The sequence below is a fragment of the Budorcas taxicolor genome, chromosome 8, assembly GCF_023091745.1.
Source record: "Budorcas taxicolor isolate Tak-1 chromosome 8, Takin1.1, whole genome shotgun sequence".
Lineage (NCBI taxonomy): Eukaryota > Metazoa > Chordata > Mammalia > Artiodactyla > Bovidae > Budorcas > Budorcas taxicolor.
The window spans coordinates 52,150,779-52,222,867 of NC_068917.1; the positions used below are offsets into that span (position 1 = coordinate 52,150,779).

The 72,089-nt window shown below is 38.1% G+C and overlaps 1 pseudogene; it reads left to right on the forward strand.

Moving 5' to 3' along the window:
• The first annotated feature begins 17,309 nt into the window (after positions 1-17,309).
• LOC128052003 (cytochrome P450 1A1-like) lies at positions 17,310-36,986 on the forward strand (annotated as a pseudogene).
• The last annotated feature ends 35,103 nt before the right edge of the window (positions 36,987-72,089 follow it).

Below are 72,089 nucleotides of genomic sequence, written 5' to 3' on the forward strand. Positions count from 1 at the left end.
GTCACATAACATTAAGCAGAGTTCCCTTGTTGTTTATCCATTCTATATAAGTTTACATCTGCTAATTCCAAAATCCCAAACTGGTTGGATTTAATTTGCAGCCAGCCCTATTGTTATCTCAATCAAGAAGTGTCCTCTTTCCCCCTTACCCCTTAAATTGTGCAATCTCAGGGAAAATGCCTTAGTCCCATAAGAATCACATTAAACAATTTGGTATGGAGGAGTGTTTTAGAAAGGTCATTGTGTACTGGTAGACAGGATCTCTTTTGTACATAGGTTGTACTCATTCAATTATTTATTTAATAAACATGTCCATATGATAGGGTAAGAACTCAAAATACAAGGGTAAGCAAATTAGACAAACTGACATTTTGTTTAGGTAAACTTCATCAGGTAAGGAGAGTCTAAAGATTATTACCAACAGGAAGAAGAGAACTCTAACAGCTATCTATCTGATGTGCTGGCTGAAATTGCTTTAATTTTATAAGAAACCAGAGAAGAAGAGAAGGAAGTATTTCTAGATGACAAGTTTCTCTGTGAATTTGTGAGGGAGGGTGGGGAGAGGCTGTGAAAGGTCCCTAGAAATATCTAGTGCAGGCAAGAGAAAAGAAAATTAATAAACAGATGTGCCATTTGTTACCCATAGGTAAAAATGGCAAAGAATGAGTTTGATTTGAATTCTGATTAAACCAGTGACTTTCAAGCCTTCTTTGACTGTGTCACAGTAAATAAACTATTTCTCCTTTCCACACATTATACAAAAGACACACACATACATGCATACTAAAACAAAAGTTTCACATATTAATATTTATATTTACTATATGACACCTTGAGATGTTTTCTACTGTAATTTCCAGAACCAAATACACCATGTTTATTTTCAGAGACTTTTTAGTTTAACTGGAAATCAAGTTAATCATGATTTTGAAAGTCTACAAACTGAATTTAAAATAAAGGCTATCCAGGAAATTTTTATTTGTAGAACTTAAGTTTACTCTTAAAGATACTCATGAGTAAAATATTAGTGATAACTGAGAATTAATTGAGTATTGCTTAAAAGTACAACATAGTAATGACATTAGAAAAAGATGTTGAAGTTTCAGAAATATGGAAGATTATTTATTAATATGGACTCATGCTACCATTTTTTTCATTGACTTTGCTAATTTGATGGATATTGAAATTAAAAGAGCAGACTATGACACAGAAATCACTATATGCGTATAAAGTTTCTAGAAGTTGAATTTCTGGAATGGGGTGTAGTTTAATTATAATGCTTATATTATGTTCTTTAGAAAATGACTAGTATAAATTGAAGTGCTATAGAATTACACTGACACTTTTCTATCAGGTAACACATTTTAGGGCAAGAAAAGAAGACAGACGCCAAATAGGAAAGAAAAGTACATGCATGTGTGTGCTAAGTTGCTTCAGTTGTGTCTAACTCTTTGAAACCCTATGGACTGTAGCCCGCCAGGCTCCCCTGTCCATGGGCTTTTCCGGGCAAGAATACTGGAGTGTCCTGCCATTTCCTCTTCCCAGGGATCTTATCAATCCAGGGGTCATACCCTAGTCTTCTGAGACTCCTGCATTTCAGGCAGATTCTTTACCGCTGAGAAGTGATAAACCAAGACACACCAATACAATAAAGTTTTATAGTAATTCAAATTTTTGGACTACATTTCCCAAGTAATAGATAATAAACATGTATTTATACAGGAATGGTATCAGGTCAATTCCATGATACCATTTGATTTTCCTGCCTTCACATTTTATAATGTGGCCGATGCAAAAGGAAATCTTTGTGATATTTACAGAAGTCATTATCCTTTTTTGAGAGATTATATGAGAAATTCTGTAATTATTCATGATGTAATGAATGGAGGTTGATAATGTAGTTTTTGGATTCTCAATCAAATTCAAATCCTGGCCTCAAATTTAATTAGCTGTGTAACTTTAACTGTGCTATAACAACAATTGGACCCTTTAGGCAAAAATGCCTAATTTGAACATAATCATAAAGAAACATGAGACAAACTTACGTTTAACAATATTCTAGCAAAAACCTAGACTGTACTCTTTTAAAACGTTAAAGTCATGAAAGATAAAGGAAAATTGTGGAATGATTCTATATTGAAGGAACCTGTAACAACATGGCAACTACAGGCAATATTTTTTCTTCTGTTATAAACAACATTAACAGGCAATTTGAATTTGATAATATTAGTGTACCAATGCTAATTTCCTGGTATGAGTCATATTGTAGTTATTATAAGCAGAGGCAAAGAGAATGATAAAGGTAATGTGATAAATGTTATCATTTAAGGAGATTGTTTGAAGAGGATATGGGAATTTTTTGTACTATTCTTAAAAAAAAAAACCATCGAACCACAGTTAAATGCGCAGTTATACCAAACTCAAAAAGCTCTTGCTGCTGCTGCTGCTAAGTCATTTCAGTCGTGTCCAACTCTGTGTGACCCCATAGACGGCAGCCCACCAGGCTCCTCCGTCCCTAGGATTCTCCAGGCAAGAACACTGGAGTGGGTTGCCATTTCCTTCTCCACAAAAAAACTCTTATTTAGGATTAAATAAGACAATTTGTATAAAACTCCAAATAATCCTCAAAAAATGATAGGAGTTAGATGTTTTTGCTACAACACCACGTATCTGTTCCAGAAATACCTCGACTTCTGCAAAAACGTACCCCAAAGGATTTATTAGAAAAACAGGGTTTAGAGTGGATCACTCAAAAATCATTCCTATTTGTAACCAGAGTACAAACATAAATAATTAAAATCTTAATAAAATTTCAACAGTTGAATATCCATTGACAATTCTACCCTTTGCAACCTTTAGTCTCAGGTGAGGACTTCTCCCCAGGCAAATGGATTGAAGAGGGTCTTGATTTTTTAAAGAAATCAGTTTATTAGAATTTTTTTAATGGTCTAAGATATAGATTTATTAATCACTTTTTGGTTTTTAAACCACAAAGAAAATATTTTTGGAAATTCTTTATCTGCACTCTTAGTTTTACCAAATAGCTAAATATGTAGAAATCATAGCCACAAAACCAGCCACTGAGAAGACTCAGGATTTAAGGGCCCCCAGTTCTGCTAAAATCTTCAAATATTGATAATGATTCTCTTTAACTGAGAGATAGTTTGCCACTGCTTAATTTAAACATTAATATGCTGGGAGAAATCACAAATTAAATAACCAGACTTCCTTTTTGAGTCCCTGGTGGCTCTGACAGTAAAGAATTTGCCAGCAATGTGGGAGACCTGGGTTCAATCCTTGGGTCAGAAAGATCCCCTAGAGAGGGAAATGACTACCCACTTTAGTATACTTGCCTGGAGAATCTCATGGACAGAGGAGCCTAGAGGGCTACAGTCCATGGGGCCGCATAGAGTCAGGCACAACTGAACGACTAGCACTTCCACTTTTTCTTTCTCTTTAAAATAACACTATTTTCCTAAAGGATATGAGCACATTTCTTTACTAGAAACTTGCATTATAAGAATAGACTTATTATTTCCTAAATAGAAAGAATAAGAGGGAATGAATTTTGTAAAGAGCATACGTATTATTTGTTTCAGAAATAGTATTATTCAGAAATTGAATGTGTTGCTGAGTTCCTAAGTTTTGCCCAACTCACTTGCAACCCCATAGACTGTAGCCCTCCAAGCTCCTCTGTCCACGGGCTTCTGTAGGCAAGAATACTGGAGTAGTTTGCCATTTCCTTCTCGGTATCTCCTTGACCCAGGGATTGAACCAGGGTCTCTTGCAGCTCCTGCATTGACAGGTGGATTCTTTACCACCGAGCCACCTGGGAAGCCCCAAGAAACAGACTCTTTCTAATAACAGTTATAGAAAAGTGAATAAAATAATAAAGGGCCATTTTCCTGGAGTGGCTGAGTCCTTAGAACTGATGAATTGGTTATCTTCTTGCGTGTACTTCCAGCCCTCTAGTTGGAGTCTCTGTATTCTCAAGTCAAATCCAAACCTATTAATGCAATCATAATAATTATTCCTGGAGGCCAAGCTCTCTTTAGAATTATTTTTTCAAGAAAGAGTGGCTTTTACATTTAAGAAAATGTCAAATATTCAAACAGTACAATTTAAAAATAAAACTAAAAAAAACTCCCAGCTTATTCAGCTCAGAAATTTTTAGTAGTAATATATGAATAAAGGATTAAACATTAATCACATTGATTAATTAAAATTAATTTTAAGTTAATTTTTTAAATTTAAAATGCTTGGAGGAAATGCTTGGGAAAAAAGTTTGATCACATGTTCTTTGTTTTAAAGTTATACCGTGACATTAGCTGAATGAGAAATACATAATAAGTTGGAACAGTGTTATAATACTATGTTGAGAATTATAGTTTGTTCACTGAGAATGTCTCATTTTCTTTTTTTAAATTATGGTATATACGGGTGTGTGTATGCGTGCTCACTCAGTCATGTCCAACTCTTTGTGACCCCATGGACTGTGGTCACCAGGTTCCACTGTCATGGAATTTTCCAGGCAAGAATACTGGAGCCAGTTGCTATTTCCTTCTCTAGAAGGTCTTCACAAGCCAGAGACAGAAACTGTGCCTCTTGAGTCTCCTGGATTGGTAGGTGGATTCTTTACCACTGAGCCACCTGGAAAGCCCCTGGTAAATATATATATATATATAATATATAATGCTAAGTCACTTCAGTCATGTCTGTCTCTTTGCAACCCTATGGACTGTAGCCCACTAGTCTCCTCTGTCTATGGAAATCTCCAGGCAAGAATACTGGAATGGGTTGCCATGCCCTCCTCCAGGGGATCTCCCCACCTAGGGATCGAACTGACATCTCTTAGATATCCTGCATTGACAGGCGGGTTCTTTACCACTGAGCCACCAGGGAAGCCCAATATATATATGTATGTATATATATATATATATATATATATAGTATGTATATATATATATATATCAGTTCAGTTCAGTTCAGTTGCTCAGTCATGTCCGACTCTTTGCAACCCCATGGGCTGCAGCATGCCAGGCTTCCCTGTCAATCACCAACACCAGGAGCTTGCTCAAATTCATGTCCATCGAGTCAGTGATGCCATCCAACCATCTCATCGTCTATTGTCCCCTTCTCCTCCCACTTTCAATCTTTCCCAGTATCAGGGTCTTTTCAAAAGAGTCAATTCTTTGCATCAGGTGACCAAGTACTGGAGTTTCAGCTTCAGCATCAGTCTTTCCAATGAATATTCAGGACTCATTTTCTTTAAGATGGACTGGTTGGATCTCCTTGCAGTCCAAGGGACTCTCAGGAGTCTTTTCCATCACCACGGTTCAAAAGCATCAATTCTTCAGTACTCAGCTTTCTTTATAGTCCAACTCACGTCCATAAATGGCTACTGGAAAAACCATAGCTTTGACTAGATGGACCTTTGCTGGCAAAGTAATGTCTCTGCTTTTTAATATGCTGTCTAGGTTGGTCATAGCTTTTCTTCCAAGGAGCAAGTGTCTTTTAATTTCATGGCTGCAGTCACCATCTGCAGTGATTTTGGAGCCCCCTCAAAATAAAGTCTCTCAATGTTTCCATTACTTCCCCATCTATTTTCCATGAAGTGATGGGACCAGATGCCATGATCTTAGTTTTCTGAATGTAGAGTTTTAAGCCAACTTTTTCACTCTCCTCTTTCACCTTCCTCAAGAGGCTCTTTAGTTCTTCACTTTCTGCCATAAGGATGGTGTCATCTGCATATCCGAGGTTATTGATATTTCTCCCAGCAATCTTGATTCCAGCTTGTGCCTTATACAGCCAGCATTTCTCATGATGTACTCTGCATAGAAGTTAAATAAGCAGGGTGACAATATACAGCCTTGACGTACTCCTTTTCCTATTTGGAACCAGTCTGTTTTTCCATGTCCAGTTCTAACTGTTGCTTCCTGACCTGCATTCAGATTTCTGAGGAGGCAGGTAAGGTGGTTTGGTATTCCTATCTCTTAAGAATTTTCCACAGTTTGTTGTGATCCACACAGTCAAGGGCTTTGGCAATAAAGCAGAAGTAGATGTTTTTTTTCTGGAACTCTTGTGCTTTTTTGATGATCCAATGGATGTAGGTAATTTGATCTCTGGTTCCTCCATTTTTCTAAATCAGCTTGAACATCTGGAAGTTCATGGTTCACATACTGTTGAAGTCTGGCTTGGAGGATTTTGAGCATTACTTTACTAGCGTCTGAGATGAGTGCAATTGTGCAGTAGTTTGAATATTCTTTGCCATTTCCTTTGTTTGGGATTGGAATGAAAACTGACCTTTTCCAGTCCTGTGGCCACTGCTGAATTTTCCAAATTTGCTGGCATATTGAGTGCAGCATTTTCACAGCATCATCTTTTAGCATCTGAAATAGCTCAACTGGGATTCCATCATCTCCACTAGCCTTGTTCATAGTGATGCTTCCTAAGGCTCACTTGCCTTCACATTCCTGGATATCTGGCTCTAGGTGAGTGGTTATAACCATTATGGTTATCTGGGTCATGTGATCTTTTTTGTATAGTTCTTCCGTGTACATGTAATAAAACTTTATCCATTTATAAGCATACAGTTCAGTGGTATTAAGTACATTAACATGGTTATCCAATTGTTACCACCAGTCTTGTCCAGAACTCTTTCATTTTCTGCAGCTGGAACTCTGTACCCATTAATCAATGCCTCCTCCATTCCTTCCTTACCCCAGCCCCTGTCAAACAGCAATTCTACTTTTAGACTCTATGAATTTGATTACTCTAAGTGCCTCACATGAGTGGAATCACACAATACTTATCCTCTTTGGCTGTTTTTTTTTTTCCCCCACTTTGCATAATATCTTCAAGGTTCATCCATATTGTAACATGTGTTAGAATTTTTTTCTGTTTAAGGCTGAATAATGTTTCATTGCATGTACATGCCATATTTTGTTTGTCCATTTTTCCATCAGTGGACAACTGAGTACTTCTAAACTTTGGTAATAGTGAATAATGCTGCATTAAACATGAGTGTACAGATATCTATTTGAATTCCCACTTTTGGTTATTTTTAGTATATACCCAAATGTGAATTTCTGGATCATGATAAAGGAAAAATTATCCTGATACATATTAAGCCAGTGAGGGAGACTTTATTCAGAGCTATGGTGATAGTTGTCAAGACCATCTCCACAAGGGAGAGAGATTGGGCTCAACTCTGAATACAGTGAAGAAACCTAGGGATTTGTAACCAATGAGCAGATTGAGAGGAGCAGTGGCTGGAAAATAAATATGAGAAAACATCACAAATAAGGGCATTCATGCTAAACTAACCTAATAGTATTCTTGCTAAAGGCTGGCTGACCAGGAGAATCTGTTATTGTGGATGCAGAAGAGGAATTTGAACAAGGGTGAGAGATTTCCTGTAAACTGACTTAGCAAGATTCTTGTTACAATTGGACTGCAGACCCCAGGATAATGCCTAGTCAAAAAGAGGACTCAGAGAAGCCTAGTTAAATTTTTGTCAAAGATGGAATCTTTTCCAATAATGTGATAATTAAATGTTAATTTTAGCAGAGGGGCACCATGCTGTTTTCCACTAGCACTATTTTGTTCCCATTAGAAATGCATAAAGGTTCCAATTTTCCATAACCTTGATCACACTTGTTATTTCTTGAGGCTTTCTGTTTCACTACATTTTGTTTCTATAATAACCATTCTAATGGGTAGGAAGTAGTATCTCATTGTGATCTGACTTTCAATTCCCTGATTATTAGTGTTGTTGAGCATTTTCATGTGTTTTTTTTTTTTTTTTTTGACCATTGCATATCTTCTTTTAAGAAACGTCTATTCAAGTCCTTTGCCCATGTTTTTCTCTTGGATTGTCATTGTTAAATTGTAAGAGTTCTTTATATTGTCTAGATGTTAATCCTTTTTCAGATAAATGATTTGCAAATATCTTCTCTCATTTAATAGATTGCCTTTTCACTATGTTAATGGTCCCCTTTAATGCACAATGATCTATTTTGTTGTTGTTTTCTCCACAATGTTTTAGTATCGTGTGCAAAAAATTATTGCAAAATCCAATGTCATGGACGTTTTCCCCAAGTTTTCTTCTGATACATTCATAGTTTTATTATAAAACTAATTTTTACTGTGATATATTTACTATTTTGAGTTAATTTTGTATATGGCATAATAAAAGGGTCCAACTCCATTCTTTTGCATCTGGAAATTGAGTTTTCACACCATTTGCTGAAAAGACTATCCTTTCATCATTAATGATCTTGGGACTTGTAGCAAAATATTTGACCATATATGTAAATATTTTTCTGAGCTTCCCCAGTGGCTCAGATGGTAAAGAATCTGCCTGCAATTCAGGAGACCCAGGTTCAATTCCTGGGTAGGGAAGATCCCCTGGAGAAGGGAATGGCAACCCACTCCAGTATTCTTGCCTAGAAAATTCTGTGGACAGAGGAGCCTGGTGGGCTACAGTTCATGGGGTCACAAAGAGTCAGACATTACTGAGCAACTAACAGATTTCATTATCATACATGTAAGGATTTATTTCTGGGTTCTTTACTCAATTCCATTGATCAATGTGTCTGTGTTTATGGCAGTACCAAACTCTTTTGATTATTATTCCTTTATAGTAAGCTTTGGTGTTTTTTTTTTTATTTATTTTATAATACTGTATTGGTTTTGCCATACATCAACATGAATCACCGCAGGTGTACATAAGTTCCCACTCCTGAACCCCCCTCCCACCTCCCTCCCCATACCATCCCTCTGGGTTATCCCGGTCCACCAGCCCCAAGCATCCTGTATCCTGCATCAAACCTAGACTGGCGATTCGTTTCTTATATGATATTATACATGCTTCAATGCCATTCTCCCAAATCATCCCGCCCTCTCCCTCTCCCACAGAGTCAAAAAGTCTGTTCTATACATCTGTGTCTCTTTTGCTGTCTCGCATACAGGGTTATCATTACCATCTTTCTAAATTCCATATATATGTGTTAGTATACTGTATTGGTGTTTTTCTTTCTGGCTTACTTCCCTCTGTATAATCAGCTCCAGTTTCATCCACCTCATTAGAACTGATTCAAATGTATTCTTTTTGATGGCTGAGTAATACTCCATTGTGTATATGTACCACAGCTTTCTTATCCATTCATCTGCTGATGGACATCTAGGTTGCTTCCATGTCCTGGCTATTATAAACAGTGGTGCGAAGACAGTATGGTACTGGCACAAAGACAGAAATTTAGATCAATAGAACATAATAGAAAGCCCAGAGATAAATCCACATACCTATGGACACCTTATCTTCAACAAAGGAGGCAAGAATATACAATGGATTAAAGATAGTCTCTTTAACAACTGGTGCTGGGAAAACTGGTCAATCATTTGTAAAAGAATGAAACTAGAACACTTTCTAACACCATACACAAAAATATAGTAAGCTTTGAGATCAGAAAATATGAGACCTCCAACTTTGTTGTTATTTTTCAAGATTGTTTTTGGTGTTTAGAGTCTGTTGAGATTCCATGTGTGAAACTTATCAGAATGAAAAACATTAAACAGTATTTGAAAGAAAATACTTGTGATTTATAAAAATTGAGACTGTATAAGGCTTTAGCACTGCAGAATATGCCATAGACCAAGTGTTGTCTATTTCACCAACAGGATAGCAGGCCAATGAAATCATTCACTACTGAGTTCCTGATCCCAGACTTAGACAGCTATGTTGGAATATCTTCCATAGGACATCTGCATGACTAATTTCCAATCACATCTCTCTAAGAGGGCTCTTGATTGAGCCCTAAATTTAATGACAAGTGCCTTAATAAATGTCACACAAAGGAGAGACTGGGTGAAGACTGAGACAGAGATTGGAGCAACACATCTACAACCCAGGAACACCTGGAGCCACCAGAACCTGAAAGAGACAAGGCAAAATCACCCCTCTAGCCCTTAAGAAAGAGAAGGGTCCTAATAACACCTTGATTTCAGACTGCTGACCTCCAGATTGTAAGTTAATATATTTCCGTTGTTGTAACCCACCAAATTTGTGATGATTTGTTACAACATTCCTTGGAAATTAGTATTCCATCCCCGACCATTTGGTACAAGCCACACCTGACAACCTAATACATCTCCTGTATTATGAAGTCACATCAGTAAGGATTGGTCTTATAACCAGCAGAAGTTTCAAAGTTTAAACCCATGAATTCTCTAGTAGAAGGCAGTATAATCAGAGGCTAAGAGCACAGCTGTTGTTGCTTAGTCACTCAGTCCTGTCTGAATGTGACCCAAGATCAGCAGCACGCCAGGCTTCCCTGTCCTTCACTATCTCCCGGAGTTTGCTCAAGTCCATGTCCATTGTTAGCCTATTTTCTAATTTCTCTTTGGCTCAAAATTTATCTGCCAAACAGAGAAAAAAATAGCAGATCTTTTAAAAGTTGGGTATAAGAAATAATTGATATAATATGTAAAGTACTTTCAATGCTTATTCTTTGTAAGTGCACAATAAACATTAGCTGCCACGATTATTATTATTGAAAGGATTTTCCTCTTAATCAATGGGAATGCAGGGCAATTCTCATTATCGTCTACTAACAAAGCTTTCAAATGACACACTGCCAAGCAATTATTACCAATTGTCTGTAACATGAGTACTCGAAGGAGGAATTTTATATAACTATGTAATGTCTATACATTAATCCAATGTGGGGTTAATTTTACTAAGAAGGTAATACTTAAAGAAAAACTTTAGTACTAAAAAAAGTGGGGTTTTTTGGTAACTAAGTATGACATGACTAAATGCTGGTTAGGAAAAGTTCTGCCCCTGCGTCAGAAAGTCCCTATGGTTTGTAAGCCCTTGTCAGATTTTTTTGTTGTTGTTCATATTATTTTGAGAATTTCAATATTTAGAGATATATGATGTTTTGTGAATAGGATACCATAGCTCAGGGCCTGAAGGTTACTCTTTGAGGTTTAGCACTCTCTTTGTGGGCTTGCTTTCTTCATAATGTGAGAAAGTACTTGCTATCAATGATCTTTCTTGGACAATCTCATTAAAAGCTGACTTGAAATCGTAAATAATTATGGGGCCAAAAACACCAAAGCTTTAAAGAAAAACCTATTATGTAATAACTCATAGACACCTTGACAGGAAAATGTCAACGAGCCACACACCATGTCTCTAATAACATGTAGAAAAACTAGACTGTACATGCTGGAGAGGTAGAAAAATTGATGTTTATCCTGGTCCAACAAAAACTTGATGTGGATAATTTTTTCTCAAATCAAAGCTATGAATGTCATACTCAGAAGTTAACTGTTCTAGTTGTGGAAAAACGAATCTGTCCACTTGATGAAGACTCCAGAGATGCTACCAACATGCCGGCAAAAGGGAACCTGAGTTTCCTAGTTTTTTTCATTTCATCCATCTTCCTGTGCCTGTGCTTGGTGCCCAGAGTGCTGAGAGCATGCCCCAGGTTTCCTGAAATTCACAGTAAAGCAGTACCTCTGCACCGTTGTCTTTTTCCTTCCTGCTCTTTGCTTCCTTGCTACATACCTTTCCACCACAATTCTGCTTATCAGCAGCAATTGAAAAACAGTTAAGTTTTTCCATCCTCCTTTCCAAAATAAGTTTCCACCAGACACCCTTTTTGAGACACCTTGCTCTAAGTGTAGTCCCTCTCCCTCCACTCACGCTGCAATTTCCCAATTTCCCAGGATCTAATTCTGGCTGCAGAGACCTCTCCAGTCCTCTCTCTAACTCTCAAACACCCTAACCTAGCTCCAGACTCCTCCCCACACGGGTCCAAGGTCCACCCCTCACTTTCTAGAACCAGAATGTTCTCTCCAAGCCTTGCCCCAGGCCTGCTGCTTCTGTAACCACACTGTTCCTGTTTTCTAGGATAACCTCAGCTTTCTTCCAAACCTTGTCTGTCGTTCGATCCTTCCGCCAGATTCCTCATGTTTGACTGCAAGATTGCTGGGTACAGGTGAGCCTTCCAAGCTTCACTGTAACTTAACTGAATGGATTTGTTGATCTCACAGCCAGTTGTTTTCTCCCCAGAAAGGACAGCAATTTGGAATGCCCCTTAGTCGAACTGAGGAACTTTTAACATGCCTCCGCCCCTAGAGATTTGGATTTAATTTATCCATTTGGGATGTGGACCCTGTAATGTTTTCACAGCTTCTGGAGGAAGCCTGATGTGTGTGTGTGTTTAGTTTTGAGAATCAGTGCAAAGGCCTTCAACTTCCTCGTGCTCTTTTCACCTAGTTCTCTTAAAGGGTTAGAGTTCACCTTAATTCCATGCAAATGGGAAGCAAAAGGGTTAGAGTTCACCTTGAATTTTTGACGATGCAGCAGGCCACCCTTAGTGAGATAAACACCCTCTGTTCTCAGCCCCACTTCACCCCAAAACAACAGGAACAGAATGTGTGTTCAGAGCTTTCCAAGAAAGTTGCTTGGAAAGTTGGCAATGTGTCTGGGTCTGGTAAACTGCCAAGGAGAATGTCTTAAAGACTAAAAGGGCCCAAGTTGAAAAAGAATCCAAGGCAGTCACACAGTTACTGACATTTGTTGATGAACCGTTGACTGCTCTGGAAACTCTGGCAATTAACCCTGGACATCACACTCAGGCTTCTGTCCAGCATTTCCTTCTAACTTTGACTACTGAAGGCTTCAGCTGGCCTTCAAGGTCTTCTAGTCTGAAGGGACCATTTTATAGATGAGAAGACTGAGACCAAAAGAGACTATAATTTAATGGAGTTCCCACAGCTAAACAGCAGGAGAGGTAGGCAGGACAACCCAGTCATCTCTGTGGGAGTCAAATCACTCTTACTTCTAACCACACCCATTCTCACCTACTTTGTAGTCGTCTGCTTTGAAAACACCGATAATAGAACTATTGTCAATAATACAAATTATTAGTTTGGTGAATGCCTAAGAGAAATGGACTTTTTTGACATTTGTGAAAAAGCAAGCGCTCCAAGTAATTGGGGATTTGATATTAAGCTTAAAAAACATGGGAAATAGGGACTTCCCTGGTGGTCCCGTGGCTAAGACTCTACAAGGTCCTCAGTTGGGGAACTAGATCCCACATGCTGCAGCTAAGAGTTTGGACTCTTCAACTGAAAACAATAATGGAAAAAAAAGATCACCAGGCCACAATTAAAGGTTTCCCATCACAATTAAGACCTGGCACAGCCAAATTAATAAGTAAATGTATTTTTTAATGGGAAATAAAGGAGGAAAATGATTTTTTTATCTTGTGAAGCCTTTCTGTAACAGGATGATATATTACCACACAGAGGTATGAGTTTTGAAAGACAGTGTGGATTAGTGCTTAGTTCTGGATCTGGCACCTAGTACCTTTCATTCCAATCCCAAAGAAAGGCAATGCCAAAGAATGCTCAAACTACTGCACAATTGCACTCATTTCACACACTAGTACAGTAATGCTCAAAATTCTCCAAGCCAGGCTTCAGTAATATGTGAACCGTGAACTCCCTGATGTTCAAGCCGGTTTTAGAAAAGGCAGAGGAACTAGAGATCAAATTGCCAACATCCGCTGGATCATGGAAAAAGCAAGAGAGTTCCAGAAAAACATCTATTTCTGCTTTATTGACTATGCCAAAGCCTTTGACTGTGTGGATCACAATAAACTGTGGAAAATTCTGAAAGAGATGGGAATACCAGACCACCTGAGCTGCCTCTTGAGAAACCTATATGCAGGTCAGGAAGCAACAATTAGAACTGGACATGGAACAACAGACTGGTTCCAAACAGGAAAAGGAGTACGTCAAGGCTGTATATTGTCACCCTGCTTATTTAACTTATATGCAGAGTACATCATGAGAAATGCTGGGCTGGAAGAAGCACAAGCTGGAATCAAGATTGCCGAGAGAAATATCAATAACCTCAGATATGCAGATGACACCACCCTTTCTTGGCAGAAAGTGAAGAGGAACTAAAAAGCCTCTTGATGAAAGTGAAAGAGGAGAGAGAAAAAGTTGGCTTAAAGCTCAACATTCAGAAGACGAAGATCATGGTATCTGGTCCCATAACTTCATGGGAAATAGATGGGGAAACAATGGAAACAGTGTCAGACTTTATTTTTTGGAGCTCCAAAATCACTGCAGATGGTGACTGCAGCCATGAAATTAAAAGATGTTTACTCCTTGGAAGAAAAGTTATGACCAACTTATATAGCATATTGAAAAGCAGAGACATTACTTTGCCAACAAAGGTCCGTCTAGTCAAGGCTATGGTTTTTCCTGTGGTCATGTATGGATGTGAGAGTTGGACTGTGAAGAAAGCTGAGCGCTGAAGAACCGATGCTTTTGAAGTGTGGTGTTGGAGAAGACTCTTGAGAGTTCCTTGGACTGCAAGGAGATCCAGTCAGTCCATTCTGAAGGAGATCAGCCCTGGGATTTCTTTGGAAGGAATGATGCTAAAGCTGAAACTCCAGTACTTTGTCCACCTCATGCGAAGAGTTGACTCCTTGGAAAAGACTCTGATGCTGGGAGAGATAGGGGGCAGGAGGAGAAGGGGACGACAGAGGATGAGGTGGCTGGATGGCATCACGGACTCTATGGCCGTGAATCTGTGTGAACTCCAGGAGTTGGTGATGGACAGGGAGGCCTGGTATGCTGCAGTCCATGGGGTTGCAAAGAGTTGGACAGGACTGAGTAACTGAACTGAACTGAACTGAACTGAACAGGGGATAAATGTCATAGAAGCAAGAGAGGTTTCACAAAATCAGCATGCTGCAAAGCTGCAGCACAGTGACATTCTCACTGTTTTCTTCCTGAACTGAGAGAGAAAGAAAGTTTTGCAAACTGCAGCTGTTGCATTGATTAGGGACTCAAGTTTTCTTGCTAGTTTAACTGCACATTTTTCCCCCCATGAAAAGAAGTTGATCTTTAACTTTCAACCCTTAAGTTCATTCCTTAGGAAACAATGCCAACCAAGTGAGTGTAATTAGCCACATTTTATCTGTCAACTTGGAAAGGTGAAACAATCACATAAGATAAGTAACAAGGTTTTTCTTGCAATTTCAGGGTGGGAGAGTTAAGATACACATTTCTTTGGTCCCTGGTGCTTTTTCTTTTAAGTAGAATGTAAATGTAGTGCTTTTTACCACCCTATCATTTTCTTCTGAACTGAAAAACAAATTCATTGCTGCTAGCAAGGATGCCTCTCAGTGTGTATATGTATCTATGTATTTCATATATGTTAAATTGAGTGCTGGCATACTCAAAAACCAAAAAAGAACTGGATATTTTCACTGGCCAATGAGTATACTGCCCACCAATGTTATTTGTCTCAAGAACTAATTTGCCAAGTGTGAAATTCAGTTATATTCTTTCAAGGGAGAGAAAGTTTTGAATTCTCTCTGTAGTTACTATAAAATACAATATCTGGACTTCCCTTGTGGCACAGTGGATAGAAATCTGCCTGCCAATGCAGAGGACATGGGTTCAATTCGAACCCTTGTCTGGGAAGATTGCGTATGCCGTAAAGGAACATAGCCCATGTGCCACAAGTACTGAAGCACTCACACCCTGGAGCCACCCACTGCAACTGGTGAGCCTGTGTGCTGCAGCTACCAAAGGCCAGGTGTCTTGAGTCCGTGCTCTGCAACAAGAGAAGCCACCACAATGAGAAGCCTGAGCACTGCAAGGAAGACTAGCCCCCATTCGCCACAGCTAGAGAAAGCTGGTCCTGCAATGAGGACCCAGTGCAGGCAGATAAATAGATAAAATCGTAAAAATGCAATAACTAACAAAAATATTCTTCATGTCTGTTAAACTTTATTTTGCAGGAGAGAGAGGTATGACCCTCTTGGTGACAGAAACCAGTTTTAGCTAGTTTAAACAGAAAAGAATTCAGTCTGAGGACAAAATCTCATGAAGATACTAGAAACAGTGAATACAAGGTCATGAGACCACTCTCTATCTTTTATTTCTTTTCCTTTTTACTTCATTTATTTTTCAGACCTTTTCTCACAGTTTCTCAGGTCCTCCTGGTAGGTGAAATGTCCCCGTTTTATTTTCAGATTTATGTCTTATAGACCTAGCTGCCCAAAGAGAAGATGAACCTTCACAGTCCCAGTTTCATATTCCTAAGGTTCATCTTGGACTGAAGGCTTATCCTTGGATCAACCATTTGTGACTATACAGGCAGGTTTCAAACCAGTAGAATTGCTTCAGAAAGTCTCTTTTACAAGCAGGCTGAGAAGTTTAAGAACAGACTAGACAGACAGCCAATTAGGTTTCTACTAAATGGCTTGTAATTCACCAAGTACTTAAAAAAAAATAATTTTATTTGTTTATTTATTTTTGGCCATGCTGGGTCTTTGTTGCTGCATGGGCATTTCTCTAGCTGCAGAGAGTGAGGGCTACTCTTCCCTGCAGTGTTCTGGCTGCTCACTGCAGTAGCTTCTTTTGTCACGGAGCATGGACTCTAGGGCACCCGGGCTTCAAGAGTTTTGGCACGTGGGCTGAGTTGTGGCTCCCAGGCTCTAGAGCCCAGGCTCAATAGTTGTAGCATTTGGGTTTAGTTGCTTTGATGCACGGGGCATCTTCCCAGATCAGAGATCAGACCCATGTCTCCTGCACTGGCCAATAGACTCTTACTCCTGAGCCAGTTGGGAAGCCTTACCCAAGTACTTTTTAATGATGACTGCACTTCACCCTCACACAATGACAGATGGCACTCTACACAGTTTTTTTATAGCACTTATTACTTTGTAATCTTATTTTTGTTCTTCTAGTTTCCTCCTTAATCTGTGAAATTTTGTTTTGTATTTTTCAGTGCCTGACATTTAGGTGTTCAATAAATATTTGTTGAGAAAATGTATGAATAATTTTTGTTAAGTAGAACACAGATGAGACAACTGGGATGCACTTAGATTAGTGACAGGATGAAGATTCCCCCAGCTAATGAATAGGAAATCAGGTTCTGTAGCCTCAATCCATTTGCCACCCACCAGGCTGCATCCTACAGTGAGTTATCCTCTTCTTCTGTCCATGATGTCAACAACTGACATGAAAGGATTTAGTCTGATGGTTAGGATCATGAAAATAATAGAATTGAGATAGACATACAGTGAATTTTAGAAGAATTTAATTTTACCCTCTTGGTGCATTGTTTAATAATAGTTTTCATCTAAATATAAAGAGTCTGTACTTTTCTCCTAAATGTTTACATGGAGAAAGACTACTTAGTCTATGCTTAGAATAGCAAAAAATGATGGTTAAATTTTTCTATTTTAGGTGTTTTATACCTGAAAATGATGTTCGGCATGGCAGTCACTTCTGGAGAGGTGACCACTTCTCTCATAATTTTGGTGATGGTTTTTGTTTTGTAAGAGAACTAGGAAACAAAGGGAGAAAGGAGTTGTTTCCTCCTAGCCCATGGTCCCTCTCCATTGTGGAAAATCTTCTTCAGCTTGGAGACCATCCTTACCTTACATTCATGGAAATGAGGAAGAAATATGGAGATATCTTTCTCATCAAACTTGGCATGGTACCTGTCCTGGTGGTGAATGGGATGGAAATGGTGAAAGAAGTGCTACTCAAACATGGAGAGCATTTTGGAGCCTGAACTAATGTGTATACCTTTTCTTTCCTGGCACAATGAAGAGTCTTATGCTTTCAATGGGGAGAACTGGAAACTTCATAAGAAAATTGCTTCCAATGCTTTAGAAAATGTTTGTAAAATCAGAAGCAAAATCCTCCACCTGCTCTTGCTTACTTGAGGAACATGTCATCGAGGAAGTCTCTGAGCTGGTAAAAGTCTTTACAGAATTGACTTCCAAGAGTGGCAGCTTTGAACCTAGAAGTGCTATTACCTGTGCTATGGCCAATGTTATCTGTACCCTTTGCTTTGGCAAGAGATATGACCACAGTGATGAGGAGTTTCTTAGAATTGTTAAAACAGATGATGACTTACTCAAGGCCTCCAGTGCCACAAATCCTGCTGTTTTCATACCATCTTTCAGATACCTTCCTTTGCAAACTATAAATGCTCCCCAGGAGTTTTATCATGCCCCGAATCAGGCATTTATCCTCTGCTATTTATTACTACTCTCTCTATTTATTCTCTATCAGGCATTGCTCTACATGTACCAGATCATCTTACACTATAAGGTAAGGGTTTAAATGCATGACGCGACAAGGGATTTGGTGAGAAGGAAAAAAATAAGTTGTGAAATGCATTGAGAGCTCAGACAGTTGTATGTAGTACCTTGGTCCTTTTACTGTAGTTTTTCCATAATGAACCTCACCCAAACCATTAATAAATGTGAAGTCCAGTCAGAGAGATTATAGGGCAGTATTACTTAGTTCTCATGTAGGGACCCAAAAAAGAACTTTGAATTTTTTGAAATCTCAGAATTTCCATACTGTGTAGATAAGGTGCATACTTGAAATATGAATCTGTCCTTGGCTGATAAATGATGATCAACATGTAAATGGGTTTCCTGAAGAAATGACCCAATAATTTTGTTTCTCTAATTTTATCTCTGAAACTATGAGGTCTTAAAAGTATCAGCATAGTTTTTTCAGAAAGTTCTTTTAATAATAAGGAATGTCCTATAGGAAGCTTCCAGTTTAGTCTCATATCCCCCTTGAGTTTCTTTCCTATGGAGAAATGAACTTTGAGATCATAACACATGTAGGAATGTTTTCCAGATGACAGAAGCAAACCTTTTTGTGAGGCCATTGAAATGTTTTTGGCCCAATTTGATGGTCCACAAAAAGAAAATTTCTCTCTCGAATTATGTAAATACTAGAAAAAATCCTAGTTGTTAGGGAACTATTTCCTGAGAGTAAAGCATTGCGGGGGAAAACATGAAAAAGTAGATAATTGAACAAATGAAGAGAATGAGGACTTAAGTCCCATCTGATTAAAAGGAATGGGCAGAAAACAATCTGTATCAAGGTACCAGCTTGGAATTCTAGATCAGATACTGTAAATAAAAAAGTTTGTGAAATTCATAAAATTTTTTTCATACTCCCTAACCTATTCCAATCCCACCTCCTTTTACATGGTGGTCATAGTAAAATTCTTACAATAGGTTTGAAAATCTCTTATATCTATTGCTTAGCATTTTCTCTATAAGTTAACCTCTGATTTTTCTAAGTGTGCTTCCAGACATAGGCATATGCTTTATTGATTGAAAAAAAAAACTTTTAAGAAGAAAATTGAGTTTGGTAACTTGGTTTTCTTCACTACACTCTTTTATGATTGAGCATTACCACTGACAAGCAAAATTAGCTGCAAGATTTAAAATGATCTACTTATATTCTTTACATTCTCAAGTTAATTGGGTTCATTTCAAGTTACATGGTAATAGGGCTCTTCCTGCATGAGAGTCATATGTGCTGTAAAATGTAAGAAGGGATGAATAATCATGTTAAGGTTTGTGTCCTCAAGACCATATCCAAGATATCACTGATGCTCTGATTAATGCATGCCACAACAAATACGCTGTCACCAAAACCACCACCTTAAATGAGGATGAAATTTTAAGCACTGTGAGTGACCTCTTTGGAGCTGGTATGTACGACTATTTATCAGTATTTAAGGTGAATGACAGTTAATCACAATTTTCTGTTTTCTGCTATAAAGTATTTCCCTCTTTTGATATTGGCCATTTACTACTCTTAAGTCTACGTCCCACACCCAGTCCCTTTCCCAACCCATTGACATTTATTCTTAATCTGTTTAAGTACTGTTTTTTTGTCTTATGTATTCTTATAAAATGCGCTTGATTTTATATTTTATATTTTCATGTACTAGTGTATATTCTTATGTTTATCATGATCTTTAACATATGTAAATTACCATTGTTATTTGCATCTCCTTTCTAATCTTTTTCATGAAACCCTATATTTTTAAGATCCAATCATGATTGTCAGGTGTATTTCTAATTTGCTGCTTCTAACAACTGCATAGTACTCCATGGTCTGTACCCTCCCCATGTTTTACTAGTCCGTGTCTCAGTAATGCAGATATTGAATATCTTGCCAATGCTAAGATGACCATCTTTGTGCATCAATTTTGTCTCCTTTTTCATTGTACTCTTATGTTATGAAGCAGAATTTCTGGGTCACATAATAAAAGAATTCTTGAGTTTTTCATACAGATTTTCAATATCCTTTTCAGGAAGATAATTTATATCGCCATCACACCACTATCACTCTTAACACTTCATAGTTTTTTTTTTCTTCTTAAACCTTTTTTACCTATTGATGGAAGCAATTTTCAGGTATTGAGGTCTGGGGAAGTTATCATGGTGGGCACATGATTTGGCTTCAGCTTTGTGCTCAAGTTTGTATAGGGCTTCCCAAATGACTCAGCAGTAAACAATCCACCTCTGAATGCAGGAGACCTGAGACGCAGGTTCCATCCCTGGGTTGGGAAGATCCCTTGGAGGAGGGCATAGCGACCCATTCAGGTATTTTTGCCTGGGGAATCCCATGACAAAGAGCCTGGTGGGCTACATACAGTCCATAAAGTTGCAAAGATTTAGACATGACTGAAAAGACTTATACACTCTGAAGATAGGGGTAATATATCACCCCCTTCCTATGATACCAATTCTAGCACTCCTTCGAAGATGAAATTTCCTTCTCAGACACCATGTCATGCTGACTCACTGAAACCTTGAAGGATGTACCTCTCTTATGTTTGATATTTGTTCTTTGTTCTGACAAAATATAAAACTGTGGTTCAGGAATCTGTAATGGAGCTGGACAGTCATTGTGGACATTGTTTCAGACACGTTCCTGCATCACTGAGAACTTGAATTTTCTGTGCTATATCAAACTCAAGGACAACACCAGCAGTTTTCAAAACAATATCTGCTAGTAGCTGCCAGCTACAAACTTATGGTTTGAAGGTTTCTTGTAACTAAGCAACTATTTCGGACCCTAGGCAATCCTTGCTTAACAACCACACTTACTTCTTGCCAACTCCAGCCATAATTCTTGACAGACACCTTATGTAACTTTGCAGTTTTTTCCTATACAAACTTTCCCCATTTTAATTCTGGGGAAACACAATTCAAGTGCTTCTTGAATCTGTCTCCTGGGCTACAGTCCTCAGTTTAGCTCAAATGAAACTCTGTTCTAGGGACTTCCCTGGCAGTCCAGTTGTCTGGTTGGAGAGCTAAGATCCCACATGCCTTGTGATGTAATATTTTGACAAATTCAGTAAAGGCTTTAAAATGGTCCACATCAAAAATCTTTTTTTAAGAAAACCTCTCTTCTATTCCTGTCATAGGTTGTTTATTATTTGTGCTGACACTCTTATATTTATTATACTCTTATAAGATATTAGACTGTAGAAGGCAAATTCCCTTAGTATAACAGCAACAACAGCAAAATTCTAAAGGTGTTTTAAGTTTCATTTTAGGTGGAGTATTCTTCAGACTTGTATTATCTTTTCTTCTTTATGCCATAGCTATTGGCGATTGGGTTCACTTTTTTTCCTAGGATCTACATATTTGTGTTCCTGAATTTCCTTTGTAAACAGAGGCATTTGTTTGTTTGTATTATTTTTCCTCATGCCAAAATAAATAATAGGTTGCTTAAGCCTTGATATAAAAAGAAAAGTTCAGGATGATCAAAATCTGAATCCTGATATTTATCCAAATAGTCCTAGGTCTTGGATATAATGTTCATGGCTCTACAGTGTGCAAAATCCATTATGCAGAATTCATGACTTGTTTTGTTTTCTTTTAACAACAAATAGAGACAGTGTATTCTGAATAGAATTCCATGTTCTTGTAACATGCTGTATGATACTATAGATGCCATTGTTGGCAAATCCATGTGGGCAATTTATTTTCAGGATAATTCCTTGCATTATGAAGTCATGTTAGAAATTTTATGGCATAAGAACTATTGAATCTACAGGCTCACTACAAGAGATTGCCCTGTTCCAAAGATGTAAAACCAGGTCTTAAGAAGAGATGTTTGGGAAGGAGTTCTCTTTGCTCTGAAGCTAAGTTTGGGTGTATTTCTTGCACATGTTGTGATGCAAGGTTGTTTAGAGAACAAACAAATTCTGAAGTCCCAGTTCAGTGAAACCACAAATTTGAATTAGAGGCTCACGTTGTCTCCTGTGTGGGCCTGGTAAAATATTTAACCATCTCTGTGCTGCATGTTTCTCATCTCTAGAGTGGGACTGATGACAGCCCCCATTTCAAATGGGGTCAGTATTTGGAATTATCACTGTTATTGTTGTCATCATCATCATGAAAACCTTAAATGTTATATTGATTTAACCATTAATTTTTGTTACTAGATTTTGTAAGATTTGGTAGAAAACACAAATAACGTTTATAATGTTGGCAATAGTGTTAGTCACTCAGTCATGTCTGACTCTTTGCAACCCCATGAACTGTAGCCTGCCAGGCCCCTCCGTCCATGGAATTTTCCAGGCAAGAATACTGGAGGGGATAGCCATTTCCTTCTCCAGAGGGTCTTCCCAACCCAGGGATCGAACCCTGGTCTCGTACACTGCAGGCAAAGCCTTTGCCATCTGAACCGTTAGGTCATCACTGAATTGAATTTATAATTAGAACAGCCTAGAAAAACTGTTTAATGTGATATTTCTGACTGTAGGTTTTCAAGAAAACTGATCACATTCTCTGATGTAAAGTCATCCTTGAGAAAAGATGAAGTTTTATATAGAGTTTTAGCTTTAATTTTCATAATAAATGAAAAGCATCTTACCAATGTATAGATGACATCAAAAGTGAAGACACTGTGTCTAAAGAATGAATTTTTAAAATAAAATAACTTCACTAAAAGTTAGTATTTCAAAAACTGAATGTACTCAACCTTCCATTATGCACTAATACAAACTTATGGCCTTGAAGCCAGGTAAGTCCATGTTTACATCCCACCTGTCTCTTCTGAGTTGAGTCACCTTAAGCAAGGTCCATAAAGTCTTTGAGGCACAGCTCTCTCCTCAGTGAAATGAGCATAGAACAGAATAAGCATTCAATAGCTATTTATGGTTTAAGATATTATTATTACATATAGATCATAGCCATTATAACAATGGTTTATTTTGTACTGAGCTATTTCCAGTGTTTTAATTTGCCTTATAGTAATATCTGTACATTAAAATTTTTTTAATTTTATTTTTTATTGTGGTTGCAAGCCCCTTAGATTAAATTTACTATCCTAAATATTTTTATGTGTACAATTCAATAGTGTCATGTATATTCACATTGTTGTGCAACAGATTTTTAGAACTTTTTCGTCTTTTAAAACTATAATTCTATGCCTATTAAACCCCAATTTGCCCTCCTCTCTCCTGCCAACCCTAGGCACCTAACTTTCTAATCTGTTTTTATGATTTTGATGACAATACCTCATATGAGTGGAATCACACAGTATTTTCCTTTTGTGACTAAGTTGTTTCATTTGGCATAATGTCCTTGAGGTTCATCCATATCATAGCAAGTGGCACCATCTCCTTTTAAAGGCTGCAAAATGTTCTATTGCGCGTATATACCATATTTTATTTATCCAGTTGTCTATGAATGGATGTGTGGATTGTTTCCATCTCTTGACTGTTGTGAATAATGCTACCATGAACATAGATTTACATTATCTTTTTAAGTCCATTTTTTCAACTGTGTTGAGTATATTTTGAGAAGTGAGGTTGATCGGTCACATGGTAATTCTTTTTTAAATATTTTGAGAGCTCTTCATATTGTTTTCTATAGTGATTTCATCATTTTACATCTCTACCATCAATACATTAGAGTTCCATGTTTTCTGTATTCTCACCAACATTTTATTGATAGCGGGTAATCTAATGGGCAAGATATTAAGCCTGTATTTTGAAATAAACCTTAATGTATAATAATTGTATTTGCAAATACAACTTATAATTATATTTATAAATACAAATTACAAATACAATTGTATTTGTAAATAATAATTATAAAAATGTATAATAATTGTTAATGAGCAGTTGTATGTAAATTATTTTCCTTGGATTCTTAGTATCCAAATACAAAGTAAATTGAAATCTGATTTTGCTAATACCTTTTTCCAAGGTACACTTTCTCTTTATTTTCACGGTTTGAAATAATATCAACATGTATATTTTGGAGCCTTCTTTATTTGGTATACTATCCAGAAATTCAAGTCAAAATTCAAGAAGAAATTGGTAACATGCTTTCAGATGAAAATATAATTATTATGAGTATATTTTCATCTTAAATTAAAATTTTAAAAAGCTTTTTTTTCCCTCAGATGGAAACATTGCGATGAAATCACCCAGATTTGAAGACAGGAAAATTTTACCCTACACAGAAGCTTTTATACCTCCTTTCTCCTTTTTACTATTCCTCATTGGTAAGGATATGCTTCTCCTTTTGGATAACAACTGTTCCAAAAGTGGTATGGGAGGAGTGTAGAACCTAAAGCATTAGAATGAATGAAGGAAGTTCTTTAAAATCTATATTATGTTAATATTATTTTAATATTTTATTTTATTTTGAAACTCTTTAATGAAATTTAAACTAGAGCAAGGGAAATTATGTGAATGTTTTCCATAACTAAATTATGATGCCATTAACTTTCACCGTATATTTACTAATTAAGGGGAGGAAAGACTATTGAAATTTGGAGCAATGGATAATCTAACCATAATTTATATTTGGCTATTAAGAGTCATACAGACTCACTTAACTTACCCCCATGAGCAGTCTTAGCCACCTGCTAATGTGATGTGGCTTCATTTTCAATAGCTAAGAATTTTGCTAGATAATAGATGGAGGAAGCTAGTGTTGCCACAAATAGATTGAACAGAGTATACATTTATAGGTATTTGAAAGTTTACTAAACTTTATGCCAGACTCTCCAGCTCCCAAAGTCATGCCAGTATAGGCTAAGTAGATAAGCTTTATTAAATATGTATGTAAACAACTTAAGTTATAGTAGTTCAAACTGTTTCCATTCCTTATAGTTAAAATAAAAAAATTAAACTCAGTGCTTTTTTCTCTTCCCATCTTTAAATAGTCAAAGTATGGGAATATCTCTCACCGCATGTGGTAATTGGCACAGCAGAATGCAGTGGCCTCAGCCCAGGGACCTCAAAGGGGAAGACCACTAGCTGAGCAGTCAAACCCAGACAGTTAGCCACTCCGTCCCCTGAATTTTGCCTCTCTAGTTTGCTCTCCATATTTCACATGTGATGCTACCTATTCACAGTGATCTCTTTCCTGCAGATCCCCTTTCTGGTTGAAGCAGATTTCATCTTTAACTTAATAGAAAAGGGAAGTGTTAGCTGCTGAGCCATGTCTGACTCTTTGCAACCCTATGTACTATAGCCCACCAGGCTCCTCTGTTCATGGAATTCTTCAGGCAAGAATACAGGTGTGGCTTGCCATTTCCTTCTCCAGGAGATCTTCCTGACCGAGGGATCAAACCCAAGTCTCCTGCATTACAGGCAGATTCTTTACCATCTGAGCCATCAGGGAAGCCCCCCCAAAAGGGCCTACATTTAAAGATGCAGTTCTGTCCCAAAGGCTTCCGTAGGGTGACTTTGGGAACTACATAAAAGAATACAATCTACAAGCTTTACTAATCAGGAACAGAGAACAAATTTACCGCAGGCATTTGGGGTGAAATGAAAGTGATCATATACTTTGGGATCCTGAAAACACATCTGAGGACCTCACTAATAGGGAAAACATATTTTAGAAAATAGGTATTCATTATATTATTAAAAGTGAAGAAATGAAGTAATATATAAACTAAAAAGATCAGATGCATTGGCCAATGAGAGTAGTGTGATATGACCCAAGAATTTTAGCACAAACCTATTAATAAAAGGCATCTTATATATATCATTTGGGACTAATCCATTCTATATTTGGATATTTACTATTTTCCATCTAAAAGGACAAGGGATCAAAAAGCAGAAAATAAGTTAAAATGAAATAGACTGAAGCAAAATAAATAGGACAATCTTAGGTAAAGGGGGCAAAATTTTTGCTATTACTTATACCATATGTACACACACATGAAGGTTAAACAGTACCCTAATAAGTATTTATTGGATATACACTCTTTAAAAGTTGTGTAGAAAGGCACTTTTATATGGGAAGTTTTGGAAACATATATATAGAAAGAGAAACCCTACAATGAATGCATTAATATATTGAGCCCTCCTTTAGAATATATAATCACTCGTACTTTCATATTAGTGAAATCAAATTTTACATGCTAGGTTTCCAAAGAGTAGGAACATGTGCTTTTTTATACGGATTAGAATTTGAGCAGCTGAATGCACAGAGGAGTGACAGGAATGTACTGAGAAAGGCAAGTGGCTACACATAGGAACAGGTAATCCTTCCAACAAATAGGTCCATCCCTTTTTTGGTCTTATCCTTTGTTGGGTTTTGAGGACATCCAATGAGTAATATCCATATTATTTGCCAAAGTTCAATACCAACTACAAGATGAAAGGTCAGAGAGAGTTTCAAATATTAACTTTCTAAATTAACAGAACTAGTTTGCACAGTTTGGCTGAGAGCTAGACTACGGAGGCTTAGTCATAGTTTTCACCTGAATTAGACATGCTTTTCCACTCATACTCTGCTGAAATTGGACGACTGCAGTCTTCCTGGGAAGTATGAAACTGGCTCCTCAGTTTAGTCCATTAATAACTATAGATGAGATGTATCTTCTCTACACGTTGGGTAATCAGAAGAGAGAACCCAGAAGTGGCTAAGACAATTGTGTCCAGTGTCCATTCTCAAACTTATCACATTGAGATGTCACTGAGAATGAGGGCCATTTTGGAAGTTAGGGAGTACCATATGGAAACATACCATGACAATTTAAGCCATGCATAATCACAGAAGTATAAAGGGGAAAGGTGTACAGTAAGCATAAAATCTGAGCATGGCACTAGAAAAATAAAATACTTGTTCTAGAAGCAACTTAGTTCCTCCAGGTACAACTAATATCATTTCACAGCTAGGAAATGAAATCATAGAGTAGATATGAGATTTGCCCAAAATCTCACTTAGAACAATAACTAGAATTCAGATTTCCTAGTTCCAATTCTATTCCAATTGCCAGATACTTCTATCAAGTACTAACTGATGTATATTTTTTTAATCTATTAGTAAAAGACAAAAATATACTGTATACAAAGAAAATTCTTTATAATTTCCTTAAAAGTTTCTGGTTGTAATTGCATGTCTACTTATGACCAACTCTGTCATAGAAATACTGTGATGATTTTCTGGAAATTTTAGCTCATAGCAATGCCCTCAATGTATTAAATGCTCAATATGTCTAACAAATACAAAATAAAGAATAAATTAGTAATTTGACAATAGGTATAAGATACATCTGGAGAAGGCAATGGCACCCCACTCCAGTACTCTTGCCTGGAAAATCCCATGGACAGAGGAGCTTGGTAGGCTGCGGTCCATGGGGTCGCGAAGAGTCGGACATGACTGAGCGACTTCCCTTTCACTTTTCACTTTCATGCATTGGAGAAGGAAATGGCAACCCACTCCAGTGTTCTTGCCTGGAGAATCCCCGTGATGGGGGAGCCTGGTGGGCTGCCGTCTATGGGGTCATGCAGAGTCTGACACAACTGACGTGACTTAGCAGCAGCAGCAGCAGATACATCAATTAATGAATGAATGGAGATTTATAGAGATGTCATATCATTATTACAGTAAAAAATAACTTTAATGGCTCAGTGGTTAAGAATCCACCTGCAGTGCTGGAGACACAGGTTCAGTCCCTAGCTTAGGAAAATCCCCTGGGGTAGGAAGTGGCAACCAACTCAAGTAATCCTGCCTGGGAAATACTGCGGACAGAGGAGCTTGGTGGGCTACAGTCCAAAGGGTTGCAAAGAGTCAGACATGATTGAGCGACTAAACATGGAGATCAGAAAAGATATATCAATTAATGAATGAATAGGCATTTATAAAAATGTCATATCATTATTTCAGTAGAAAATAGCATTTATAAATATAGTCCATGCTTTGTGGGAGGCAGCTTAGCGATGGGTTATTTGAGTTTGCAAGATGTGTTATAATGCTGTATTTCTCTTTCTTATAGTGCTACAGCAGACACTACTCTGCATGGCTTTCATTCCCAGGAAAACATGCACCTTTATTAATATGTATCAAGTAAATCATGATGAGTAAGTCACCATTAGCTTTTGAACTAGGTGTTGGAGAAGACTCTTGAGAGTCCCCTGGACTACAAAGAGATCCAACCAGTCCATCCTAAAGAAGATCAGTCCTGGGTGTTCACTGGAATGAGTGATGTTGAAGCTGAAACTCCAGTACTTTAGCCACCTGATGTGAAGAGCTGACTCATTGAAAAAGACCCTGATGCTGGGAAAGATTGAGGGCAGGAGGAGAAGGGGACGACAAAGGATGAGATGGTTGGATGGCATCACTGACTCAATGGACATGGATTTGGGTGGACTCCGGGAGTTGGTGATGAACAAGGAAGCCTGGCATGCTGCGGTTCATGGGGTCGCAAAGAGTCAGATATGACTGAGCGACTGAACTGAACTGAAGTCAGCATTTATTTCTTGAGATAAAATTTGCTTAGTTCTTTGTTTGTTCTTTATTAATTTGGGAAAAGTTTTCATTCTTCTTAACCAAACTTCATCCCCTCTGTTTCTCTTGAAAAAAGTTGGAGAGAAATTCAGTTTTCTTTCTTCACAGATAATGGGAAGGATGAAATCTTAATACAAATTCATTCAGAATAAATCGAATTTCAAAAGTGGGCTCACAGGGAGAGATGTGAGCCAAGGGCTTCATGGGCTCACACTCTACATGGGTAGGACCAGCCCATATTTGAAAAGCAGCCTGAAATTCCCCACTGGTGTGTAAGCCACTAAGCAGGGGTTTGTTTTTTCTCTCTCTGTGTCTCTCTCTTTGTTTATTTTCTTTTTCCTCAACCCAAGCACCTAGGTCGGTGCCTGGCACATAGTAGGCACTCTAAATATTTGTGAAGAAAATGCAGCTAAAGGCTTGCCCATATCAATTACAGAAGGTCAGGCTGAGCTGAAAGTACCTCAGGCAGTGAAAAATGAGACTGATGGGTGGTGATGGCAGTGGTGGGAATAATGAAGAGTACAACTAATATTTAGAGAAGCAGAAGATATTAAGAAGAGGTGGCAGGAATACACGGAAGAACTGTACAAAAAAGATCTTCACGACCCAGATAATCATGATGATGTGATCACTAATCTAGAGCCAGACATCTTGGAATGTGAAGTCAAGTGGGCCTTAGAAAGCATCACTACGAACAAAGCTAGTGGAGGTGATGGAATTCCAGTTGAGCTGTTTCAAATCCTGAAAGATGATGCTGTGAAAGTGCTGCATTCAATATGCCAGCAAATTTGGAAAACTCAGCAGTGGCCACAGGACTGGAAAAGGTCAGTTTTCATTTCAGTCCCAAAGAAAGGCAATGCTAAAGAATGCTCAAACTACCACACAATTGCACTCATCTCACATGCTAGTAAAGTAATGCTCAAAATTCTTCAAGCCAGGCTTCAGTAATATGTGAACCGTGAACTCCCTGATGTACAAGCTGGTTTTAGAAAAGGCAGAGGAACCAGAGATCAAATTGCCAACATCTGCTGGATCATGGAACAAGCAAGAGAGTTCCAGAAAAACATCTATTTCTGCTTTATTAACTATGCCAAAGCCTTTGACTGTGTGGATCACCATAAACTGTGGAAAATTCTGAAAGAGATGGGAATACCAGACCACCTGACCTGCCTCTTGAGAAATCTGTATGCAGGTCAGGAAGCAACAGTTAGAACTGGACATGGAACAACAGACTGGTTCCAAACAGGAAAAGGAGTACGTCAAGGCTGTATATTGTCACCCTGCTTATTTAACTACTATGCAGAGTACATCATGAGAAACGTTGGACTGGAAGAAACACAAGCTGGAATCAAGATTTCCAGGAGAAATATCAATAACCTCAGATATGCAGATGACACCACCCTTATGGCAGAAAGTGAAGAGGAGCTAAAAATCCTCTTGATGAAAGTGAAAGAAGAGAGCGAAAAAGTTGGCTTAAAGCTCAACATTCAGAAAACAAAGATCATGGCATCCGGTCCCATCACTTCATGGGAAATAGATGGGGAAACAGTGGAAACAGTGGCAGACTTAATTTTGGGGGGCTCCAAAATCACTGCAGATGGTGACTGCAGCCATGAAATTAAAAGACGTTTACTCCTTGGAAGAAAAGTTATGACCAACCTAGATAGCATATTCAAAAGCAGAGACATTACTTTGCCAACAAAGGTCCGTCTAGTCAAAGCTGTGGTTTTTCCTGTGGTCATGTATGGATGTGGAGACTTCCACATCTGGAAGTCCAGTCCATTTCACAGTTGGACTGTGAAGAAGGCTGAGCGCCGAAGAACTGATGCTTTTGAACTGTGGTGTTGGAGAAGACTCTTGAGAGTCCCTTGGACTGCAAGGAGATCCAACCAGTCCATTCTGAAGGAGATCAACCCTGGGATTTCTTTGAAAGGAATGACGCTAAAGCTGAAGCTCCAGTACTTCGGCCACCTCATGTGAAGAGTTGACTCATTGGAAAAGACTCTGATGCTGGGAGGGATGGGGGCAGGAGGAGAAGGGGACGACAGAGGATGAGATGGCTGGATGGCATCACAGACTCGATGGACGTGAGTCTGAGTGAACTCTGGAAGATGATGATGGACAGGGAGGCCTGGTGTGCTGTGATTCATGGGGTCACAAAGAGTTGGACACGACTGAGTGACTGAACTGAACTGATTGTGTTCTAGGGGCTTCCCTAGTAGTTCAGTAGTAAAGAATCCCCCTGCCAACCTGGGAGACAGAGGTTTGATCCCGAGGTCTGGAAAATCCCCTGGAGAAAGAAATGGCAGCCATCCCACTCCAGTATTCTTGCCTGAGAACCTCATGGACAGAGGAGCCTGACAGGCTATAGTCCATGGTGTTGCAAGGAGTCAGACATGACTTAGCAGCTAAAACAATAACTGTGTGCTGGGTACAAAAAGCTCAGATATATCTACTCTGACCTGAAGAGTAATCCTACATAGTGGTGCTATCATAATCCCAGTTTTACTGATGAAGAAACTTTCAGCCCAGTTGAGCAAATTGTTTAAGATCACATTTTCAGCAGGTAACAGAAGCAGGATTCACATCCAGTGCAAATCCTATTTAATATGCAAATCTGGTTTGATGGAAATTATATGCTCCATGTAGTAAGGACTTGATGTTTCCAGCAAACTGATAAAGACTGCATTCTTTCTTTCTTTCTTTTTTGGTTTCCTTTGGCTACAGTACATGGCTTGCCAGATCTTAGTTCCCCTCCTGAGGGTCGAACCTGGGCCCCAGCAGCAGAAGCACCTAGTCCTAACCACTGGACCAACAGGGAATCCCAAGACTGCATTCTTATACACTCAGCTAGCCATATGTACAGTACTCTGTATAGCTTCTTCCTCTTTACCCAAGACCTCATCTGACTGATGGCTTAGATGCTAGGCTTTTAGGGAGGGAAGTTATCATCCTGTGCCCCTAATAGCACCTTCACGATCTCTGTAACCAGCAAACTGGTGGAATACAGCACATAGTCTGTCCCACTGGAAAGCTTATTGTCAGAGAGATTGATACATCTCTTCTCCACCCAGTGATTACACTGGATAAACCTAAACATTTTTAAACCCACTATGAAAAGAAATACAGTCAATGTAAACTGAATGACATTTATTTTCTGTTAGTACAACCCCAAGTATCTCAAGTGTTCTAGTATCCTAAGAACTTGTGATTATATTGACTATTGAGTAATGAGCAAATAAGCTCAGTTAACATAGGTGCTAATAAAGAAATACTCTTTGTAAGAAGGCACTTGTTTAAGTTAAATGAGTATGTAATTCAAGACTTGATATTATGGGGAAATTATTCATGTTTAATCTAAAAGGTCACAAGTTCAAGCACACATTGAACAATGGAAAATATGAAAAGTGAATTGTATGTTGAAGCAGTGGGGAGAGGTCATCTGTTGTATCTATCCAACCCAGTAAACTATTGGTGAGCAGGACATTATCGCAGTGATATCAGCCCTTTTAGTTAGAAATGGAGATTTTCTTGTGGAATCTTCTGATTTTTAAATGTTAGCAGCAATGAATTACTTTTAAAAGATTATGAGAGCAAAACTAAGTTTGTTGGAAGACTGAATATTATTTGTAAACCTCCAGGTCTATGACCTCCAGTGCAGAGAAAACAAATTTTTCTCCTAGGAAGAGGGTGACATCTATCGACAAAGAGACCCAGTTCTTTATGAAGTCAGGTGAGTCTCTGATGTATGGCTAAGGATGCAGGTAATACACTATCATTAGTTGTAGATGAGCCTGATGCCATGCTTGTAACAAAAGATGGAAGGAGGAGGGAGAACCAAATGTGGGCAACCCCCTCAGTCAGAGTTGCTTTCAGGAGACCTGGCTCCTCTCTGTGATAATGTGTGAAGGTTATTTCCTAAACACAGTGAAAGAGCACCAGAGTGAGAGGCGTGGCCTCAATAGTCTAATCCTTCCTGTTTTGCTTAAAGCCAAGGAGATTAAAATATTTATTACCTTTTATTTAACCACAATTTTGTAATATTCTATTGAGACTTTTGTGGAATTATTCATTTAAAATAATAAAAAACTAAAATACATTTCATGTATTTTATTCACTATTTAATGAACCAGAAACCATTTTTGTGAAAAATAGGTATAATTGTACTGTTTTATGATAACTAAATCTGTCAACATATTAAAGGGAATAATGACATATATATCCACAATAATTATCTAATTATATACTTCCATAACTATATACATATACGTTTGCATACTCAGTCATGTCTAACTCTTTTCAGCCCCTAGACTGTAGCCTGCCAGGTTCTCTGTCCATGGAATTTTCCAGGCAAGAATATTGGAGTGAGTTGCCATTTCCTTTTCCAGGGGGATCTTCCCGACCCAAGGGTTGAATCCACATTTGCATTGGCAGACAGATTCTTTACTGCTGCACCACCCGGGAAGCACCATACCCACATGCACACACACACAGATATATGTATATATAACTTTATATACATTGTTCTGAACTTGTATGGAAGACTTATCCAAAGCAAAATTATTATGGAGAAGTTGGCAACAAAAGCAAAAGTGATAAAACGAAGTCTTTAAAAATTTTTATTTTTGTCTATTTTATACAGAACTATTTGGGATAATCACAACTTGCTTAGACCTGAGAGATTTCTGAATGAAAACAGGGAACTGAATAAAAGTCTTATTGAGAAAGTCTTCATTTTTGGAATGGGGATCCAGAAGTGTCTCAGAGAAGAGGTTGCACGAAATGAACTGTTCATTTTCATCACCGCAGTTCTGCAACAGCTCACACTGAAGAAATGCCCCATGGCTGAGCTTGACCTGACACCCACATATGGATTAGTCATGAAGCCAAAACCATACCAACTTCAAGCAGAGCCCCGTTCCATGGGTAGGTAGTTCCTGTTCTCAGAATCTCAGACCAGATGGAAGTTTTCTTGTTTAATTTAGAAAAATTTGGGGCTTCAAATTCACTTAGCAAGCAGTTTATTAATAAAATTTGTCCCTCTAAGCTCAGTTCAGTTCATTGTATGCCATCCCAGTGTAGTGGTTTTTTAAGTGTATGGTGTAGCCTGCCTCCTCATATATGAGGATATTTTAAGATAATGAATTGTAATGTGATTCAAGGGTTTTAAACCCATGTCTCATGCACTGGTGTCCCAAGTGTCACTGTGAGCAATAGAGAAGGGAATGAATGAGCGCTGGTAGATGGAGCACTCCGGGAAGGGGCTTCTGTCTTCTTTCCCTCTGTGCCAGCTTCAATAGACAAATATACTGATATTAGTTTTCAACATTGGGGTCAGAGTAAGAACAAAGTTCTGATGTTGAATATATTTCTTTCCACTGGACTCGGAACTAGGTACTCAAGAGGTCCAGAGAAGGGAGTTAAAGTTGCCCAGAGCAGCGGAGAACATTCCATGGGATAATAGATGAGCTGTGCTAGATTTGGAGAGACGAGGGAAAGCATGTAAAGAGGGGATGTCTTCAAAATCCATTTTTATATTGGCTCTATGTTTTCTGGATTATGAATTTAACTTTAGGGCAAATTGGTATTTTTCCAATGTTATCAGTTCCATTCGATAACCTACTAAATATACATGTGTATTAGTTTGCAAAGGCTGCTGCTGAAACAAAATATTAATACCACAGTCTGAATGGCTTTAACAACAGACATTTGTTTTCTCACAGTTCTGGAGGCTGGGGGTCTAAGAACAAGGCGCCGGCAGGACTGGTTCCTCCTGAAGTCTGTTTCTTGAGTCTGTAGATGGGCTGTCCTCAGGTGGCCTTTGGTCTATGCCCACACATCCCTGTGTCTCTCCTTTTTTTTGTTAAGGACAACAGTTATCTTCAATTAAAGCCTCATCCTAATAGCCTCATTTTACCTAAATTATACCCTTAAAAATCTTAACTCCTAATGCTGTTACATTCTGAGGTACTAGGGGTTGAGACTTCAGCATAAGAATTTAGGGAGGAGATACAATTCAGACCTTAATAAAATGTTAGGAGGAAAAAAAGATAGCAACTAAAACTTTTTCAGTATAGTACCCAGCACTGTGTGCTTCTTTTAATTGAACTTGTTAATGAGCTAAGACATATAAGGGACATAAAATAGACAGTGAAAAACTACTTTAGACTGAAGGTTTAAGGGGAGTTGCATTATAAAGGGCTTGAAATACAAGCAGGAAATGAGAGCGTTATCTGGGGTCTAATTCAAATACAGAGAGCACTTATGGATAACAACCTAAGGCCATCTAGATAAGGACCATCTTGACCAGGATGTCGCAATGGAAATGGAGAAAGTAAACAACTGACAGACCTGGAGGATTAAAATTAGGAGTTTATCTTTCTTTTCCAGGTACACATAAATTCAGCATTATTCTTCGAATAAACAAATTGGAAGGCCTGTCCTTGTTTGTAAAAGCTTTTGAAATTGTTTGTATTATCCACGTGACAGTGTGTCAAATTGAAAGTATTCTTACATTTTTTTCTGTTAGAAACTATCAAATCTGTGTATGCAATAATAGTGGGGATGACAGGAACACAATAGGAATCTTGCTGTTTATCCGGTATTTTCTTTAAGGAATTGTGTTTATCGAACCTCTTGTTTTTGTTGTGTTTTTCAACAGTTAGCAAATGATTCATTTATTTTAACACACTGTATTGTAAAATGCTAATTTCCACTTTGACTCTGCTCCCAAGGCATAATTAGTGTACTATTACACTTTTGGAAAATTTGTGTTTGCAGTTTATGCAATTTTAGACACATGGATAAGACTAAAACTGGGAAAAGAAAGTTTAAAAGCAAAATGGAAATAGCTTTTCTTTGTCATTTAATATGTAACAATGAGCTATTTTTAACTATGTGTATTTATCTGGAAATAGTCATTTATTTTATAAAAATATAATTGGAAGCAACACTGTACCACGATTTTATATTGAAATAAATTAATTGAATAACTTAAATTTATGCTTTCAAATTTTGGTGCTGGAGAAGACTCTTGAGAGTCTCTTGGACTTCAAGGAGATCAAACCAGGCAACCCTGATATTCATTGGAAGGACTGACACTGAAGCTGAAGCTCCAATACTTTGGCTACTTGATGCAAAGAACAGACTCATTGAAAAAGATCCTGATGCTGGGAAAGACTGAAGGCCAAAGGAGAAGGGGGTGGCAGAGGATGAGATGGTTAGATAGCATCACTGACTCAATGGACATGAATTTGAGCAAATTCTGGGAGATAGTGAAGATCAGAGGAGCCTGGAATGCTTCAGTCCATGGAGTTGTAGAGAATTGGACATGACATAGCGACTGGACAGCAACAAAATTAACATAAACCTTTTTAATTATCTGGAAACCTACATGCAGAATTCATTATGAGAGAGAGCAATTGATAACAAATGGATATCAGTGGCAATCTAAGATGAGTAAGATCTTTAAAGTCATTATATACAAAGTAAAAAAGTAATAGAAGTTAGATATACTGCTACATGCATGTGCATGCTCAGTTACTCACTCGTGCCCAACTTTTTGCAGCCCCATGAATTGTAGCCTGCCAGGCTTCTCTGGCCATGGAATTTTCCCAGGCAAGAGTAGTAGAGTGGGTGCCATCTCCTGCTCCTGGGGGACCTTCCCAACCCAGGGATTGAAACTATGTCTCCTATATTGGCAAGCAAATTCCGTGCCACTGGACGCAGTACATATAGATACTTATAACTCTGGGCCTTTCTTGCATTAATAGCTACAGCCCCTTGAGGCTTTGGGTAACACCATGTATATGAAGTTCAGACTAGAAACTATCCACTGCACGATGTGAGTGAAAGAGAATGTGTCTGGTCCCAAGTGTTTTTCAGGAAAGAAAACTTGCACCAAATTTTATAAAAACATTCATATATTCCTACATTGAAATTCTCTATTTCTTCCCAGTTCAGTTCAGTTCAGTCACTCAGTCGAGTCCAACTTTGTGACCCCATGAATCGCAGCACGCCAGGCCTCCCTGTCCATCACCAACTCCCGGAGTTCACTCAGACTCATGTACATAGAGTCAGTGATGCCATCCAGCCATCTCATCCTCTGTCATCCCCTTCTCCTCCTGCCCCCAATCCCTCCCAGCATCAGGATCTTTTCCAATGAGTCAACTCTTCCCATAAGGTGGCCAAAGTATTGGAGTTTCAGCTTTAGCATCATTCCTTCCAATGAACACCCAGGACTGATCTCCTTTAGAATGGACTGGTTGGATCTCCTTGCAGTCCAAGAGACTCTCAAGAGTCTTCTCCCAACACCACAGTTCAAAAGCATCCATTCTTCGGTGCTCAGCTTTCTTCACAGTCCAACTCTCACATCCATACATGACCACGGGAAAAACCATAGCTTTGACTAGATCGACCTTTGTTGGCAAAGTAATGTCTCTGCTTTTGAATATGCTATCTAGGTTGTTCATAACTTTCCTTCCAAGGAGTAAGTGTCTTTTAATTTCATGGCTGCAATCACCATCTGCAGTGATTTTGGAGCCCCCCAAAATAGTCTGACACTGTTTCCGCTGTTTCCCATCTATTTGCCATGAAGTGATGGGATCAGATGCCATGATCTTCGTTTTCTGAATGTTGAGCTTTAGGCCAACTTTTTCATTCTCCTCTTGCACTTTCATCAAGAGGCTCTTTACTTCCTCTTCACTTTCTGCCATAGGGTGGTGTCATCTGCATATCTGAAGTTATTGATATTTCTCCTGGCAATCTTGATTCCAGCTTGTGCTTCTTTCAGCCCAGCATTTCTCATGATGTACTCTGCATATAAATTAAATAAGCAGGGTGACAATATACAGCCTTGACGGACTCCTTTTCCTATTTGGAACCAGTCTGTTCCATGTCCAGTTCTAACTGTTGCTTCCTGATCTGCATACAAATTTCTCAAGAGGCAAGTCTGGTGGTCTGGAATTCCCATCTATTTCAGAATTTTCCACAGTTTATTGTGATCCACACAGTCAAAATCTTTGGCATAGCCAATAAAGCAGAAATAGATGTTTTTCTGGAACTCTCGTGCTTTTTTGATGATACAGTGGATGTTGGCAATTTGATCTCTGGTTCCTCTGTCTTTTCTAAAACCAGCTTGAACATCTGGCAGTTCACAGTTCACATATTGCTGAAGCCTGGCTTGGAGAATTTTGAGCATTACTTTACTAGCATGTGAGATGAGTGCAATTGTGTGGTAGTTTGAGCATTCTTTAGCATTGCCTTTCTTTGGGATTGGAATGAAAACTGACCTTTTCCAGTCCTGTGGCCACTACTGGGTTTTCCAAATTTGCTGGCATATTGAATGCAGCACTTTCACAGCATCATCTTTCAGAATTTGAAATAGCTCCACTGGAATTCCATCACCTCCACTAGCTTTGTTCATAATGAGGCTTTCTAAGGCTCACTTGACTTCACATTCCAGGATGTCTGGCTCTAGGTGAGTGATCACACCACCGTGATTTTCTTCGTCTAAAGATCTTTTTTGTACAATCCTTCTGTGTATTCTTGCCACCTCTTCTTAATATCTTCTGCTTCTGTTAGGTCCATACCATTTCTGTCCTTTATCGAGCCCATCTTTGCATGAAATGTTTCCTTGGTATCTCTAATTTTCTTGAAGAGATCTCTAGTCTTTCCCATTCTGTTGTTTTCCTCTATTTCTTTGCATTGATTGCTGAGGAAGGCTTTCTTATCTCTTCTTGCTATTCTTTGGAACTCTATTCAAATGGGCATATCTTTCCTTTTCTCCTTTGCCTTTGGCTTCTCTTCTTTTCACAGCTATTCGTAAGGCCTCCCCAGACAGCCATTTTGCTTTTTGCATTTCTTTTTCATGGGTATGATCTTGGTTCCTGTCTCCTGTACAATGTCATGAACCTCCATCCATAGTTCATCCGGCACTCTGTCTATCAGATCTAGTCCCTTAAATCTATTTCTCACCTCCACTGTATACTCACAAGGGATTTGATTAGGTCATACCTGAATGGTCTAGTGGTTTTCCCTACTTTCTTCAATTTAAGTCTGAATTTGGCAATAAGGAGTTCATGATCTGAGCCACAGTCAGCTCCTGGTCTTGTTTTTGCTGACTGTATAGAGCTTCTCCATCTTTGGCTACAAAGAATATAATCAGTCTGATTTCGGTGTTGACCGTCTGGTGATGTCCATGTGTAGAGTCTTCTCTTATGTTGTTGGAAGAGGGTGTTTGCTATGACCAGTGCGTTCCCTGGCAAAACTCTATTAGCCTTTGCCCTGCTTCATTACATACTCCAAGGCCAAATTTGCCTGTTACTCCAGGTAGCTCTTGACTTCCTACTTTTGCAGTCCAGTCCCCTATAATGAAAAGGACATCTTTTTTGGTGTTAGTTCTAAAAGGTCTTGTAGATCTTCATAGAACCATTCAACTTCAGCTTCTTTAGTGTTACTCGTTGGGGCATAGGCTTGGATCACCGTGATATTGAATGGTTTGCCTTGGAAATGAACGGAGACCATTCTGTTTTTGAGACTGCATCCAAGTACATCATTTCGTACTCTTTTGTTGACTATGATGGCTACTCCATTTCTTCTAAGGGATTCCTGCCTACAGTAGTAGATATAATGGTCATCTGAGTTAAATTCACCCATTCTAGTCCATTTTAGCTCACTGATTCCTAGGATGTCGATGTTCACTCTTGCCATCTCCTGTTTGACCACTTCCAATTTGCCTTGATATCAACCTACATAACAAGGTAAGAAATCAGAACCATTTTGAGAGGCAGCAGGGGTCTTTGAGGAATTTACTATTTAAATAATTAAATTAGAGTCTAAAATCTACAGATACTTCCAGGCCTCTAGATATGTGGATACACAATTTGATGTTTCAGATTCACACAGGTCATCCCCATAAATGCCAAGCTTCATACTCTAAACAAACAAAAATGCATGGTACAGTGTACACCTTAAGTCAGAAATAGTTAAATGGTGTTGCTTTACAGCTTAATAGGCTATAAAAATAAATGCCCTGTGATGGCATCATTGATTTCCACTTCAGATAAGGATAAAAGCAGGGTATAGACAACTGATTCTTTATGATACACATGTTTAATAGTGGGAAAGTCAAAACAAAAATCATGAAGTTTATAGGTCTTTTTCTATCCTTCCAGGTATTTACAGAGAATAGGTTGCCTTAATCCAATGTTAAATCAAGTCCCATCAACCATAAACTGCACACATACATGCAATACTGTTGCCTTTATCTCTACCCCTGTGGATGAAAGCATGTTGCATGAATGAATTTTCCAGCTAAGTGTGATGACCAAGTTCTAAAATGTTCATTTTACTTAAAATCTTTCTGATGTTTTTAAATGCATTTAAATAAATAAGTATAATTTTATCTTTTCCAGACTTGATATTGACATTTCTAAGGGTCCTGCACTGGTCTATATTCATTTGATACACTCTTGATCAGTCCTCCATCCCTGACTCAATACCAATTTTATTCATTATCTTATCAGTGATCTTCCCAACTCTGTGCAAGCTCTACAAATGCAGGACCAAAAGTCTGCTTGGCTTCCATCATACCCCTAGTGTTCAGCACTGTTTGAGGCACATAGCAGACAATCGATAAATGGTTGTTTAGTGAATATAGGAACGAATTAATGATTAAATAATGAATCTAGTAGAGGAGCCAGGAATGCTTTAGCAAAGGAAGTATCTGAAACTTTCTAGTATGCATGGTATTTCTCACATTTCTGCTCCTGTTTTGATATCAATCTTGTTGCCTACATCTCCTCAGTCTGAAAATCTGTTCAATTCTCTTACTCTTCTTTAAGCTATAATATCCAGATCTCATCAAATATACCCTTAGTTCTTTTTTTTTTAACTCACATTTTTATGGCATGAGACCCCAGCTGGATATTATTAGCCACCCTTCCCTTCTCTCTGCAGGACCACTGTCAAAGTGCATCCTAGCACTTAAGAAACTTTCAAAAGTAACATCTCAAACGTGCTCCAAAAAGTCAGCGTTTCTCCCACTCTGACCTCTTCATCTTGCCAACACACATAAATAAAGACAGGCAGCTGACCATGTCATTAACTTCACCATGAAACTGTGTACAAGGCCGTGTGTCCTTGTCTTTTAAAGTAAAATGCTGATTCAAGAGTTAATGATTGGGAAATATGAAGATGTAGAAATAAAGAATAGCTGTTGGGCTAGGGAACTCGTAACAATTTAGACTATGATTCTGCCACATAGCAGAATTGCTGAACTCCTAGTTTCCGGAAAGATAGAGATAAAGGCTTGACACACATTCCTTCATTGTTTTTACAGGAAGCAGACCCCTCCACCAGATGAAAACTGCTGACCGTGAGAATATAGACCCTAGATTGGTTGAAGCCAGAAAGTTGATGATGCTCGAAACCTCACCTTGGTGCCAACAGATTCAAGAAATGTCTGTGAGCTTTTCACACCCTGCTCCTTGAATGCTATAAAATGGTGTCCTGTCCTCTACTGCTTCAGCCTAAAACTAGATTGTCCCTAGGCAATTCCTTCCTCTCTTTTCTCCTTGTGGACGAGAACAATTCTCTGACTCTCTATCTACTTCCTATACCCAACCACAATTTCTATAGGATCTGTAACTTGTGCTTTCTCTCTCTTTTTTTTAAGTTAACCTAGCTAGATATTTATCATTTTTATTGATCTTTTCAATAAAAATGATTTTGGTGCCATTTATTTTCTCTCTAGTAAAGTCTTTTGTTTGATTCCACTGGTTTCTGCTCTAATTTTTATTTCTTTTCTTCTGATTACTTTGGATTTACCTTTAGTTCAGTTCATTCACTCAGTCGTGTCTTTTTGCGACCCCAAGGGTTGCAGCACACCAGGCTTCTCTGTCCATCATCAATTCTCAGAGCTTACTCAAACTCATGTCCATCAAGTCAGTGATGCCATACAACCATCTCATCTTCCGTCATCCCCTTCTCCAGCCTTAAGTCTTTCCCAGCATCAAGGCCTTTTCAAATGAGTCAGTTCTTCGCATCAGGTGACCAAAGTATTGGAGCTTCAGCTTCTGCCTCAGTACTTCTAATGAATATTCAGGACTGATTTCTTTTAGGATTGACTGGTTTGATCTCCTTGCAGTCTAAGAGATTCTCAAGCATATTCTCCAACACCACAGTTTGAAAGCATCAGTTCTTTGGTGCTCAGCTTTCTTTATAGTCCAACTCTCACATCCATACATGACTACTAGAAAAACCATAGTTTGACTAGATGGACCTTTGTTGGCAAACTGTCTCTGCTTGTTAATATGATGTCTAGGTTGGTCATAGCTTTTCTTCCAAAGAGGAAGTGTCTTTTAATTTCATGGCTGCAGTCACCATCTGCAGTGATTTTAGAGCCCAGAAAAATAAAGTCTCGCACTGTTTCCATTGTTTCCCCATCTATTTGCCATGAAGTGATGGGACCAGATGTCATGCTTAGTTTTCTGAATGTTGAGTTTTAAGTCAACTTTTTCTCTCTCCTCTTTCACTTTCATCAAGAGGCTCTTTAGTTCTTTGCTTTCTGCCATAAGGATGTTTTCTGCCATAAGGGTGGTGTCATCTACATATCTGAGGTTATTGATATTTTGCCCAGCAATCTTGATTCCAGCTTGTGCTTCTTCCAGCCCAGCATTTCTCATGATGTACTCTGCATATAACTTAAATAAGCAGGGTGAAATATACAGCCTTGACATACTCCTTTCCCTATTTGGAACCAGTCCATTGTTCCATGTCCAGTTCTAACTGCTGCTTCCTGACCTGCATACAGATTTCTAAGGAGGCAGGTCAGATGGTCTGGTATTCCCATCTCTTTAAGAATTTTCCATACTTTGTTGTGATTTACACAGTCAAAGGCTTTGTCGTAGTCAATATAGCAGAAGTAGATGTTTTTCTGGAACTCTCGTGCTTTTCAATCATCCAATGGTTGTTGGCAATTTGATCTCTGGTTCCTCTGCCTTTGCTAAAACCAGCTGGAACATCTGGAAGTTCATGGTTCATATACTGCTGAAGCCTGGCTTTGAGGGTTTTGAACATTATTTTGCTAGTGTGTGAGATGAGTGCAATTGTGCAGTAGTTTGAGCGTTCTTTGGCATTGCCTTTCTTTAGGATTGGAATGAAAACTGACCTTTTCCAGTCCCATGGACACTGCTGAGTTTTCCAAATTTGCTGATTTATTGAGTGCAACACTTTCACAGCATTATTTTTTAGGATTTGAAATAGCTCAACTGGAATTCCATCACCTCCACTAGCTTTGTTCATAGTGATGCTTTCTAAGGCCCACTTGACTTCACATTCCAGGATGTCTGGCTCTAGGTGAGTGATCAGACCATCGTGGTTATCTGGGTCATGACGATCTTTTTGATATAGTTCTTCTGTGTATTCTTGTCACCTCTTCTTAATATCTTCTGCTTCTGTTAGGTCCATACCATTTCTGTCCTTTATTGTGCCCCATCATTGCATGAAATGTTCCCTTGGTATCTCTAATTTTCTTGAAGAGATCTCTAGTCTTTCCCATTCTATTGTTTTCCTCTGTTTCTTTGCATTGATCACTGAGGAAGGCTTTCTTATCTCTCCTTGCTATTCTTTGGAACTCTGCATCCAAATGGGCGTATCTTTCCTTTTCTCCTTTGCCTTTCACTTCTCTTCTTTTCTCAGCTATTTGTAAGGCCTCTCAGACAACCATTTTTCCTTTTTTGTATTTTTTTTTCTTGGAGATGGTCTTGATTACTGCTTCCTGTACAATGTCACGAAACTCCGTTCATGGTTCTTCAGGCACTGTTATCAGATCTAATTCCTTGAATCTATTTGTCATTTCCACGACATAATTGTAAGAGATTTGATTTAGGTCATACCTGAATGGTCTAGTGGTTTTCCCTACTTTCTTCAGTTTAAGTCTGAATTTAGCAATATGGAGTTCATGATCTGAGCCACAGTCAGCTCCCAGTATTGTTTTTGCTGACTGTATAGAGCTTCTCCAACTTTGGCTGAAAAGAATATAATCAGTCTGATTTCAGTACTGACAATGGTAAAGTCCATGTTTAGAGTCTTCTCTTGTGTTGTTGGAAGAGGATGTTTGCTATGACCAGTGCATTCTCTTTGCAAAACTCTGGTACTCTTTGACCTGCTTCGTTTTGTACTCCAAGGCCAAATTTGCCTGTTACTCCAGGTAGCTCTTGACTTCTTATTTTTTATACCAGTCCCCTATAATGAAAGGACATCTTTTTGGGGTGTTAGTTCTAGAAGGTTTTGCAGGTCTTCATAGAACCGTTCAACTTCAGCTTCTTCAGTATTACTGGTTGGGCATAGGCTTGGATTACCGTGATATTGAATGATTTGCCTTGGAAACGAACAGAGATCATTGTGTCGTTTTTGAGACTGGACCCAAGTGCTACATTTCAGACTCTTTTGTTAACTATGAGGACTAATCCATTTCTTCTAAGGGATTCCTGCCTACAGTAGTAGACATAATGGTCATCTGAGTTAAATTTACCCATTCCAGTCCATTTTAGTTCACTGTTTCCTAAAATGTACTGGTTCACACTTGCCATCACTGTTGACCACTTCCAATTTAGCTTGCTCATGGACTTAACACTCCAGGTTCCTATGCAATATTGTTTTTACCTCATCAGACTTCACTTGCATCACCAGTCACATCCACAACTGAGTGTTGTTTTTGCTTTGGCTCCATGTTGTCATTCTTTCTGGAGTTATTTCTCCACTGTTCTCCTGTAGTATATTGGGCGCTTACTGACCTGGGGAGTTCATCTTTCAGTATCCTATCGTTTTGCCTTTTCATACAGTTCATGGGAGGCAAGAACACTGAAGTGGTATTTACCTTAGAAAACTAGAAAAATAGGAGCAAAGTAAAGACTGCAAGGGAGCATTAAAAGCTGAGGGGCTCTGGAACGCTGGTGGTGTGCAGTTTGTAAAAGTTTACCAAGTTTTAAAATTCAGCACCTTGGGAAGTGAGTTTAACACTGCTGGAGGGCAAAACTTCACCTGTCATCTTAGCAGTACTTGCTTAGCTTAGTGTCTGGAGCATTTTCAAAAGCCTTCAACACGTACTCAGAGGAGTCACTCCCATTCAAATATTTATTGGCAAGGCACTTCATTGAGCCTCTGTGGGCCAGGGAATAGTATCATGTGAAAAGACTTTCCAAAGTCAAAATTGCTGCAGGCAGTGAAGTGATTTACAAGATGATATCTCTTTGGTTAGCAATATTCTTACTCTACATATTTCTGAAAATTGGGAAATGAAGCCAAGTGACATGAAAACTGTTCTTTGCAGTAGAAGCAATAATTGCTTTGGGTTTGAAATAAGAATCAAAGGGGGTGTTTTCCCCAGACTAATGGGCAAGATAGATATAAACTCAGACTAGTCTATGTATAGAAAGTCGTTGCTTGTTTTTTAGTTAAGATTTGCATAAACTATTTAGTCTACTTAAAGAAAGTTAAGTACTCACTTCTTTTCCCCACAGCTTCTTGCTCTATACAGCAAATGCAAATCTAATGAGGAATTTTTATTAAGATGTAACATCCATACATAAAAGTACACAAAATATAAGTTTAACACAGTGAATTTTTCCAGACTGAACACTGACAGCATTCCAGAGCCCCTCAGGCTCTCACATCTCCAATCTCTATGTTCCAAGAGTGACCTTTATCCTAACTTCTGGTGCCATCATTTGCTTTGGGCTTGTACGTTAAAGGAATCAAACAACATGTGCCCTTTTGTGCTTGACTTCTTTTGTAGCATATCATACTCTCAAGACTTATCCATGTTCTATTTGAAAGAATAATCAAGTTGTGTGTAGTTTATTTCATTCATCTTCATTGTCCATTGCTATAGTGTCCCATCAGATGCTGCTGCTAAGCTGCTTCAGTCGTGTCCGACTCTGTGCAAACCCGTAGATGGAAGCCCACCAGGCTTCCCCGTCCATGGGATTCTCCAGGCAAGAACACTGGAGTGGGTTGCCATTTCCTTCTCCAATGCATGAAAGTGAAAAGTGAAAGTGAAGTTGCTCAGTCGTGTCCAACTCTTAGCAACCCCATGGACTGCAGCCCACCAGGCTCCTCCATCCATGGGATTTTCCAGGCAAGAGTACTGGAGTGGGGTGCCATTGCCTTCTCCCCCCGTTAGATGACTCTACCACAATTTATGAATGTATTCTGTAGATAGAAGCTACTTGGGTAATTTCTAGTTTGGATAATTTTGAAAAGTGCGGCTATGCACATTATTGGGCACATTTTTTGGTGACTATATGTACACTTTTTTTGGCCCATGTATTGGAAGGACTGATTCTGAGGCTGAAACTCCAATATTTTGGCCACTTCATGTGAAGAGTTGACTCAGTGGAAAAGACCCTGATGCTGGGAGGGATTGGGGGCAGGAGGAGAATGGGATGACAGAGGATGAGATGGCTGGATGGCATCACCGACTTGATGCGCATGAGTTTGGGTGAACTCCGGGAGTTGGTGATGGACAGGGAGGCCTGGCGTGCTGCGATTCATGGGGTCGCAAAGAGTCAGACTCAACTGAGTGACTGAACTGAACTGAACTGAAATGTAGGACCGGAATTGCTGAGTCATAAACATTGGTTTGTTTAACTAAGAACTTCCCACTTAATTTTTCCACGTGATTGTACCAATTCACTCTCCCACCAGCAAGGTAAAAGAGTTTTCTGGTTTCAACTGTTAATAAATTTCACCTTTCAACTGTGGATAAATTCTGTCTTATTTTCTGTATTTTTGTTTTAGCCACAGTGATGGAAAACATATCCTTATTAAAGAGACAGCTGGTCAGAAAAATCCCTGGGCCTGTTGCCTTACATGAACTTCATTTTGGCAATGTTAACTAGTTCATTCTGTCTTAATGAAATGAATCTAGGACAGATTGAGTGCATTCAGCCTCTGAAGTCCTTCAAAAGTGAATGATCACCCAATCCTCTGCCACCTTCCTCTAAACACAAATGATCTTAGCTCACAGTTACCAGGGCTCTTGAGAAAGCAGCTTTTGCCAAGACTGTTTTTTTCTAGTTTTCTTAGGAAGAGATTCTACAGGCTTTCACTCATTAATCAAAACTATCTCTGCCTTTAAAATGTATCTCAGTTGTTATAACATCTATGTTTTATTTATAATTTCAGAGTAGTCTAGAAGTGGTTTTTTATATGTTTATGTTTTGGCATATGCCTTTTATACTTTTCAGAATTCTACTTTTCACTAAAACAGCTGGGAAAAAATATCATGCTCTCTCCCTCAACTCACATTTCTAGAATTTTTTATTTGGTCAACAGTGTAAATCTGCTGACCTTTCCAAATTTTGTCTTTCTGACAAGAAAAGAAAATCTCAAAGAGAACATTTTGAGATCTTATTAATTATTTTCCATTGCCTTTCTGTTTGTTTTGCTCTGTTTCATACTATTATCCAATTAATACTATCCTGCCTATTATTTACTTTAAAATAAAGACTTGGAATAATTTTTCATATTTTTTGAGAAGACTCCCTTAATGAGAAAGGTACTTCTGGGCAATAAAAATTTTAACTGTGAAATCCTGTCAATAATCTGAGAAAGTTTGAAATATCTTCCTGTTGTATATAGAGTTAGGTGATCCTATGAATTCTACATGAAATTTACACAAAATGATCTTTCAATAACTAGTCTCTAAGAAGAATAGAGCCTTTTCCATACTTAATTTACAAACCTATCTTTAAATTTGCCTCTTCATTTTGTTTATGGTAACTTTTGCCATAAAACATAAGTGATTTTAAAATAGACAAACATATCTAGTTTTATCTTTATGGTTTTTGAGATGTCTGTCATACTTAGGAAAGTCTTCTCCATCTCAGATTTATACCAATAGCCTCCTACAGTTCCATCCAATATTTTTATTTTAAAAATAAAAAGATCAGTGTCCAGTCTTGTTTTCTTCTGGGTATATCTTTCCTACTGATATAGTGTATCAGCACCATTTGTTAAACACTCTTTCTCACTAAGTTATATAAAAAGCACATATATACTTATCTTTCTGTGGATGCTCCACCATATCTGATTAATATATTTATATATAAATATTATATATTTTTGATTACAGTGACTTTATAATTATCTTCAGTTCAGTTCAGTTCAATTCAGTCGCTCAGTCGTGTGCGACTCTTTGTGATCCCATGAATCACAGCACGCCAGGCCTCCCTGTCCATCACCAACTCCCAGAGATCACTCAGACTCACGTCCATCAAGTCAGTGATGCCATCCAGCCATCTCATCCTCTGTCATCCCCTTCTCCTCCTGCCCTCAATCCCTCCCAGAATCACAGTCTTTTCTAATGAGTCAACTCCTCGCGTGAGGTGGCCAAAGTATCGGAGTTTCAGCTTTAGCATCATTCCTTCCAAAGAAATCCCAGGGCTGATCTCCTTCAGAATGGACTGGTTGGGTCTCCTTGCAGTCCAAGAGTCTTCTCCAACACCATAGTTCAAATGCATCAATTCTTTGGCACTCAGCTTTCTTCACAGTCCAACTCTCACATCCATACACGACCACTGGAAAAACCATAACCTTGACTAGACGGACCTTTGTTGGCAAAGTAATGTCTCTGCTCTTCAATATGCTATCTAGGTGGGTCATAACTTTTCTTCCAAGGAGTAAATGTCTTTTAATTTCGTGGCTGAAGTCACCATCTGCAGTGATTTTGGAGTCCAAAAAAATGAAGTCTGACACTGTTTCCACTGTTTCCCCATCTGTTTTCCATGAAGTGATGGGACCAGATGCCATGATCTTCTGAATGTTGAGCTTTAAGACAACTTTTTCACTCTCCACTTTCACTTTCATCACAAGGCTTTTTAGTTCCTCTTCACTTTCTGCCATAAGGGTGGTGTCATCTGCATATCTGAGGTTATTGATATTTCTCCCGGTAATCTTGATTCCAGCTTGTGCTTCTTCCAGCCCAGCATTTCTTATGATGTACTCTGCATATAAGTTAAATAAACAGGCTGACAATATACAGCCTTGCCGTACTCCTTTTCCTATTTGGAACCAGTCTGTTGTTCCATGTCCATTTCTAACTGTTGCTTCCTGACCTGCATATAGGTTTCTCAAGAGGCAGGTCACGTGGTCTGGTATTCCCATCTCTTTCAGAATTTTCCACAGTTTATTGTGATCCACACAGTCAAAGGCTTTGGCATAGTCAATCAAGCAGAAATAGATGTTTTTCTGGAACTCTCTTGCTTGTTCCATGATCCAGCAGATGTTGGCAATTTGATCTCTAGTTCCTCTGCCTTTTCTAAAACCAGCTTGAACATCTGGAAGTTCACAGTTCACATATTGCTGAAGCCTGGCTTGGAGAATTTTAATCATTACTTTACTAGCGTGTGAGATGAGTGCAATTGTGCGGCAGTTTGAGCATTCTTTGACACTGCCTTTCTTTGGGACTGGAATGAAAACTGACCTTTTCCAGTCCTGTGGCCACTGCTGAGTTTTCCAAATTTGCTGTCATATTGAGTGCAGCACTTTCACAGCATCATCTTTTAGGATTTGAAATAGCTCCACTGGAATTCCATCACCTCCACCAGCTTTATTCGTAGTGATGCTTCTAAGGCCGACTTGACCTTACATTCCAGGACGTCTGGCTCTAGGTGAGTGATCACACCATTGTGATTATCTGGGTCGTGAAGATCTTTTTTTGTACAGTTCTTCTGTGTATTCTTGTCACTTCTTCTTAATATCTTCTGCTTCTGTTAGGTCTGCTTCTGTTAGGTCCATACCATTTCTGTGCTTTATCGAGCCCATTTTTGCATGAAATATTCCCTTGGCATCTCTAATTTTCTTGAAAAGATCTCTAGTCTTTCCCATTCTGTTGTTTTCCTCTATTTCTTTGCATTGATTGCTGAGGAAGGCTTTCTTATCTCTTCTTACTGTTCTTTGGATTCATTCTGCATTCAGATGCTTATATCTTTCCTTTTCTCCTTTGTTTTTCCCTTCTCTTCTTTTCACAGCTATTTGTAAGGCTTCTCCAGACAGCCATTTTGCCTCTCACATTTCTTTTCCAGGGAGATGGTCTTGATTCCTGTCTCCTGTACAATGTCACAAACCTCCGTCCATAGTTCATCAGGCACTCTATCAGATCTAGTCCCTTAAATCTATTTCTCACTTCCACTGTATAATCATAAGGGATTTGATTTAGGTCATACCTGAATGGTCTAGTGGTTTTCCCTACTTTCTTTAATTTAAGTCTGTTTTTGGCAATAAGGAGTTCATGATCTGAGCCACAGTCAGCTCCTGGTCTTGTTTTTGTTGACTGTATAGAGCTTCTCCATCTTTGGCTGCAAAGAAGATAATCAATCTGATTTCAGTGTTGACCATCTGGTGATGTCCATGTGTAGAGTCTTCTCTTATGTTGTTGGAACAGGGTGTTTGGTATGACCAGTGCATTTTCTTGGCAAAACTCTATTAGTCTCTGCCCTGCTTCATTCCATATTCCAAGGCCAAATTTGCCTGTTACTCCAGGTGTTTCTTGACTTCCTACTTTTGCATTCTAGTCCTCTATAATGAAAAGGATATCTTTTTTGGGTGTTCTAAAAGGTCTTGTAGGTCTTCATAGAACCATTCAACTTCAGCTTCTTCAGTGTTACTGGTTGGAATACTGGTTGGGATACTAATTATCTTAGTATCTGAAATTCTCTCACTTTTTCTTAATTTTTCTTATTCAGTATTCAGAAATTTCTTGGCTTCTTTTAGAGACTTATTCTTGCAGTACACATTCCAGAATTATTTTATATCATTCCATAGAAAAGTTCATTGAGATGGTAATTTGAAATGGATAAACATTTATGTGTTAATTTTAGAAGCACCAACATTTCTATATTAGTTATTATTCCAGTTTATGTTCTTCATTTGGACTTCAAATTTTAATTTTTATATCTTAAACCATTCTTGCTAGATTTAGGTCTAAGGATTCTATTGTTTCATCCCTATTATAAATCTATAGTTTTTTCTACTTTAATTTTAAACATCATTGTTAAGACAGAGAAAAAGTTATAGAGTCTCATAAAGTGTCCAATGAGAATTAATTTTGGGACTTTTTCAGAAGCTGCTGGGAGGAGATGCTCAAAATGAAAAGCATCTTGTCATGAGGAACTTGGGAATCAACCCCACAGGAAGGAAAATAGAGTCTAGAGATGGAGACATAGTAGGTTCTAAAGCTAGTATTTGAATGTGTGGAACAAACCATATCTGAAACCATTATCACTTGCTCTTTTCAATTTCTCAAGTCAATAATCTTCCCCCACTTCTATTTGATTTTCACAAGTTTCAGTCAGTTGGATATCTTTGCAGCCCAAGGGACTCTCAAGAGTCTTCTCCAACACCACAGTTCAAAAGCTGTTTAAGTGGATCTTATTTTTCTTTCCTATCAAATAAGACAGGTATAGACATCATATTAAAAAGCAGAGACATTACTTAGCCAACAAAGGTTCATCTAGTGAAAGCTATAGTTTTTCCAGTAGTCATGTATGGATGTGAGAGTTGGACCATAAAGAAAGCTGAGTGCTGAAGGACTGATGCTTTTGAACAATGGTGTTGGAGAAGACTCTTGAGAGTCCCTTGGACTGCAAGGAGATCCAACCAGTCTATCCTAAATAAAATGAGTCCTGAATATTCATTGGTAAGATTGATGCTGAAGCTGAAACTCCAATACTTTGGCCACCTGATGTGAAGAAGTGACTCATTGGTAAAGACCCTGCTGCTGGGAAAGATTGAAGGTTGGAGGACAAGGGGACGGCAGAGGATGAGATGGTTGGATGGCATCACTGACTCAATGGACATGGGTTTGAGTAAACTCGGAGAGCTGGTAATGGATAGGGAAGCCTGGTGTGCTGTTGTCCATGGGGTCACAAAGAGTTGGACATGACTGAGTGACAACTGAACTGATAAACATTTGAACTGGACTCTTCCAGATGATTTTGATGCTGGGAATTTTCAGAAAAATGCCAACTAACACTCTAATACTATCATGGAAAAAATAATTTAATGGGAGTAGAGGTGAACTTGAGAGTTGTTGCAATGTTATAAAAAATGTGATAAAACCAAGATTGTGTGATAAAATGTGATAAAACCACAATAAAGAGCCCAATAAAAACCACAATATAAACCACATTAAAGAGCCCAATTTTAAGAGCTACTGATACAATAAAAAGTAGTGGTGGGGGGAGGGGTACAGATGCAAAACTAAAAAAATAAAGCAAGTCACTTGTGTGAAAGGATGATGAAGGGCACTTATGTTCTACTGTGTGTAAAATATAAATTGATATTTTAATATTTCCTTTCTAATAGCAAATTTAGAAATTCATTTGACAATCATTATTTTATTCAAGGTGCTTTTATTAATTGAAAACAAACATTAATTATATGTAGCATAATTATGTTCTTTTACTCAAAATATTGCTTGAACCTACTATGACGTTATGAAGTTTCTTATATACCCATCTTGCTTATCTGTCAGGCTAATTTCTTCATTACTGGATTCCTTACAACCCATTCCTCAACTCTGATTTTGTGTTTCAGTTTGAAAGTCACTCTGAGACCAATCAATAGCTTTCAAATATTTGATCATGGTTGAGATTATATTTAGGGAAATCTTTTGATTCCTGTTGAAAAACAGTTGAAGCTCAAGTAGAATTTGGACTGGCCATTTACCACTCAGGGTTTCAAAACACAATTTCTGTATCATTTGATAACTCACATATTCATTCTTTCATTTCACTCCACATATGTTTAATTGGCTGTGACTAATCCAGTTGCTTTTCTAGACAGAACAGAAACACCACCAGAAAATAGACAAATATCTTGTTCTCATGGGACTTAGATTCCAAATAAGGCAGAGCAAATAAATCTATAAGAAGCATATAAATGATGTCAAGTGGTGTTAAGTACTATAAATTAATGTGAAGTAAGGATAGAGAATGCTGATGGAGAGGGCTAAGGGTGCCCTTTCATATGACAGTGAGGTGGGCTTTACGTAGATATTTAAGGAGAGCACATTTTGGACAAGTGAAGAGACTCTGAGACAAGAGGATGCTAGACAAAGAGTATGCTAAACATATTTTAAAAGCAGCAGAAAAAAAGAGTTGGAGTAGAATGAGGATCCAGGAGAGACAGAAAACAGGTGTGAGAGGCTGGGTCATGAGAGACATATTTGTTTTGAAGGAGGAAAGAGAACAGGCTGTATCTTGAAAGCAGGACTCCATCTTGGGCTGGACTGTGGACTTTGAGCTATATGTCCAATATCTATGGAAACAACATACCAACAGGAAAACCTACAGGAAAACCAGGCCCCGGGAAGGAAGAGCCCCAGGGCTCTCTGTCACCTAAAAGAATACCCTAATTATCTGTGTAACCGAACAGAATCATACATTCTATTATGCTTATTGGGGTATGACCACAGGCCTATTGATAATTGTCCACTGTTAACTACCTAGGCTTAAGGCATATGAATCACAGGTTAACTTTGATTGTATCTTTCTTTTCCTTTGTTCAGACTAGTTCCAGGGAATTTGGGGAAGTGGGTTTGGGCACATACACTTAGGGTATATAGGGTTTTCACAAAAACTGGTCAGGGTCCTTGGCTAAGAGGAGACTCTGCCTTGGGTCCACCGGTGTAATAAACTGCACTCCGCTATCTGCATTGTTCTTCTGAGTGAGTCTGTTTCCCGGAACACGTGGCTACAACAATTTCAGAAGGTTGCTGTTTTTGTGTTTGAGAATAGACTGTAGAAAGGCAACTATAAGCTATTATATTATATACCTGCAGGATTGTTACCAAGAAATGACATTAAATTCTTCAGTATGGAGGTCGTTAATGACTTCGACAAGATCAGTGTAGAAAAAATAAATTTTGTATTTCAAATATAGTTATACACTTTCTATAGCACGCTCTTCTGGGCTTTCAGAAGGCAGTGGTCTCTGGGGGCAAAACCACTACTATTGCAGTAACACGGAAGAGAGAGATGATGGTGCTTGGACAGGGAAGTGTTTGTGAGACGTGGTAAAATGATAGTTTGGACACTGAAGAGGAGAATTTGCTGGATGTGAAACAGAGGGCTTGCATCAGTGTTCTATCACAAAAGATATGGCATATTAAAGTATGATAACCAGCAATGTGTTAACAAAGGAATTATTTAAAAAGATGAAAGTAGGGTATAGAGGAACCCAAGGCATAGTGCAACGCCCTGGAGAATGAATATAAAAACTTGCATTAAGTGGAATTTTAACAGAGCAATCTTAAGGAGAGCACCCAGCTCAAAACTGCCCCGTGAGGATGTTGATGAAGGAATCAGTACTTTGACTTCCCTCGCCTTCCCCACTCCAAACTTCAGCAAAGGCTCCCCACTCACTGAAGCCAATTGCAAAACAAAGGACAATCTTCATTTAGTTTCCATAAGTCCGTTTTCATTGTCACAAATTAGAGAGTGGAAGGATGGAGAATGAGTCTCCTGAGACAAACGGAAGACATCTAGGATGACTCTATACATTTGGCTTGAGTAACTAGAACTGCAAGTGGACCAGTGGGGTGTATATGTGTGTGGTGTTAAAAAAGGATTGATCAAAAGAAATCGAAGTAGAATTTTGGATAACACAGTTTTAAGATGGCAATGTGACAGTAAATATGAATTTTTAAAATACATGTCAGGAGTACCCAGAAGAAATTAAAATTGAAGATATAATATTAGGAATTGTAAGCACAGAGTTGGCATTTAAACCCCCAGAACTGGATTAAATCACCTGGGCAATGTGTATCCATGGAGAAGAGCTTATGAAAACAATCAACAGAAACCAGCAAAGGGGACAGCAAAAACTTTTTTTTTTCAAAAAGGAGGAAGTTGTTAGTTATGTCAAAAGCTGTTAGTAGCTAGAGCAAGATAATTGCTGAGAAATGATATCAGATTTTTCAGTGTAAAGGTTATTAATGACCTTAACAAGATTAGTGTAGATAAAAACTTTATGTCTTAATAGAAACTCTTCTGGGTTACCAGATTCTAGCTCAGTTCATTGTCTTTGAGCCATTTTGCAACACTTTGTAAATGAAGGTAATTGTTAGGTAAATTCTGACTTGTCTGATAGTATTTAATTAACATTTTCTATCCAGTTTGGTAGTAACTTGAATGACTTGGAAAAACAACAGTTTTGCCTCCATTTGCAATTCACGTCAACATTCCTTCACTCGAATAAATTTGGGCTGTTTTGATTTCCCTCTGAACTGATTATGACATTAGTCTGGTTCTATCACAAGAATAAAATAAATCCTTTAACATGTATTCATTTTTTTATCTGTATGAAAATTATGATTTTTTACCTTTTTCTGAAAACTATCTTTTAAAATTAGTTTGGTGTAATGATGCAGGCAAAAAATTTGACTCAATTGTATTTAATGAAAAATGGGGTTAAGGTAGTTGACTTTCTACCCAGAAAAACCTATTTTGGTAAAACACATTAAAAACTCCCAGTGCTATATAACAATTATTTTTTAAAAGCTTGGTGGGTAAGCAGAAGGCTTTCTTATGAAGTGACGAAGATGCAGGGTCTGTCAGTATTAGATGTGCCCTTGGAACAGGAAACAAAGCTTGGGAGCAATGCTGAGTAAGGGGATACCAGTAAGGACCCTTGCATAATGCTGGGGTTCTTCAAAAGGCAAAATCTCAAGGGAAAAAGCTGCCAATTTCACGGACGGGGGGCCTGGCAGGCTACACCCATGGGGTTCCCAAGAGTCAGACACGACTGAGCACACTCACACACTCACCATTAAAGTGGAGATGGTGAAACTACTTGCCTGCTTTGTGGAGGTAGGATGAAAGAGGAAAAACTACCCCCTGAGAATTCTAACCACAAGCTAGCACACACCTTGTTTGTTTGAAGAACTGAAAGAAGGCAGATTCAAAGAGAATGGAATGAACTGAATGAACAATAGCGTGACCCAAGGTATGCCCTTGTCTAGTTTGATGACTCTCACCTACTTGTTACCCTAATGTAGAATGTTGCCAAGGATAACTTCTCTGTTTCAGTGGATAACTTAGCCATAAGGGTGTCTCTTGATTCACGTTATGAAAACCCAAACAGGATTCTTTTGTTGCAGTACACACACACAGGTAATGAGGTGATTAAAATCTACAGATTCCATCCTTCTGATCCCCATTTCACAAAAACTGATTTGTTATGAAATAATATTTTCGTGGAGTTTTTATTTTATCATTTGATCCTCCAACTAAAATAGTTATCCAAGCAAGAACATTAAAATAAAACAAAAAGAATTGTTCTCATATAATTTCCTCTTCTTTCCTTACATTTTTTAATTTTCTTTGAAACCAACACTATTTATTCCTTGGCTGAGATGGACAGTTAGTTAAAATGATAATTCCTAGGGAAAAAAAAAAAATCTCAGAATGAGAACATAAATTTGAACTAAATTATAAATGTCATCTTAGTCCAAAATCTCAGAAGGAGAGTTTATTTTAAGAATAAACTTAGAACTTTCTCTGGGCTCCAACCTCATGATAATTCATTTTGAATCTTCTTAGGTGCTCTCTCATTCACATCCATCTGATGAAACATGAAGCATGTGTTTCAAAGGGGGAAGCCCTTTGGTCTTTGTACCCATTTGGTTACCTCTAGATAACAGGTTACTGAAATCTGAGAGTCTTGGGTTTCTCTGTTCTATCTGGAAGCCCAGCAAATTTTGTCTGAACTTCAGTCTCTTAAACATACCATGAAGCCATCAATTCCCACCCAACCAAAAACTTTTCTCACCTCCTGGGATGCTGTTAGGAAGCCAGCGGCAGGCTCTAACTGGGAACTTCCAGCTCCCCCTTTGCATCCTCAACTTCAGGAGATCACCTCCCTTTCCCCCTCCTCTTTTCCAGGAGGTACTTTTCTCGCTTTCATTTCCTGGGCATAATCTTTTCGTATTGGGCAGACAGTTATTCTTTGTGTCATACAGAAAAACCTCCTATGAGATAAGAGAGCATGAAAGGACTGACTGAAGGGATTGACCACCTTCTCAGAGTGGATGAGAGTGGGATAAAGTGCAAGAACAAAGCACAAATTAACATCTCAATCACTTCTCACTTGTCACTTATAGTGCCTCACCCATTGTGGGAGTGCCTCCCCTCATAACCTGAAGTGCCTGTAAAAGAAGGAAAGGACTGTCACTAGTCATGCCACTCAGCTCTTGGGTGACCAAAGCGATGCCCTAAACCTCCAGTCACCTAGTCCTTATAGTCTGATTACAACCATCATTTTCTTTATTCCTCAAATTTGAAACCAGAAGGAGGAAGGAAACTTAAGTTACAAATGTCACCACCCATTTATTTAAAAGTCATGTCATTCTGCATATGCAAACGCATGGTATTCACTTGCAAGCTACCTAACTCCATTTACACTAGCTATACCCTTCAGGATATCAAAGAAGTGCAATAATCTCTTAACAGCCCATGGGCAGGTGAGACTGAAGTGAAAAGATTTTGCCAGGAATAACAGATGAATGTTGACTTTAGTAGGGCTTCTCAGGTGGTTCAGTTGGTAAAGAATCCTCTGCCTGCAAAGCAGGAGACACGGGTTTGATCTCTGGATTGGGAAGATTCCCCTGGAGGAGGGCATGGCAACCCCCGCCATTACTCTTGCCTGGAGAATTCTATGGACACAGGAGCCTGGTGGGTTACAGTCAATCAGATCACAAAGAATCAGACAGGACTGAAGCAATTTAGCATGCAAGAGTTTAGAAAGGGACCAATGGAGATTATGTTTATTTTTTATAAATGGCTTGTCAAATATTCATTCATAATTAAACTGACAAGGAAAGATAAACCCATTTGAATACAGAGTTCCAAAGAATAGCAAGGAGAGATAAGCAAGCCTTCCTCAGTGATCACTGCAAAGAAACAGAAAAAAAAAAAAAAAATAGAATGGGAAAGACTAGAGATCTCTTCTGGAGAAGGAAATGTCAACCCACTCCAGTATTCTTGCCTGGAGAATCCCAGGGATGGAGGAGCCTGGAGGGCTGCCATCTATGCAGTCGCACAGAGTTGGACACGACTGAAGCTACTTAGCAGCAGCAGCAGTGGCACCAGAGACCTCTTCAAGAAAATTAGAGATACCAAGGGAATATTTCATGCAAAGATGGGCTCGATAAAGGACAGAAATGGTATGGACCTAACAGAAGCAGAAGATATTAAGAAGAAGTGGCAAGAATACACAGAAGAACTGTACAAAAAAGATCTTCATGACCCAGATAATCAGGATAGTGTGATCACTCACCTAGAGCCAGATATCCTGAAAGGTAAAGTCAAGTGGGCCTTAGGAAGCATCACTATGAACAAAGCTAGTGGAGGTGATGGAATTCCAGTTGAGCTGTTTCAAATCCTGAAAGATGATGCTGTGAAAGTGCTGCATTCAATATGCCAGCAAATTTGGAAAACTCAGCAGTGGCCACAGGACTGGAAATGTCAGTTTTCATTCCAATCCCAAAGAAAGACAATGCCAAAGAATGCTCAAACTACCGCACAATTGCACTCATCTCACATGCTAGTAAAGTAATGCTCAAAATTCTCCAAGCCAGGCTTCAGCAATATGTGAACCATGAACTTCCAGATGTTCAAGCTGATTTTAGAAAAGGCAGAGGAACCAGAGATCAAATTGCCAACATCCGCTGGGTCATGGAAAAAGCAAGAGAGTTCCAGAAAAACATCTCTTTCTGCTTTATTGACTATGCCAAAGCCTTTGACTGTGTGCATCATTACAAACTGTGGAAAATTCTGAAAGAGATGGGTATGCCAGACCACCTGATCTGCCTCTTGAGAAATCTGTATGCAGGTCAGGAAGCAACAGTTAGAATTGAACATGGAACAATAGACTGGTTCCAAATAGAAAAAGTATGTCGAGGCTGTATATTGTCAGCCTGTTTATTTAACTTATATGCAGAGTACATCATGAGAAACGCTGGGCTGGATAAAGCACAAGATGGAATCAAGATCGCCAGAAAAATATCAATAACCTCAGATATGCAGATGACACCAACATTACGGCAGAAAGTGAAGAGGAACTAAAGAGCCTCTTGATGAAAGTGAAAGAGGTGAAAAAGCTAGCTTAAAGCTCAACATTCAGAAAACTAAGTTCATGGCATGTGGTCCCATCACTTCAAGGGAAATAAATGGGGAAACAGTGGAAACAGTGGCAGACTTAATTTTGGGGGGCTCCAAAATCACTGCAGATGGTGACTGCAGCCATGAAATTAAAAGATGCTTGCTCATTGGGAGGAAAGATATAACCAACCTAGACAGCATATTAAAAAGCAGAGACATTACTTTCCTGACAAAGGTCCATCTAGTCAAGGCTATGGTTTTTCCAGTGGTCATGTATGGATGTGAGAGTTGGACTGTAAAGAAAGTTGAGTGCCAAAGAATTGATACTTTTGAACTGTGGGGTTGGAGAAGACTCTTAAGAGTCCCTTGGGCTGCAAGGAGATCCAACCAGTCCGTCCTAAGGGAGATCAGTCCTGGGTGTTCCTTGGAGGGACTAATGTTGAAGCTGAAACTCCAATACTTTGCCCATCTAATGTGAAGAACTGGCTCATTTGAAAAGACCCTGTTGATGGGAAAGACTGAAGATGGTAGGAGAAGGGGACAAAAGAGGATGAGATGGTTGGATGGTATCACTGACTCAATGGACATGAGTTGTGTAAACTCCAGGAGCTGGTGATGGATAGGGAGGCTTGGCGTGCTGCAGTCCATGGGGTTGCAAAGAGTTGGACACGACTGAGCTACTGAAGTGAACTGATTGTTGTATTGAAAATGATGAGTGACTGTTTGTCAACATACTGGAAAGTCTATCTTGGAGCATCAGGGCTCAATGAACTTGTCTTTGTAGGAGGCTGACCTGGGTGAGGAATGAAATAGCTGTTAGCTCTGTCAGGTCTTTAGTTTCCTGAGAATATATAACTGTGACAATTGATTGAGAACTATGTTTTTTTTTTTTTTAACATGTTAGTGTGTTCTTAACTAAAATCAAATTATATGAACATTTTATTGTTCTATTTATTTCATTGTGAGAAACGGGTCAGGGAAGTGAGCAACTGTAAATGTCCTTTTACATTGCATTTACTGTGTGGAACTGGGAATCTCTAAAGTTCCACTGACTCTGACTTATGAAGTGGCCACGGAAAACATCTGCGAAAACTGAAAGAAAACTGTAGAGGAATGTTCCTAAATAAAGGATTGTGACGTTATGCTGTCAGCATTCCAGCACTTCCTCACAACAGCACCACATTACAATCTGTTTTTCATTATATGGCTTAAAACATAATTTAAAGCTGGCTTCACTAACTAATAATCACGTCTCAATTCCCAGTGTCTGATTGATTGTGGGTTTTTCCGTTTTGTTTTGTTTCTGTGTGTGGGAGGAAAGGGACCCGGCCAGCTCTTTTGACTGTTGGAATAGATGTACTCTAGCACCACCTAATGGGCATTAGTTTGTAGTGCCCCAAAGCTATGGTTTTTCCAGTGGTCATGTATGGATGTGAGAGTTGGACTGTGAAGAAAGCTGAGCGCCGAAGAATTGATGCTTTTGACTGTGGTGTTGGAGAAGACTCTTGGGAGTCCCTTGGACTGCAAGGAGATCCAACCAGTCCATTCTGAAGGAGATCAGCCCTGGGATTTCTTTGGAAGGAATGATGCTAAAGCTGAAGCTCCAGTACTTTGGCCACCTCAGGCGAAGAGTTGACTCATTGGAAAAGAATCTGATGCTGGGAGGGATTGGAGGCAGGAGGAGAAGGGGACGACCGAGGATGAGATGGCTGGATGGCATCACTGACTCGATGGACGTGAGTCTGAGTGAACTCCGGGAGCTGGTGATGGACAGGGAGGCCTGGCGTGCTGCGATTCATGGGGTCGCAAAGAGTCGGACACAACTGAGCGACTGAACTGAACTGAAATTACAAAACAAAACAAAATCAGATTCTTTTCCCAAACTTTCACTTATTTTCTTGCTCTTTTTTTTCTCCTTCCTGCATCTTCTTAGTTCCTGCTGTTCTCTATTCAGTGTTATTTACTTCCTTCTACCTATTCAGTTCAGTTCAGTCGCTCAGTGGTGTCCGACTCTTTGCAACCCCATGGACTGCAGCATGCCAGGCCTCCCTGTCCATCATCAATTCATACTCATGTCCCTTGAGTCGGTGATGCCATCCAACCATCTCATCCTCTGTTGTCCCCTTCTCCTCCTGCCCTCAATCTTTCCCAGCATCAGGGTCTTTTCCACTGAGTCAGTTCTTTGCATCAGGTGCACAAAGTATTGGAGTTTCAGCTTCAACATCAGTCTTTCCAATGAATATTCAGGACTGGTTTCCTTTAAGATGGACTGGTTGGATCTCCTTGCAGTCCAAGGTACTCTCAAGAGACTTCTCCAACCCCACAGTTCAAAAGCATCAATTCTTTGGCGCTCAGCTTTCTTTATAGTCCAAATCTCACATCCATACATGACTACTGGGAAAACCATAGCCTCGACTAGACGGACCTTTGTTGGTAAAGTAATGTCTTTGCTTTTTAATATGCTGTCTAGCTTGGTAATAGCTTTCCTCCCAAGGTGCAGGCATCTTTTAATTTCATGGCTACAGTCACCATCTGCAGTGATTTTGGAGCCCCCAAAAATTAAGTCTGCCACTGTTTCCACTGTTTCCCCATCTATTTCCCATGAAGTGATGGGACCAGATGTCATAATCTTCATTTTCTGAGTGTTGAGCTTTAAGCAATGTTTTCACTCTTCTCTTTCACTTTCATCAAGAGGCTCTTTAGTTATTCTTCACTTTCTGCCATAAGATTGGTGTCATCTGCATATCTGAGCTTATTGATATTTTTCTGGTGATCTTGATTCCATATTGTGCTTCATCTAGCCCAGCGTTTCTCATGATGTACTCTGCACAAAAGTTAAATAAGCAGGGTGACAATATACAGCCTTGACATACTCCTTTTCCTATTTGGAAACAGTCTGTTGTTCCATGTCCAGTTCTAACTGTTGCTTCCTGACCTGCATACAGATTTCTCAAGAGGCAGGTCAAGTGGTCTGGTATTCCCATCTCCTTAAGAATTTTCCACAGTTTGTAATGATCCACACAGTCAAAGGCTTTGGTATAGTCAATAAGGCAGAAGTAGATGTTTTTCTGAAACTCTTTATTTTTTGATAATCCAACGAATGTAGGCGATTTGATCTCTGGTTCCTGTGCCTTTTCTAAAACCACCTTAAACATCTGGAAATTCACAGTTCATGTACTGTTGAAGCCTGGCTTGGAGAGTTTTGAGCATTACCTTACTAGTGTGTGAGATGAGTGCAATTTGCTCTTTCTCAGTATATTTCTCATATGCAATTGTCTCAAACAAGTATTTTTACAATTTATGCACAGGTTGAAGATGAGGAAAGAAGAGGTCCATGCCAGGTCTTCATCTTAAAATGGTGACTCATGGCTAATTAAATTCAGAAAGGCATTGCTATGTATAGTAAATATTAATGTTAATGTTTAACATTTCTACACATAAATGTGTTTGAATCTCAACTTCTCTACTAATTAGCTGTGAGGTAGCACAAATGCCCCAAATGTCTATCTTTTCACTTGGAAAAAAAAGCAATGCTAATAGCACATACCTTGTAGCAATACTGTGAGAACTGAGTGATATATATGCACACAAACTCTTTGGCACAGAACCATTTCATGCAGTAAATGTCCGAACAATGTTTTCTATTATTATCATCTTTCTGAAGTAGTAATTCAGATTTTCAGTCATCTCATCACCTTAGAGTGCATGAGGGAGTTATACATGGTAAGAACTTAACAAATGCCTTTTGATTAACTATTTGGAAAACATTAAATTATTTGCAAATGAATAATGATTATTCTCATCCTTGAAATTCTAATGTTTTTCTTTAGTAAGCTATTGAGAACATTTAATCACTATTTTCTGTCTGAATATATAGCAGAATATCTCTTGTGTATGGTAAAGCAGAAACAAAGCATTATTACCATGGTTATGAGCCAGCCACTCTACTAATTCCTTTGTAAATATTATTATATTAACTGGACAGAGGGTCCAGAATCTTGATTTTACTCTCAGTTTTATGGTTAACTTTCTAAGTAAAAACTGAGCACTGAGGCTTAGTTTCCTTGAGAGAAGGGTAGGCTATCCAATGTCTAAAGTGTCCTTCAGCCCTCATATCCTTACTATTATTCTGCCAACCTTTTCAAAAGCAGAGACATTACTTTGCCGACTAAGGTCTGTCTAGTCAAGGCTATGGTTTTTCCTGTGGTCAGGTATGGATGTGAGAGTTGGACTGTGAAGAAGGCTGAGCACCGAAGAATGGATGCTTTTGAACTGTGGTGTTGGAGAAGACTCTTGGACTGCAAGGAGACCCAACCAGTCCATTCTGAAGGAGATCAGCCCTGGGATTTCTTTGGAAGGAATGATGCTGAAGCTGAAACTCCGGTACTTTGGCCACCTCATGGGAAGAGTTGACTCATTGGAAAAGACTGATGCTGGGAGGGATTGGGGGCAGGAGGAGGAGGGGATGACAGAGGATGAGATGGCTGGATGGCATTACTGACTCGATGGACGTGAATCTGAGTGAAGTCCGGGAGTTGGTGATGGACAGGGAGGCCTGGCATGCTGCAATTCATGGGGTCGCAAAGAGTCAGACACGACTGAGCGACTGAACTGAACTGAACTATAGATTAGAGCTGAAATGAAATGTTATTGTTTAGTAATAATTCAGCATTAATACTGGCTGTCATTCTGCTTGCCTCTATTCTAAAATGACAGGAGCAAGTGAGATAGATGACCAAGCTAAATTGTACCTCAACTCATGACTCATAGAAACTGAGATATTATAGTATGTAGTTTTAATCAATTGAGCTTGTGGTAACTTGTTATAAAGCACTAGGAAATTAATATACCTTGTACATCAATTCAATTTTAAAACATCGAAACAGCATGATGAGGAAATGCGGATACGGAACATTTAAGAGTGATGAAGTATCTATATCATATCATGATCGTGGTATAGATTACATAAGTATATGCATTTGTTAAAACTCATTGAACTATAACACTTATTGGTTCATTTTAGTGAATTCATTTCAGCGAAATTATACCGCAATAAAGCTGACTAATGAAAATAGTGTCTGGTTATAGTAAAACATTCAATATATATATATTTGTGAATGGATAAAATTTTACTGAAAGTCAATTTTATTCTTTAAATAATTTGCCAATTTAATAAAAAATTATTTTCTATAATAGACCATATGAACCAGTGTATAAGCAGACATATAACACACAGTATGGATTTTGAAGGTGTACAATGCATGTCAGTAATTATTAATCTCATGTGTCTGTGATGGTGAGTTATCTGTAATAAATAATTTGAAGAGTTTGCCCTTTCAACACAATCCAATGTTATTTCTTTAGGTTTTGAGGATTCACATGAGTTTTTAGTCATTCTAAAATTTCTGAAAAGGTTTTTCACAAAGTGATCAATTACAGTTCAGAAAGTCACAAAGACTGAGAATTCTAACAGTACATTTTGATACTAGAATTAATGCAGTCTGAGTAACAACAGAAAGCATATTGTGTTAAGTAAAATAGGTTTACAAATGGGGGGGGTCCCATTGTTTCTTAGGAAATAATACTTTTCGTGTCTTTAGAGATATTAAGATAGGGTCAGATTTTTTTTTTTTTTTTTTTTGTGGCTCTGGGTCCTCATTGCAGTGCAGAAACTTCTCTCTCTCTCCTTTTTAAAAAGATACAGCCACTATGGAGAACAGTGTGGAGATTCCTTTAAAAACTGGAAACAGAACTGTGTTATGACCCAGCCATCCCACTGCTAGGCATACACACTGAAGAAACCAGAATTGAAAGAGACATGTGTACTGAATGTTCATCACAGCACTGTTTATAATAGCCAGGGCATGGAAGCAACCTAGATGTCCATCAGCAGATGAATGGATAAGAAAGCTGCGGTACATATACACAATGGAGTATTACGCAGCCATTAAAAAGAATACATTTGAATCAGTTCTAATGAGATGGATAAAACTGGAGCCGATTATACAGAGTGAAGTAAGCTAAAAAGGAAAACACCAATACAGTATACTAACGCATATATATGGAATTTAGAAAGATGGTAATGATAACCCTGTATGCGAGACAGCAAAAGAGACACAGATGTATAGAACAGTCTTTTGGACTCTGTGGGAGAGGGCAAGGATGGGATGATTTGGGATAATGGCATTGAAACATGTATAAAATCATATAAGAAACGAATTGCCAGTCTAGGTTCAATTCAGGGTGCAGAATGCTTGGGGCTGGTGCACTGGGATGACCCAGAGGGATGGTGTGGAGGGGGAGGTGACAGGGGGGTTTGGGATTGGGAACACATGTACACCCGTGGCGGATTCATGTTGATGTGTGGCAAAACCAATACAATATTGTAAAGTAAAAAAAATAATAATAATAAATTTTTTTAATCTAAAAAAAAAAAAATTTTAAAACCTGTGTTATCTCCCCTCCTTGGCTGTGGATAGAACTGTGAATATGATGAGGTATTATTCATATGATTATGTTACATTTTATGCAGGATTTTTTGTAGCATTATAAATACGATAAATAAATATTTTTAAAATTTATTTTAGTTTTGGTTGCATGGGGCTTTCATTGCTGTGTGGGCTTTTCTCTAGTTACAGCAAGCGAGGCCACTCTCCAGTTGCTGTGTGCGGACTTCTCATTGCAGTGGCTTCACCTGTTGCAGAGAACCGACACCAAAGTGAGCCAGTCCAGCGGTTGCAGCTCCTGGGCACTAGCACACAGACTTGTCGTACCACATGGGCTTAGTTTCTCCTCAGCATGTGTGATCCTCCTGGACCAGGGATCCAAACCCATTTCTCCTACATTGCCAAGTGGATTCCTCACCACTGCAGCACCAGGGAAGCCCTAAATCGCCAGACTAAAAAAAAAAGAAGATCCCAATATTGAGAAAGTAAATGTTTACATAGAATAAAAATAAATATATTAAGATATTTTGTAGGAAATTTGGTAATGCATATTAAAAGGCAGAGGAATATAACTGAGGACTCAAACTAGTTTTCCTTTCCTTGTGTTGCTTTCTGGTATTTCATGAGATTGTCCTCTTTATCCAAATCTCAAATAAGATAAGATTGGTTAAAAGCTATGACTCCACACTGAAAGCAGTGATTTTATTAATGAATGATTGATATAAAAATAAAGTCCAAGAATATATCTCATAAATTCACAACGCCTCAAAGTACCTTTCAAGATCCTCTAGTATCTCCTTCCAAAATGCTTTACGGGATCAGATGTTCGTTGCCCATAGGCAATTATCTCTTTACCTGTGTTCAAACATCTCAGGAACAGTGTGTGTGTGTGTGTGTGTGTGTGTGTGTGTGTGTGTGTGTTTGTGTCTGTGTGAGCAGGTAGTGGATTCTTTGCTATGCAACTCAGATATCACAGTTTATAACATGGACCTGATAAATATAGATCACTTTTTTTTTTAACAGAGACTTTGAACTTTCTCCTTAGCACTATTCACCTATTTTCTTCCATCATAAGAGACATGCAGACAGTTTAAATGGCCAGTAGGCTGGGAAGTTATTAGAAGGATTCAGGAATAAAGAAGTTCAATGGATTACATGTCATTTGAAGTTCATTATGACTCAGATTCTATGATTCTGTAATTTTTCTGAAGGCATATTTATTCTGCTCCCCCTCCTTAAATTCAAACTAGTGAGCTGGGACTGTGTTTTTCTCATGCAAAATCCTGGTTTTTGCATCTCTCTGTGTTAAGAAATACCATATATTTTTGTAACTCACCCCATATAACTTGAGGAAACTACTGTATTTTGTTTTGATATAGTTATGCACTGTCGTAGCACAGTATTTATTATCACAACTTTTTTAAGCAAAATATTGTTCACATTTTGTAAATAGTGAAAATCTTTTCTCCAATTTTATGTTTCTTTTTTCAAGGCTGTGAAAGTTTGTATTATGTGCTAAAATTTCCTAATTTCTCTGTTATGAAATAGTGGATAATTTTTGAAAATGCATATAGACATATTATGCTTTAAAAATGATTCAGTTGTTTTATTTAAAGATATGCCCTACTGTTGAGATTTTTCCCTTAAATGTCATTTTGTCCATGGATATTCTCTAAGCTTCAACCATTTAAATTTTTCAGGCTCTAGACTTAACTACTCCTGTACTTAGGTACTTAGTTATAAATATTAACTGAGAACAAACTTTATCATTAAGCTGGCATTAACCTATCCAACTTTATTGACAAGAGAAAACAAAACAAAACAGGCATAAAATTTGAAACACCATTGTGACATTAAAAAGTTTATTAAGACATTCCTATTAATGATAGGATACTTTATAAATTTATATAAACTTCATAGTGGCCATCATAACTCCAGCATCTGTTTTTAGTAGGCTTTCAAGGTTTAAGATATCAATCCAACATCTTGCCTTTAGCATTTGAAAGATAATTAGTGGCTTCAATTAAAGGCCAATGAGGGACTTATACCATGCAACCCACACAGAAATCAAACCTATGATTATTCCAGTGTTATAATCAACTGTACTACAGACACAAAAAACCTCTTAATGAGGTAAAAAACACAAGGAAAAGTCTACGTTAAAATGTCACCATGTCACCTTTTACCATGTTATGAGGCATCCTTTCAAATAAATTATTAGCAAACAGTACTATGCCAACATGTTGTAAAAAACAGCAATAAAATTACTTATACAAAGCAAAGAATCCTGTATGAAATAACACATACTTTAAATTTTGAGACGTGCATTTTGAAAATATTTTTTAATGTTCCGGAAATTTGTGGGAAATGGCTTAAAACTATAAAAATCGAGGGGGTCGTTGCTGTTAGTTAAATCTTTTCAAGTAACTGGGTGCTCATTTGAGGGGAGAAAAACAGCTGTAAGAATAACTTTATAAAACACAATACCAGACTTTTAAAGACTATTTGTAAATATGTTTCACAGAAAGTTTCTACCTGTACTCTAAACAGGTAACAAACAGAAAGGGTAAATATAAAAAAGAACATTTTATTAACTAAAGTATCCCAAGAGGATAGCCAATATTAACTTAATAGATAAGTGTGGAATGAATGGATATGCAATCAAGTGTAGTGTTTTAAGTCTTAAAAATCTCTTGAAAAATTTTGTATTTTCAATCATATTTCTAAGACACTTTTCCACTTTATTTATTCCCTGAACCTTGGCTATCTGCAAGAATTGTGAAAGAAAAATATACACCATATTTATGGTTGAGTCTTGTCTTCTAGAGATAAAGTCATTCTTCCATAAAGAACACATAATTATTTTAAATAATGGTCTAAATGTTAGTGGTGTATCACCATAAATTTTAGTTGTATAAACTAAAAATTCTACAGTGCATAAAATTTTTACAGTGACAAGATTTTAAGCAATTAATGTTACAACCAGTGGGAGTCATATTTTTATATTTCCTCTAAATCACAATGTATAATGACAGCTGATATTTTATTAATAAAAATCATTTGTTCAAATGACTTCAGCCAGCCATCATCTTGCTTAATTTGCTCTGATGCTATCAAACATCAGTGCTTTAAAGAAGTGTGGAATGAGAATAGTGATTTGAGGTGATAAAAATAAGTTAAACGAAAACTCATGTTTATAACCGCGTGCTATTTTATTTTTTGTCATAAAATTAATTCTTTTCCAAGACTTGCAAACTCAAAACTTGAGTGTTTCTCATAACATTTCATGGGTTTCTTGAGCTTTGAACCTAGCTTAGTAACTCATTAACTTTCAGGTCATCTTGAAATATTTCTTATGGAATCCATGTTGATTTATCAGGTATGATAAAGTTTTAAAAAACAAATAAATACTTTAGGGATACTATATACATTTATGGGAACACTATTAAATAATAATGAGATTACTTTCATGAAACTTTTACCTCTTTTAAAGTTCATGTTATATCTTGTAACAGAAATAATTATGTACAGTTCCAAGATAGAAAACATTCATAACAGTTAAGGTTATAACTAGGATGCTACTTACAGATGAGAATATGTCAAAGAAGTAAATCTGAAAAGCCTGTGATAGTAAGAGTAAAATAAATATTCATTATACTGAAAAGAATTTTAAAAATTAAATATAGCAAAGAAACTAATGGCAATTTGTAAGATAACTAATGATTAAGTTTCGCCACTGAAAATCAATAATAACATTAGTAATTGAAGATCAGTTATAATACCAATCATGGTGGGAGGCTGTGGGAAGAAGAGAAAGCAAGTGAGATGTCCTCCCAGTCTTTCTGTAGTCTTAAAGGATAATCTTGATTAAGAAGATTACTGTTTTTGGCTTGGATGGCTCCATCATTCTGATTTTGTCCATTCCAACTGGAAATAAACATAATTGTGTGTTGTTTTTTTTTTCTTTCTTAGATCTAATGCAGACAAGTCATCGTATTAAGGTAAAAGGGGTTATTGTTTCCCTTTTAATCAAAAGAAGGTCTGTTTAAGATATATGCTCCTTACATATAAATTTTATCAATTTTTTTTCTAAATAAAGAGAGTGAAAAGAAAATGTCTCTCATGTAAAGTTAGGTTTAGGAAGCATTTTGTTTTACCTGAAAAATAAATTTAGGTGCTGGACTGTGAACCCATTGGGACATCATGGCTGAGTCTTCATCAAGTGTGTTTCATGTACCTCCTGTGTGTCTGATTCTAAGCTATCAGATGCTGGAAAGAATGGAAAATAAAAACTCTAGTCTTAGGCAACTAACTCCTTATTTCCAGCCTAAGAAAGCAAGTGTGTGTGTGTGTGTGTGTGTGTGTGTGTGTGTGTGTGTGTGTTAGTTATTAATATAACCAGTGATTTGGTAGAACTCTAAATTAAAAGATACACATCTGACTATTTTCTACAAAAATCAGAAAGAATAGATTTCACTTTCAAAGATATAGTTTTGAAGATTCTCAAGCTGTGGTACAGTATGAATTTAGTCACTTATCCAGATAATGTGCTTTACCTAACAGCCGGAACCTACCTCTCAACATAACATTGTGAAGTGATTTTTCAAAAGTCCTCTGAGAGAGAGAAAAAAAAGATCTGTAAAAGAAAACAGCATATATATATTTGGATAGCCATGAAATAAATGCCTTCAAATGTATTGCTTATGGAGTCAAGCAATGTGATGGTTTCTTTTTTTTTTTTTTAAGCAATTTGCATTGCAATTTTATTTTTTATTTTTTAATTTTTTTTAATAGTTTTTTATTTTTTTAATTTTAAAATCTTTAATTCTTACATGTGTTCCCAAACATGAACCCCCCTCCCACCTCCCTCCCCATAACATCTCTGTGGGTCATCCCCATGCACCAGCCTGCATTACAAATTCAAATATCAGAAAGACACTTACTTAAAGGCCAAAAATTAATGCTGTTAAAAATTATTTTGGTTACTTTAAGTCATGAGAAAGGATGACATTTCCAAGCTTGTCTATTCTCTCTTGTCCAAATCCCAAGAAATCATCTTCCATGGGGACACTGCTGCATTGGGATGACCACGTACAAGTTTCACATTTTTCTGGGCTTTTTCCAGTTCCACTCTGATTCCTTGCAGTTCATGGGCAGCTGAAATACAAGGAAGAATAAGGTTGAATCTTCCCAGAAAGTACCATTAAAATCACTGCAGCTATTTCATTAGTGAAAAACTTTAGAAAAATGCACTGATGGGAGAGTATCTGGTAGAGTTTAGATTGTGGTGAGGGGAAAAAAGAAGTGAAACGCTGAACATGTGAATTAACATAATTAAAGATTGTAATAAATACCAGTAAAGAAGTAAATAGGGTGCTGTGGTAATGAGGTTTGATTATGTAAAGCTGGTTAGAGACGATATCCCAGAGCGGCTGGGTTTGAGGTGTATCTTGAAGAGTGGAGAGAAGCTGACCACAGTAACAAGGAGAGGCTTGGAACTCCCGGTACACTAGGGGCTTCTTCACACTCCCCTTCCTGGTATTCCATGAGCACAGATCATGTGTTCCACTTCTACCCATACATTCTTATGCTTTAGTACTCAGCTTAGGCATTTATCTGCTCAGAAGTTATTCCTGAATCTGTCTTTGCTATTCTTCTCCAGGATGTGTTAGATACAGTTTCTTATTGCTCCCCTAATAATCCACAAATATCTGCCTTACCACACTTCCCTTACTGCACTGAAATTATACGTCCTTATGCCGTCACCCTTATTCCATTTTATAATCCTGGAATCTAGCACTTGGCCTCATAAATTGAGACTGAAAAAAATGAGGGTTTATTATTCACAAAAATTGCAAATAAAACTTTGACCCATGCCAGAGCAATGGATGATACAGTAAAAGCTTGTAACTGAGGCTGTACCAGGCCCAAACTGGATTATAAAGTACACTTTCCAACCTACCTTTCCTCTCTCCCATTTTTCTTTTCCTTTGTTTGCTTGTTGAAGGAAATGTTCTTTCCTTCCATAAACCTATCATTTTTCTTCATCAGAGCCTATATACATCAGAAGAAGCTAAAGGGAAAAAGGCAGAACAGCAGTTTTCCCATAAAAATCAATTATAGTGTCAAAAATTTTTAAGTGAATTCCTAGGGAATATTATTAAAATCATGTCTGCATGCTATTTAAAATGAGCTATTAAATCATCCCATAGTCTGGAAGTGAGGTTGAAAGCTTTAATTCAAGTTTTGTTAAGTGGATTTATCAACTGACTTTATATTATCAAATTTACTTAAGTACTTCTCACCTATTGTCTCTGCAGTAGGCAAAATAGTGGCATCTGAAAAATATCCTCCCACGGGATGTCTTAATGCCCTCAAACCTGTGAACTAGGTTACATGACAAAGGGGAACTGAAGTTGCAGTAAAACTAAGGTTGCTAATCAGCTGCTTAAATTAAGGAGATTTTCCTGGACTCTCTGGGTGGCTCTAATGTCATCACAAAGGTTATTAAAAGTGGAAGCATTCTTAGAAGAGGAGAGGCAGAGGCAGAGGTGTGACAACAGATGTACTGTCAGACACTGTGTTGCTGGTTTCAAAGTTGGAGGAAAAAGCACAAACCAAAGAAAACAGGCAGCTTTAGAAGCTGCAAAAAGCAGGAAATGAATTTTCCCCTAGACGTTGCTCACATCTTGATTTTGGCCCAGTGAGAACTGTGTTGGCCTTGTGACCTGTGAAATAAGATAATAAATTTGTGTGTTTTTAAGTCACTTAATTTGTGGTTATTTGTTAAAGATATAATGAATATGAATATAGTGAATATATTC